The 72,089-nt window shown below is 37.0% G+C and overlaps 2 protein-coding genes and 4 pseudogenes across 2 annotated transcripts; all 6 read left to right on the top strand.

Moving 5' to 3' along the window:
• Positions 1–12,359: 12,359 nt before the first annotated feature.
• LOC144708282 (ferric reduction oxidase 2-like) lies at positions 12,360–18,222 on the top strand. Its single transcript, XM_078581532.1, has 6 exons — positions 12,360–12,640; positions 12,948–13,182; positions 13,284–13,521; positions 14,253–14,379; positions 16,851–17,551; positions 17,813–18,222. The coding sequence occupies exons 1-6, from the start codon at positions 12,360–12,362 to the stop codon at positions 17,950–17,952; spliced, it is 1,722 nt and encodes a 573-aa protein (XP_078437658.1). The 3' UTR covers positions 17,953–18,222.
• A 9,422-nt stretch (positions 18,223–27,644) lies between these two features.
• LOC144709014 (small nucleolar RNA R71) lies at positions 27,645–27,741 on the top strand (annotated as a pseudogene).
• A 6,001-nt stretch (positions 27,742–33,742) lies between these two features.
• On the top strand, positions 33,743–39,077 carry LOC144708888 (ferric reduction oxidase 2-like). Its single transcript, XM_078582337.1, has 8 exons — positions 33,743–34,089; positions 34,541–34,640; positions 34,722–34,982; positions 35,364–35,598; positions 35,702–36,029; positions 36,407–36,647; positions 37,708–38,408; positions 38,670–39,077. Exons 1-8 carry the CDS (start codon positions 33,921–33,923, stop codon positions 38,807–38,809), a joined length of 2,175 nt encoding a protein of 724 aa, XP_078438463.1. The 5' UTR covers positions 33,743–33,920; the 3' UTR covers positions 38,810–39,077.
• Positions 39,078–45,081: 6,004 nt separating this feature from the next.
• LOC144708919 (ferric reduction oxidase 2-like) lies at positions 45,082–50,104 on the top strand (annotated as a pseudogene).
• A 5,669-nt stretch (positions 50,105–55,773) lies between these two features.
• LOC144708911 (ferric reduction oxidase 2-like) lies at positions 55,774–61,084 on the top strand (annotated as a pseudogene).
• A 5,172-nt stretch (positions 61,085–66,256) lies between these two features.
• LOC144709013 (small nucleolar RNA R71) lies at positions 66,257–66,353 on the top strand (annotated as a pseudogene).
• Positions 66,354–72,089: the final 5,736 nt, after the last annotated feature.

The following is a 72,089-nucleotide window of genomic DNA, read 5'->3' as shown; positions in this document are numbered from 1 at the left end:
AGGTTTTGCATTTACAAACAGAATGGTGTGTGATGCAGTCTTTTACGATCATGGAGATTGCATCTTATGAATAATATATCAGAATGAATTGATCATTCTAGGATAATAATATTTTATCAAAATGTTGGTCAAATCAAATAATACGTCAGCTTATTGGTTATCTAATAATGTCTTTAGTACATGTGTCTAGAATGTTTAGTCCTTGATATGGGCTTCCATGTATTTGGATAAAATAACACTATCTAGTATCATTTTAATTAATGAGAGTGGCTGGTTGCATAGACATTAGTGTGGACAAATTAGTAATAGATAGTGGGCGCTCTTTTGTAAAAATAGTTTAGCAGATTGAGTCTAACAAATCCCAAATTAGTATCATACCAAAATTTTAACCGTTTGTTCACATCATAGATATGTAAGTGGTTCTTAAACTTCAGACATGAAAGACATCATGTGAAAATACACTTGTACTTTAAATATGGTCTATAAGTTCTTAATCATGGATTTACAAACAATCTTAGTTTAGGTGCACCAAGAAGTTTGCAAGAATGTTGAATGGTCACGATGGGGTAACTGCCCGTAGTATAAGAGGAGACAACTTAATGAAGATGTTGCTATGGAGTTTTGAGCTAAGGTACTCAAACTTTGGAGAAGACTTCTCTAATGATTTCCAAACCCATAAGTACTTATCTAGAATTACCAACTAGGGTTTGATAGTTCACCATTCCCTGAGTCATTATAGGAGCATCCAATAGTTGAGGGACTATACATAAATGTCAATCCATGAAAAACAGGTTCCATAAGTCAGGCAATGCACAAGCTTTCAATCTTCTAAAGCACAAGGTATAGCTTGTCACCCCACGAGCTGGAGACTCGACCTACTGATTTGGTGAAACGACGCCATCATGTCTTAAAGGATATGTGATAATCTCAATTTTAGGGTTAAAATTCATCGTTGGTGATTGAGATTATTCAATAAAATATATTTGACCGTACTTGAAAATACGTAGTTAGTGATGAGTACGGATCGTCTCCACAGGGAACGATGATTAAGGAATTACTTTCTTAAACTAGTGATGATCAATGAGCAAACGACAAAAACACAATTCAAGGATATGAGCGAGTGATATCGATTAAGAAGTACTTAATTTATATGTTAATTTAACTTAAATAAAAGAGTAAGTGATTGTGACGGACACGATAATGAACTATGGTATGAACGAGGATAGTGGTTGGATATGGAATGGTACGATGGCAAGGATGGAGAGATGAGAGAGTGGGGACGTAAGTGAGTGAAGTGATAAATGAAACGTTGATAAAAAAAACTATAACTATGATAACGATGATGTTGGGAGAGAAACAACGTAAGGCGAAGACACTTACCTTAGATCCTTACGTTCCGCCAGGATCACGGCGATTTGCGAGTGCCGGTAAGCTCCCCCTCTTCTCTTTTGTCTCTTCCACACACCCAAGACACCAAGAACACTCTTGATGGATCTCAAAACTCACTCTCTTTCAATCAGCCCACAAAAGTGGGAAGCAAGTTCAAGATGGTTTTTACAATGATCCATGCCTCTATTTATAGATTAGAGGGTATGGAGAGAAAGAGGAGGGGAAGATGAAAAGTTATGGCCGTTGGAAGTTGAAGCAATCCTAGCCTTTAATTTCTTCTCTCTCTTCATCAATGTCATCAGTTTGTGCCTGTTAAGACGTCAAAGCATTTCGTATTCCGTGGCTTTTCATATTCCATGGCTTTTCGTATTCCGTGGCTTTTCGTATTCCGCGACTTTTCATATTCCGTGCCACATGTACATGTCAAAAGGACAAAAAACAAAGAAAAAATCTCTTTCTCAATGCTGATGTGGCGGCGCATCCGCACGCCATGTCACACTATGCCATAAAAAAAACCAAAATACTGAAAATTTCATATTAAATCAAATAAAAGCCCAAAAAATACGTATAAATATATTTTTTGAATCAGAAAAATCATATCTTTCCAAATTTATTATCCAAAAATTCCATAAAAATCATATTCTTTCTCAAAAATTATATTCTTTTAGAATATACTATTAGAAAAATCCTAAAATATAGAAAAATTTCAGAAATTTCTTCTAAAAATAGATTTAATCATTTTAAGCTTGATAACATGCAAATATGAGTAATTTAATGCATAAATACGCATAAATATAATAATATAAGGCACTAAAGATGCATGTTATCAATATGATGATATAGTTAATTTAACGTGGAAGAACACTAAAGGTTATTGGGTGATTAAAGCTGTCAACTATATTGATTAATGGGCCTATCGTGTCACATGCAAATGGTGTTTGGATATTATAAGATATGCTTAATGTTTGGGGGTTTATGAAAAATAACGACTTCGTATATGTAGTAGAAGGTACTATACAAAATAACCCAAGCCATAATTTTTTAGGGCCCTTCTCTTCTTTCTCCTTTCTCTTTTTGACTTCTCTTCATTCTAGATGAGATTAGGATCGTATAACAATGAAAATCGAACATTAGGGGTGCTCATCAAGGTGGGGGAAGAGATTCAATGTGTTTGAGATCTCTATGATATATAATGGCTAAAAACTTCAAAGGCTGAATGTGCCTCACCCAAGAATCTATGAAATGAGGATTTAATTTGCGCCCAAGTTAATTGACGAATCATTTCATATATTTCAGCTTGATTCCATTAACGTCTTCTGCTGTAGGAATCCCTTGTAATTCATCTAGATCGAGGCTGGAATCCAAAAAATTGGGCATTTGTCCCTATTAAATAATGCAAAAATTACCGTGCTTTGTTTTGTATACTACCTCTCTTCAGCACCTGCCCTAAATGCATCCTTTATAATCTTGTCGACATGCAGCTGCAATCAACTCATCTCTAGAATTGCAACTTCTGGCCCTCTTTCTAGAAAGCCAACATCAGTCTCTAAAGTCCTCATGCCTTGTTATTTTTCCATGCCTCTTTCAACCAAATATCTAAACCTTCAAACTTTTAAATATTATGAGGGCCATGAAAATACAACCCATCTGACTTTATAAGTCCATGCGTTGCTTTCTGCAGTTTCATCGTTAAAAATCTTCCGCTGTCAATTTCTTATTTATCTTTAGTCACTCAGTTGTTTCTATCTCAACTAAAGTAACTTGTTCATCACAATTAAATCCCACCTCGAGATATGAATATCTAACAGTGTATGTTATTTACACTACTCAATGTGAAATAAATAATTAATATATTACAATTTTTTATTTCTCAATTCGTTATCAGGTATCACTAATTATTTGTCAACATCAATCCCTTTCACTTAATTGAAAGTCTATTCTCCAATGGATTTCTATGAAGATGATCAGGAAATAGTTCATTACACAGTCTTCTGAATATTGTGACAATGATATTAAGAATTCACAGTATTGAATGTCGATATTTTAATTTCTTTTCTGAAAGTTGTCTCAACTTCACAATTAATAATCATTGATTTTAGACCAATAGAAACAATCAATCACTTATTCATAAGATTATACTGAATCAAACATATTAAATTTTAGAATTAGGATTGTCATTAAAACAAATAAAAGATTAGTTCCAACAGTAAATGAAAGCATCTGTGAGATTGGTACCCAATTAGCAATTACATATCCATAAATGAATATAGTTTCTATAATCATAATACGCTGACAAGAATCAGTAACCTAAATTACTCATATCATAATTACTATCTAAAATTGAACAAAATACCCATTAGTCTATTTTAGGTATGGTGTAATATGAATTGAACTTTTCAACATGATATTATGCAGTAAATATAACTAGGAAGGGGAAATTGTGTACAATCTGAAATAATTGAAGCAATTCCTAAGTAATGGTCAAGTTAATATAACTTCTTAGTAAATAAAATTTCAGATGTCTAAGAATGGAAAAGCAAAATGAGCTCCTTCTCTACATGGTCTTGAGTTGTTTAATGATACTCTGAATACTGCAAACTAAGATAAGTTCAACTTATTAAATTATTTTAGGGCTTTATAACTGGAAAATATAAATATTTGGGAATAGTTTCTGATTATCCTTTCAATATTCAGAGATTAAGTAGGTTTAGTTTGTGAATTCAGGATTTTTATATTTCATGAACTATATATACACTTTGTGAAATTTGACCTTGTAGGAAATGATACGTAGTCATTTGAATAAAGAGTCTATTAAACTTTCAATAATAACTTTTTGGACATTCAATTATTTCAAAAACTAATATAAGATTCATATACATAAAACACTCAAAATATCTACCTTTATGGACAGTTTGGGTTGTGTTTTTTAACTAAACACAGGAAAATGTAGGTACTGTGAAATTTCATGGTTTACCAACTCTTAGCGAGGAGCTTTGCAACTTGGAATCATATCGGCAAAAACTAAGTTTTGTTTTTACGTGGACAATAAATTTGTATAAATCGTCAGAACAAGGATGTTATTTCAAATAATTCTGAAATCAAAGACCTCTTGTAAATTTTGATGAAGGTTTATCTAATCAGTATATCTATTGCAAACGTTACTAAAATAAATATCTCAACATTAATCCCTCTTATATTATTATTTAAATAACAGGATAAATTTTATTTGACAGAGTATGAACTTTATACAGTCTCAAATAATAAGGAAAATTCATTAAAATTGAAGAGTCATTCAGACGAGACTCATATCGGCCAAAACAGACGACTCAACATTTATTCTGTTGAAGAGTCAGTAACAATAGACTAATATCAGCCAAGAACTGGAAATGAATGACTCTTCGTAGAAGACATAACTGTTACAACTCATACGGTAAAATCAATGTTTAGAGTGTTATGATCAAGCTTGGATGCCGACTGATCAATGTTCCATACAGCATGGTTCTTGCATGCTAACCTTTTTCAAAAATAATCTGGGAATCACAAATTAGTTGAGGCGGTCATGGTGGGTATGGGATCATATTTTTCATGATTAAAGTGTTCAACAAATTTTCAAATCCTACATCATCATCATTTAATCTTTGTCCCATGAACTTCTGGTTTTGAGCACATATAAAAAGGAATAGGAACTCTTAGTAGTTACGTAAAGACTGGAATTTATGACATTACCAGTGGTTCTCCAATTGTCAAATTAAACAGTAGTGTAGTATTTGATTGAGTATGAAAATAACACTGATTCAGTGACAAGTCATAAGTCTGATATGTATGCAAATTTCTATAACATCAAAACTAAGTTTAATGAGGTTTTTACTTCTTATATGAATTTGTTTGTCTATTTATTTATATCAGCATAAGCTTCAAAGCTATAATTACAAGAATCATCATTGCCTTCGTAACAGCAGACAGCAAACAGATATTTGTGAAAAAATGTAATGATTCATGAGGTGATTTAAGCAAGTTAATTTTATATTCTTTATAAAAAATAATATCATCTCATCAGAAATTTATGGCGTACAACTCCTAGGAACTCATTTGATCAGGGATAGCCATAAAACAAATGTACTGCCATGAACCATAACATGAGAAAATATCAATGTGTTTTGTTTAGTGGCGTTATCCCGATATATTTAAGCAAAATTAGAAATTCAATTCTCTGAAAACGTCAGAACTCCCCATGTTATAACATGCAAATTAAAAGGAGGTGGAGTTATGTTCCACGATATAAATGTCTAGAGAAGGGCCATTTGTGAGTATAACCTCGCTGGTACGGTTAAAACATGTATACAGAAATCAAAATATTAGACAATATATCCTTTTGTTGGGGTTTCTCTAGTTGTCAAGACGTTAGTATCAGTGGATAGTTAACAATGGGATGCATTTATTAGAAATTTTTAAGAAAAACTTCACCTATTGGATTAGAATTTGCTTAACCTTCTACTAAACTTGTAATAAAACCTCTCTTATGCAATCACAAGGGAATCTACCGATTCACACTCAAAATAGTACGATGACCTTTAAGAGGTTTGACAATGGCAAATAGAACAGTATGTGAACCAGTATTTCACGATCATGACAATCGCATTTGATGGATGATATATGTGTTGGGGCTTGGAAAAAAATCTCACTTTTCACTTGGATATGCAACACAACATCAACACAGAAAATGAAATGTTCAAACTAGGTACATATATAGGAACTTATGCTCCGAGTGACATAGTAACCGACATATGAGTCTTTAGAAAACTCAACAATACTAACATATCCTCCTTAATGTTGACTGTTTGACTCCTATATGATCTCTAAATTTCTCAAATCCTCCTTGAGCCAAAGCCTTGGTAAAACCATCTGCAAGTTGATCAAGAGATGAACAGTGTTTCATATTAATTGCTCCGACATTGACTTGTTCTCTAATATAATGATGCTTTATCTCTATATGTTTGGTTCTGCCATGAAATACTGGATTCTTGGCCATAGCAATTGCTGAAATGTTGTCACATAACAAAATAAAAGCTTTTTCTTGATCTACACCATCAAAATCATTTTGAGCCATATTCCATGTTGACTTGCACTTGCTGCCGCTACATACTCAGCTTTTGAAGAAGATAATGCCACCGTCTCTTGCTTCTTTGAACTCCATGAAACAACTCTTGAGCCGATGGGAAAAACATATCCACTTGTACTCTTTCTTTCATCTCTATCTCCAGCGCAATCACTATCCACATATCCTCTCAACTGAAGATTAGATGATCGATCATACAGTAATCCATACTCTTTGGTTCCACATATATATCTCATAATTCTTTTGACTGCTCCAAAATGATGGGTATAAGGATAACTCAAAAATCTTGACACCAAAATCACATATAGCATAATATCTGGTCTTGTATTTTTTAAATACATTAAACTTCCCACTATGCTTCTGTAAAATTGCTCATCGACCAAAGTCATGCCATCATTCAAAGTCAACTTTTCATTTGAATTCATGACTTGCATGATATCATATTAAATTTTTTTAACATTACTGACGCATACCTTTCTTGAGAGATAAATATTCCCTTCTCATCTTGAAATATTTGAAGACCAAGAAAATGATGAAGTAAACCAAGATCAGTCATCTCAAATTCAGACATCATTAGGTTCTTGAATTCTTGAATAAGAGAATCAGACGATCCCATATAAATCATGTCATCAACATAAATACTTAGAATCATAATATCACCTTTGCTCCTCTTGATGTATAAGGTATGTTCATTTTCACTTCTTTGAAAACCATACTTTATCAAAAAATGATGTAACCTTCCATACCATGCTCTTGGTGCTTGTTTTAAACCATATAAAGCTTTCTTCAACTTGTAAACTTTGCCCTCTTTCCCTTAAACTACAAATTCTTCAAGTTGCATAACATAAACTTCTTCATTCGAAATTTCATTCAAGAAAGCAGATTTAACATCCAACTGATATACCTTCCATGACTTTTGAGCTGCAATGGCTAACAAAATTCTTATTGTTTCAAGTCTTGCAACAGGTGAAAATATTTCAAAATAGTCAATTTCATAATTTTGTGCATACCCTTTGGCTACTAACCATGCCTTATACCTCTATATACTCCCATCTTCTGCATGCTTGATTTTGTAAATCCATTTTACTCCAATAGCTTTAATTGAAGATGTAAAATCCACAAGCTCCCATATGTCATTTTTCTCAATACACTTAATTTCATCTTCCATTGCATTATTCCACTCTTTCTTGCTTTTAGCTTCTTCAAAGCTTACTGGTTCGTCATGTGACAAAAGTGAAAAATACTTGTCTCATATAATTCTTTTACCGACTTTGTCTTTCTTTCTGGTGATGGGGATTCATCTTCAATCACTCTTGATTCAGAATTTCTATCTGAATCAAGGATAGAACCATACTTTCTCCATTTCATTCTTTGTATTTCTGAGTTCCTTTCTCCTTAGTGATATGTAGGATTTTCACTCCAATCCCAAAAGCTTTCCTCATCAAAAATAACATCTCTTCTAATAATCACCTTTTTTGTTAAAGGATTATATAATCTATAACCTTTGCTTTCATTACTATATCCAACAAAAATGCATTTCTCGCTTTTCTTGTCCAACTTTCCATGTTCACTTTGATCAATTAAAGCATAATTAATGCATCCAAATACTCTTAAATGACCAACAACTGGTTTCTTCTCATACCAGGCTTCAAAAGGTGTCTATCATTCACGGCTTTCATAGGCGAAATATTTTGAATATAAGCTGCAACAGCAACAGCTTCAGCCCAAAATTTAGTAGGCTAATTCTTTTCATGCATCATGCTCCTAGCAGCTTCAACAAGTGTCTTGTTCTTCCCCTCAGCAACTCCATTCTGCTGAGGAGTCTTTCTCATAGTCAATTGTCTACTAATTCCAACTTTTCTGCAATAATCCTCAAATAGCTTTGAAGGAAATTCTTCTCCTCTGTCTGTACATAGAATTTTCAAAACATGTCCACACATATTTTCAGCTATCGCTTTGAATTCAATAAATTTATGAAATACCTTCGATTTCTCTTTCAAAAAATAAACCCAGCACATTCTTGAGTAATCATCAACAAATAGTAGGAAATACTTACTTCCACTCAAATATGAGGTTTTCATAGGACCACATATATCTGAATGAACTAATTCCAAGGGTGCTCTTCCTCTCCATGGATGTTCATTTGAAAAATTTCTCTTCTTATGCTTACAATAAATGCAACCCTTAACAATATCATTCTCTTCATAAATAAATGGTAAGCCATATACAAGCTTTCATTTACTCAAAATTTTAATGCTTTGAAATTCAAATGACCAAACCTTTTATGCTATAACCATGTATCATTCATCTTTTCTGAAATCATTGTATGACTGAGAAACTCTTCTAATTTCACAGGGATTACCCTCTTACCAATACTGCTAATATACATGACTGGCTTCTCCTTCCTATGGTTCTCAACAATACATGTATTATGCTCAAAATGAAATTTCATACCTTTCTCAATCAGTTGTCCCAAACTCAATAAGTTATGATGAAAATTTGGAACAAAATGTACATCTTCCAGTCTCTTCTTTCCTCCTAAAGTCTGATCTTCAATTGTTCCTTTTCCTTCAATCTTTACTTTCTTTCCATCACCCACTTTAACTTATCCTCTTGGTGTCTCATCAAATTCAACAAACATATTTTTGTTGAAAACTATATGATTGTTGCAAGTTGAGTCAAGAAACCATAGATCTTTAAAATCAGAATAAGATGTAATATTAGACGTAAATGCGTCATGTTCTTCAGCTTCCACATAATTGGCTTGGTTATTTTGTTTTGAATAGCAGTATGCTTCAAGATGCCCATATCTCTTGCAATAATTGCACTAAAATATTCTTCTTACTTGTGGATTTGCATTATCCTCTGTTCTATTCCATTGATATCTTCCTTGACCTTGACCTCGTCCTCGGCTTAAACCTCTGCGTCTAAAACTTGTTTTATATCCTGCTCCAAATCCTCTTGTTTGATTAAAATAGTCTCCTTGATGATTGTGTTGTGTGCCTCCTCTTGTCGATCTTCCTCTACCTCTTGCTCCGTAAAATTGACTTGAGCGTGACAACATAACATTATCTTCTTTTTTAGACTAATCAATATTTGCCTTAAATGCTTTTTCAATTAATTTTTCCTTTGACCTGTTCATTCTATCTTCATAAGCAATCAAAGAGCTCATCAAATCATCATGAGTATATGTATCAAAATCTTTTGATTCTTCAATTGCAGTAACAACATAATCAAACTTAGTGGGCAAACTTCGTAGGATCTTCTCCACTATTTTCCTCTCCAAAATATGTTCTCCGTATCTGCTCATTTTATTCACAATTAAGAAAACTCTAGTAAAATAGTTTTGGATAGATCCTTCAACCATCATAGATAAAGATTCAAACTCTCTTCTCAATGTTTGTAATTTTACCATTGTTACTTTATCACCTCCATGAAAATATTTCTTCAAAATATACCAGGCATCATGTGCTGTAGTTGCCTCAGCAGTCTTTGTAAACACTTTTTCAGTAACAAATTTTTGAATAATAAACAAAGCCTTTGCATCTTTTCCATCCAATTCTCTAAATTCAGTTATCTTTGTTTCATCTTGTATAAAACCATTTTCAACAATATCCCATAAATCTTGACATCAAAATAGGGACTTCATCTTGGAACTCCACATAGAATACTTTTCTCCATTAAAAAGAGTTGCAGTAATGATAGACCCTTCCCAGAGAGCTTTCCCAGCCATTTAAAAGAAAAACAACACCAAATCAAAACCAAAAATAAGCTCAACTTTATCTTACTGTTGTAATAAGTCAGTAGCCTGAACTCTTGGAGCTTTGCTTTTACTTCTCTTCCACAATCCTTGTGAAAACACCAGCTCTGATACCAATCTATTGGGGCTTGGGAACAAATCTCACTTCTCACTTGGATATGCAACACAACATGAGCACAGAAAATGAAATATAAAAACTATTTTTTATTTTCAAACTAGGTACATATATAGTAACTTATGTTCCAACCGACATAGTAACCGACATATGAGTCTTTAGAATAGTCAACAATACTAACAATATGAGGACGAATTCCAGGATAAGAATATATTATTAAAAAAGTATCGTCATGCCAAATAAATATGTGAAAACTTTAATACCGTCATCTAGAAGTGTAAATCAATATCTTGCCGCCCACGTCGTCCTGTCACCATCAATATCTTTTCAAATATTTTGCCGCGAGTAACATATCATTCCTTGAGAAAATCCAAACAGAGATGAATGTATTTCGCCGGAACATTTATTTTCCAGCTACATTTACTTCGACAACATTTCGTTTCCTATATTGTTTTTGCACGTTGAACAAAGATTATCTGAACGTTGATGGCTATCTAAGTCGTTGAAAAAAATGGATAGTAACCTCCGAGGATTTATTTTGACAAGAACCAGCTCTCGAGATTTTTTTGAGAGATTCATGGTAGTACAAGTCGTACATGAAAACCATTGAACCGCCCAACAGGACTTGAAAAATAGAATGTATTCCTCTCTCTCTAGATCTCTAACTAAAGCTGTCAACCCATTGTTCTACACTTAATGTTTAAATTCACAGTACTGCAAGAAATAAAGGGAGCATTTAATTACTACACGGCCAGGGACATTACATAATACATGCCACCTCGGATTTAATTACTAAAGTCAATAGCCTCATCTAAGGATCGACCACCGACACTTGTTAAACTGGGCCCCCCTAATTAACGTTCAACATTTTCAATTCAGCCAGCAATTCTACGTGAACAGCTGGTTTCATTCTTGCTGAGACGGCGATGATGGTTTTGTCCTCGTACGATTTTTTTTCTCTCTTCTAGAGGAAGCGTAGAGCTAGAAAACTATGAAGCCGGTTAATTAAAAACCAACTTTTAGCAATGCCCATGATAAAACCTACACGTTTGACGTCTGTCTTTGGTTTTCAAGTTAGTCTGTGTATACCATACGTCCTCGAGCATTTTATATTTGTGACTCATTAAATGGCTGGGCTTGCAGGCTTGGCTGGGCTTGCAGGCTCGGCTGCGTCATGTAAAGGGATGCCAAACCACATCGGCGAAAATATATTATTGTTTGTCCTGACTGAACAAGACTTGCCGGTGGGTATAATTATGCCGTTGTAGGGCAGAAGTTCTCCAAGGAGGGCTGGAGAGTACGAGAGGAAGGAAGAAAAACCGACGGAGTTGTATTAAAGAGTGTCTGGGTTTATGGCTTGGACAGTAACAATGATTGAGAAGGGTACGAAGCTGCTGGCATGGTTAGTTCTCGTTGGGTGGCTGATGATGTGGATCATGCAACCCACCAACACTTATAGGAATGTCTGGGTGCCCAAACTCCAAGCGAATCTCAATTAGACTACCTATTTCCGCTCGCAAGGTGGGGAACAAATCTGGAGAAATGTTGCGTAGTTTCATTCCTCCTCTCTTTTTGTTCTTATTCTTTACATTATTACTACTGTTGCTGCTGCTGTTATTGCTACTACTATTGCTGCTGCTGCTGCTGCTACTAGTACTACTACTAGAATTATTATCATTATTATTCTATGGATTACACTATCATTGTACTAACTTTTGTTACTATTATTACAGTTATTCCCACTTTTTCTTATGCCGCTTCTTCTTCTCCTTGTTCTTCTTCTTCAGTTACATATTTTTCTTTATCCTATCTACCTTTACCATATTGAAGGCAGGAACGAGCATTCTAATGTACGCCTTCCCCATCATGTTCATATCTTTGTTTGACTGTTTCTACCTTCATTTGGAATCAAAATCAAACCAGTACGGGAGCCGGAGGTATTTCCCAGGTCATGCTTTTTTGTTAAAATCGCAACATAAATGTATGTATTCTCACTATACATCCTCTCCAGACCTGAAGAAGCAGGTTCATTAATCAGAGTCAGCGATCGGCTTGCGTTCTGGGAAAGGCCCGCTGTGTGGACGGGTCCTCTGGGGATCGCTACCTGGATGCAACTTTCCTTTTTCATCATGTTCATCGCATTGCTTATCTGGACACTTGCAACTTATCTAAAGACGAACTTTGGCCGGCTAAAACCCAGCGGGGGAATGACGCATGGCGGGATGGCGCACGGCGGTGGGATGGCAGACCAGCCATCAATGTATAAAAACTTCTACACTCACTCTCCCTCTCTCCTCGTCTATCTATGTTACTCATTGTGCTATCTATTCGTCTATGAAGCAATCTGAAAATCAATCTATTTATCTCTCTCTATGTCCGATCAACCATTCGAACTATATGACTGCCTCCATATACATATCGGGATTGATATAAAGATACATATTCATGTGTGTACCAACCTACTTACCTATTTCTCTTCATATCTACCTATCCATATATATATATGGATACGCGTTTTCAACGATTTGCTATTCTATAACATTCATCGCTTAATCTCATATGTGCAGGGATTTGCAAAGGATAAAAACGGCTTCTTTTAGATTGGCATTCGTAGGGACTCTTAGTTGCGCTTTCCTCTTCTTTCCTGTGACTCTGGGTTCCTCCATTTTACCGCTATTCGGCCTGTGCTCAGAAGCCAGCGTGAAATACCACGTGTGGCTGGGTCACATTACGTTGGCCCTCTTCGCAGCCCACAGCTTGGGTTACATCATCTACGGGGCCATCATCGGCGATATGTGCGAGGTAAGAATCTCGACGAAGAGGGAAAAATTGAGAGCGAAAGAGAGAGAAGTGAAAAGTATAGTGCACAGAACTAATGTCGTGAAGGAACGCGAGATGTGCAGATGGTGCAATGGGCAAAGGAAGGGGTGGCTGACGTTGCCGGAGAGCTTGCCATGGTCTTTGGGCTGGTCCTCCGGGCCACGACGTTCAGACAGATTAGGAGAAAGAGCAACGAGCTCTTCTTGTACACTCACCAACTGTACGCGCTGTTCATGTTCTTCTTCCTCTTGCACGTCGGCATCTCTTTCTACTTCTTGGTTCTCCCCGGCGTCTATCTCTTTCTCCTCAACCGCTACCTCCGTTTTCTGCAGTAAGGGCCATTTAGGCCTACATCCTCTTATATGAAGCCCTTATTGGGTTTCTATAATCTAGCCCAATAAGGGCCTTTATGAGAGATTATCTCTCTCTCACTATCTCTCCTACTGGGCCTATATTAGCCCATCTACCATTCTCTCTCTCACGTACCCTATATAACGGGTTGTATGGAACCATCACATCAATGACCTAGTTTCTCTTTGTCGTGTAGAGCCCTGCCACATCTTTCTCTCTCTATCTCCATCTCTCTCCTTCCTTCCTCTCCATCTCCATCTTCTACAACAGCAGAGTGTCCGCCTCGTCTCTGCCCGCCTCCTTCCCAGCGAGACTGTCGAGCTCAACTTTGGCAATACCCAAGGTGATAAATACATGGCGTTTGCATAGATAGTATTCATGATCATCGGAATCATCCACATGCGTGAACTACTATGACAAGGAGTGAAGATGACCATGATGATTTTGTCATCATCTCTCGTCCTCTCTCCTAGATAAAAAAACGAACAATGATGAGGGACGATGACGATTGCGTCTACTCATCTTTGAGTTCTTAGATCCCATATTAACATAATGTAACCATTCTACGGGAAGTTAGATTGTAGTCAATAATCTACAGTAATACGTTATTTATCGTAAAGGAAATTAGAACCTAACACAACGTACAACCTCAAAAGAATATCTCGTTTATTTAGTCAGGTGTTATTGAAAATTTTTGGCAGGGCTTCAATACAGCACTGTCAGCTACGTATTTATCTGCGTCCCCAGTTTTTTCAAACTCCAATGGCACCCATTCACCATCAACTCCAGCAGCAACCTTGAGCCAGAAACTCTGAGCCTGATCATCAAGTAACAGGGAAGCTGGACCCAGACGCTTCATCAAACCCTATCCTCGCCCTCCCCGCAGGGACTGGAGGTCGCCGTAGAGGGATACGGCGACTTCTCCATGGAGTTTCTCAAGTACTAAGCGAAACCAAAATCTTTTACGACGGTTTTAAACACTCGTTTCCAGAAATACTCTCATTCCCTACCTATCTATCTATATCTTTGTCTATCGATTTATCTATCTATCTAGCTATCTATCTATCTATTTATCTATCTATCTATCTATCTATCTATCTATCCATCGATCTATCTATCTATCTATCTATCTATCCATCTATCCATCTATCCATCTATCTATCTATCTATCTATATATTTATCAATCTATCTATCTATCTATCTATCTATCTATCTATCTATGTATCTATCTATCCATCTACCTTTTTTTTTTTTTTTTTTTTTTTAAAGCAAATTTCATCAAATATAAAAATTTGTACATCAGTTTGTTGGAGCTGACCAGATGTCAAACACCTGAGAGAGATGGGATAGAAAATCAAAAAATATTTGGCAGCATCTCCCCTGTTTCTTTTCCCTTCAGCTAAAACCAAAGTAGGGTAATCTAATCATTTTCCTTGTCTATCCATCTACCTATCTATCTATCTATCTATCTTTCTTTCTACATATCTTTCCATCTATCTATATATCTATCTATCTATCTATCTATCTATCTATCTATCCATCTATCCATCTATCCATCTATCCATCTATCTATCTATCTGTCTATCTATCTATCTAACTGTCTATATCTCTGTCTATCTATCTATCTATCTATCTATCCATCTATCCATCTATCCATCTATCCCTCTATATATCTAATCTAATCTATCTCTGTCTATCTATCTATCTATCCATCTATCTATCTGTCTATCTATCTATCTATTTACCTATCTATCTATGCATCGATCTATCGATCCATTTATCTATCTATCTATATATACATCCATCGATCTATCTATCGATCCATCTATCTATCTATCTATCTATCTATATATCTTTTTTTTAAAGAAAATTTAATTGATTTGAACGTGAAAATACATTGTTTGATATACCCTTTGGGCAAAACAACATTGATATGAGAGTGTAGCATTTTTGTTTTTTCACTTCTGTCTTGAGACTTTTCCGCTATTGACCAGCGTTGATTTTAGACAATATTGGTTGGTCAACGCTCCATTTTTGTGGATCTCTGGTGTGTAGCTTTTTATTTTTATTGATCTCGATCTTTTAGATATTTTCCATGCCTGTGGTCTGTCATTATCATTACCCAGCATGTCTTTGCAGTTCTGGAAATTGTTTTCATATACATGAGTGGAGTAGCTTCTCCATCCTTCTCTTGTCTTATTGTGTACTTCTCTTGGACCCATACGGCTGATAGCTGCTCCTCCTCGACTGCATCTTCACTCTTTCTGGTTGGATTTCTCTCATGTCTGACATCTCCAGCTCCACCTGTTATAGTTTTTTCCTGTATCAGATCAAAGGAAACACCTTACCTCTTCTTACAACCATGTCATTTGCGATCGATCAAAACAAAAAACATGCATTATGCGAGAATTTTTGCACAAAGTTTTGATCTATGTGCCATGTGCTAATTTTACTGTATGTATCCGATTATCTACGGAATCAGGAGAGAAATCTCTCCACATATACCTGTACCTTGACCATTACAAACCCATTTGAGTATCAAAGTGTGACTTGAAAGCATCTTCAACGTCTGTCATGGAGCAATAGAAAATCAGCATCGGCGCAGAAACACAATCTTTATTGCAGATTTCAGACAAAATGTATTTCTCCGCTCGAAAAGCTGGATAACCACAACCTTGACGTTAAAGAGGGTTAGCATTGATTTCTAGGGGGGAAGAGGAATCTCTCTCTCTCTCTCTTTTCTCTTATTCTTCGTTGAAAATTTTGGGAAGACTGATTTCAGCTGTTTCTTCACGTTTACTTTATATCTATCTATATAGATATCCAGATTCTACAGCTCAACCCAATGTGCTCTGACAGACCAATCATGGGTATCCTCGGACCCAATAGCTGGCTCTGGCTGGGCACTGTCATTTCTATCTATATATGTAGATATATCTATCTATATATCTATATAGATATATCTATATAGATATATCTATCTATCTATCTATCTTTCCATATATATATATATGCATTTATCCATCTATCCATCTATCCATCCATCTATCTATCTACCTATCTATCTATATATCTTTCTATCTATTTATCAATTGATCGATCTATTTAACTATTTATCAATCCATCCATCTATCTATCTATCTATCTATCTATCTATCTACATATCGATTTATCTATTTATCTATCTAAACGTATATAAGTCTATCTGTCTATATATATCCGTTTTAAACCCTATATTATTGGATATCCATCTATCTCTTACACCAGAGTTAAAGGTGTTACCTGGTTAACGTCGCAGACATGATTGCCTGGTTCTGGTGAGCGGCGGGAGCGGGATCACGCCCTACTTTGCTATGATCCGGGAGCTCATCTTCATGAGCGTGACTAAAGGGGTTTCAGTTCCCAAGGTGCGGCTAATCTGCGCCTTCAAGACGGTGGCAGATCTCTCCATGCTCGATCTTCTCCTCCCTCTCTCCACCGACAAGCTTGACGCCTCCCGGCTCGACCTGACCATCGACGCCTACGTCACAAGAGAGAAGGAGGCCGGTAAGGTCGGTATTAAAACAGTCCAGACTCTACCGCTCAAACCGCTGCGCTCGGACAGACCAATCACGGGTATCCTCGGGCCCAATAGCTGGCTTTGGCTGGGCGCGGTCATTGCTTCGTCGTTCGTCCTCTTCCTCTTGCTTCTGGGCATCGTTGGCCGATGCTACATCTACACCACAGAGAAGGAGTCTGACGCTGAGTTTTCGACTTCCATTGAGGCTATTTTGGCCTTGATCTTCATGTGCGTCTCTATCACTGGCCTCGGCGGCGCTGCCTTCCTCTGGGCGAGGAAGAACGCTTCGGCTTTGGCGGCGAAGATCGAGAACTTTGATGTGGTATCGCCGATGGGTTCGCCCAAGTCTGCTTTCGGTAATGCCGAGCTGGAGAGCCACCCGCAAGAGGTCTTGAAAAGGGCAATTACGGTGCACTACGGGGAAAGGCCTGATCTTCAGAGTAAGACAACCATTGATTCTTGTTTCTTGGCTCTCATATCTTGTCTGCAGATAGATATCGTCTTATTTTCTCATTAGCGTTTTTAACTTTATGTTGCCTCCTAGAGTTGATCACATTTCAGGACTCTAACCAGCTTACATAAATTACTGGTTAATGATCTATTAAAAAAATCTTACAAACGGGGATATATAAAAGGAATTATAGAGAGAATATTTTTCATGATTTCAGTGTTCTATTGTATGCTTTTTTTCTCGTCCGCAGAAATATTGCTCCAGTTCGAGAAATGGGACTGTGGAGTTCTCGCCAGCGGCCCTCGAGGGTTGCGAGGTGATGTGGCGAGAATTTGTTCATCTGGGCTGGCAGACAACCTACACTTCCATTCCATCAGCTTCACATGGTGATTTTCACACAGAAAAAAATCAAGCTCTGGTCAGAAAGCTGCAACCAAATAATTTTCTGTCGCTTTCAAAAGTCCATAGTTTCTACTGCTTGCGTGCCGGAGGGGACATGAGCGACTTTCGTCACCCCTCGTTATCCGTGTGAGGGTTGTTTCGCTTGTTCCTTGTGGTTTACTCGTGATAATCCACTGTTATGCCAATTTGGAATGATCGCATTCTCTATATGCACACCAGTTTCCGCAGAGAATACCTTTCGAATTATATTTGCACGTATCACTTATGGGTTTTCAGAACTCTTTCAGGACACATAAATAGGGATCTGACTTCCCAAGAAGTCCTCGGAAATCTTTTAACATCAACCCGCAGACCGCTAACCCGCAGACCGATTCCTCTATTAAATTAAGAATATTGAGATTTAAAGTTGGAAGCCTGTATGTATAGAGACATGGCTGAAAAGAGAAAAGACACAAACATTTTAAGTGACATCGCGCCAGACTAAATCACCATGCACGCAATGAGCTTTCATGTTGATTTGACGTAGAAAATATTGTTCCCACGAGTCAGTATGTAAAGAGTATATGAAATAGAAAACTCCATTTATATGCTAATGAAAGTGTTCTAAATGATTCAATCGTAGCGTAAAAGACTATAAACTTGTTTATGCATGTAAGAATACTGATGATTCATCCATAACAGAGTTCAAACTGAGCATTAAGCATAGATATTTTCCTAAAGATGTGTTATTTCCCAGCGTATTCCTGTGGACAAAGACTTTGTCTTTTCCTTTTTCAGAATCCTAAATTTAGTAAGATTTTAAAATAATTTAACTCAGTGATTTCTAATAATGATGAATGTTTTTTTCTTTTACATAATTTAATATTTCAGTAATTCGGATGAAAGTAAGAATTTAGAGTCACTGTAGTATGTTGGTAAATAAAAATGATAAATAGATTTGTTAAAGTGTAAATTTTAATATCTAAGAAAAGTGCCCCTTTAATGGAAGAAAATTATTCATTTTTGACAGAATGGCATATGATTTTACATGTATCTTTGAGTTACAATAAGTGTCCTTCTAATTTGTAACATGGAAAGTTTTACTTTCAGTTGAAGTTTAATGGTTACATGTAAATACTATTATTTAGATTTATTTTCCAGTTGAATTGTATCCTTGTAGGATAATGAATGCTCCTTAGAATTTATGTCAACTTACAAACATAATGGGGTCACATTTTTGTATTAAATAATGTGATAGTTGCTGGGATTTGTGGTTCTACTGAATCAATCCAACTTCGATTTCTCAGCAGAATATTGTTCCTTCTTAACCGAGATATGTTTGACAACCAAAAACATAGAAAAGTATAATACCTTAGCACGTATCAAATCAGTGAGTTCTTGGTCCCTTGAATGAGTATATTCAACTCGTTCAGTTCTCTGGCCTCGAGAAGTATCTAAATGATCTTCAGGTCATAGAATGTTCGCATCGTTCCCTCAAAAATTTTCATAAAAATCCCTGAACATAAGAGTATATCCAACAATATTGAAAATTTTTATATGTGTGTCTTTGCTAATTAAAATTGCATGATACATTTAAAGCCCAATAATGTTTACCAAGCAACCTTATCTACATGTATATTAATTGAACTACGATTTAGTTTCTTTAACTAAATTGATAGGTTGATTTTCTAGGCCATAGGATGCTAAGCTCCAGCTCTTGCTCTAGAAAATAAAGCCACATTTCTAAACTTTGTATTACCCTTCATTTGCACAAGACTCCCAAATGAGTTACGAAATATTAAATTTGAAGCCAAAATTGGCCATTCTAATTAGTACTGATGCGCGATTAAGTGTTAATGCATATACATTACAGGGATACATGTTGACATCTGGACTTTTATAGCTGAACGTTTATTAGAACTGTTCAACCAAGTTGAGCAAAAAAAATACTTCATTGATGAAATTCATTGATTTCACGAAATATAAATATTAGCCATACCCTGCAGTTAACGAGTATGTTTCAAATGTGGCATTCATCAGGCATTCAAATTACACTCAGTTGTAGGTATTTCAGTTCAGTTGGGTTCCTTGCTGTACATGAAGCTATTGTAGCAAGATACATCATGGATTAATTTTTTAAAAAGCATGTTTTTTAGCCCAAAAATAATTGAAAGATTAAGACAAATTAATGAAAATTAACTAGACCAATTAATCAAAATTTTGGATAAAAATACTCATGTCGAGACAATATTTTTTACAAGAATTCAATCACTGACTTACAAACACGCCTTTCTAACTCTAGGAATTAGTCATAATAGATAGATTCTAAAATTTTGTTCATACACTAAACCCATTTATAAACGTGATAGACCCTACAGAGACTGTGGTACGCATTGTCTAAAATTGGATTTAAAGGAAACTCCAATGCTAGTGGACAAGTTCATCATTTCGAGATTAAATTTAGGGACGACGGTTACTGTCAGAAATGTAATAATAAACCATTTAGAATATTACCAGATACAACAGCACACCATGGTTATGGAGTATGGGTAATGAATGTTAAGTTATAGTTTCTCAATTGAAAATAAATGTTAAGTTGTTTATGTGATGACCCAAATATATGGATTCAAGCTGTGTAAATTGTGCATGTTAAATTAAGGACAAAAAATAAAATATATTTTGGATTATGTGATGTAATCTCACATTTTGAATGAGAATGAACATGATCCTAGGTTTTATTCATAAAATTTTAGTGGGCGGATAATTATTTCCATAATCCTCTCTGTAGAGGACGTTCAACTTATTTTGAATTTTGTTGTAATCTTATCCTTGGTATGAATGACTTCCAAAGTTCTCCCCCGAACAGATTTGGAAGAAGCAACTTATGTATCGTGCATGCTTTCTATAGAGACAGATCAAGGAGGTAGTTAAAAATCTCCAAATCCATATGCATAGAATCCAACACCAAAAGAGTTTCAGGATACAGAACTTTTAGAGAGGTCTCATGTTGCCGATACCTGGAGTTCAGATTTCTAAAGAGAAATTACCATACCCTCCTGATCATATAGTGTTTATGTAGAAAATTCCATATTTCTATGTTATTAGATCCATCCTCATCACAGTGCTATGAACAAGGACTGGTGTAACATTGACTCCAAGTATCAGGAGCAGATTCAAGCCGAGCATGAGATGAACACTAGATAGTCCAGGACATAATGGTTAAGGATTTATTTCTGATTCATAGATGATAGGGTCTAAAGGCTAATGATTAAATAAATACCATTTTTTTTAGACCTGGATCTTAGGGGATCCAAATGTAGATTAATGTTCACGCTAAATGGAGACGTATTGTCTTAGAAGAGTTCCAAGAGGAGTACCACTTTAGATTTGACAGCAAAAGCTTCCAAGAGGAGTACCACTACAGACTTGACAGCAAAAGCTGATTATATTTTTTTAATTAATGCTCTTTAAGAGCCATTTGGGTGGAAAAAATTCATCACACCCTTTTAATGTGTTCCGTAAATTTCTATACATATTCTGTTGTTGAGTAACTACAATTGTGTTATACAACATGAGAAAGGCAGATAGTGTCATCTAAAGTAATATAACTTTCTGAGGCAATTTACCTGATTAGGGGTATTATGTCTAAAGTAAAATTCATAATGGAAGAGTTTCATTGACTGAATATATAGTAAATGAATCGAAAAAGCTAATAGCCCAAAGCATATAGCAACTATAGAGTGCAAAAAGTTTGATATCCAAGGATGATTATCCTTTTTCCAAAATAGGGATTATTGGAACCATATGTTCCCTGGAAGACAAATCATCCATGTCACATCTTTTTCAATATTAATTGATAGAATATATTGATGTAACACATGTGCATACTTAGAATCAAGTATGTAAATATATGCGACGATTGGGTGAATAATAATGACATTAGATTGGTTGGTTACTAGTATTTAGACAGACATGATGAATATTAGTACTTAAAGGATACTCAATGATAAGTAGAATGGTATGGCAAATGGCATAAGGTAGATCAAGAAAAGGGAGTTCTGTGCTTAAGGACTTGGAGAAATGCCTATCTTCCAGCCTACAGTAAGATTGACTCAATGGAAGAATGAAAACAATCAAGTAGGATCGGCTCATTATTGGTGGCGCGATGGGGGTCCTCAATTCACTCAACTGTCTAGCATATTGAACCATAGTGCTTCAATCCTTTGATTTTCCTATCCCCTACACACCCACTAGATAACCTAGCCATTTGGAAATCAACTCTCATATCATCCAAAATCAAAGTTTGTCCCATCTTTGCATGATCATGATCCGCTATATAAAGCCAAACTTCCCTACACATGTAATTCGAATTCATGGATGAAGAATATCTCCTAAAGGTGGGTTTCATTTATACATGGAATTTATATGACATAAAGAAAAGTAAAGGTTTGCATTATGCAATGTAAACACATGAAATGTTCTCTCCCCCCCACTAAATTATGCAATGTCCTCAATGCATGGGAAAAAGATCAAAATTGAAATTCAGAAGTTCAGAATTGCAAACCTGCTTGGCGTGATCTTTGAAGGACTTACTAATGATGAGTCGACATCTCGTGTTGTTTCTGAATTGTACTTGATCATCTTCTTTATTCTGGAAAAGCTATAAACTGAAAACAAAATCAAAGAAAAATTACGAGCTAGGGAATTAGGTTAATTCCCCTTTATTTGCAAAATCAAAATTCAATAATAAAAAGAGAAAAGTAGTGAAATCAAAATCCTAGATTTATGCTTCCTGTATGGTGGTTTCGATCGGATTTAGCGTTATTGTTGCCGTAGGTTGCGATATATCTTCTGCTTCCACATATGGCTTAAGTCGCATACCATTAACTGTGAACTCCTTCCCTTTCTTAGGATCAAAAATCAAAACAGCTCCATTATCATATATGTCAGAAATTGTAAATGGCCCATCCCATCTTGATTTTAATTTTCCTGGAAAAATTTTCAACCTTGAATTATAAAGCCAAACCTTTTGTTGTTTCTGAAAATGCTTACGGTTAATATTCTTGTCGTGGAAGTGCTTCATCCTGGCTTTATAGATTCTTGAATTTTCGTAAGCTTCATTCCTTAGCTCCTGGAGTTCATGCATCTGCAATAAACGCTGTTTTCCCGCTGCATCTAAAGAGAGATTAATTTTCTTAATAGCCCAATAAGCTCTATGTTCTATTTCAACCGGAAGATGACATGCTTTACCAAAAACAACCCTGTAAGGAGACATCCCTAAAGGTGTTTTGTAAGCAGTTCTATAAGCCCATAGAGCATCATATAATCTGCTAGACCAATCTTTTCCATCAGGCCTAATGATCTTCTTTATAATCTTTTTAATCTCCCTATTTGAATTCTCAATCTGACCATTTGCTTGTGGATGATATGGGGTAGTGATTCTATGTTGAACCCCATATTTTTTAAGCATGGTCCTGAATTGAGAATTATTAAAATGGCTTCCTCCATCACTTATGATTGCTCTAGGACAACCAAACCTGCAAAATATATGTTGTTGAATGAATTTAAGCACTACTTTATGATCATTTGACCTAGTGGGGATTGCCTCAACCCATCTGGAAAGATAATCCACTCCCATTAAGATGTACTCATGCCCATCTGAATTAGGAAATGGTCCCATAAAATCAATCCCCCATAGGTCAAATATTTCTACTTCAATGATAGGCTGTAGTGGCATTCTATCATTCTTTTTGATATTCAGCGCTGCTTGACATTTTAAACAACTAGAGAAAAACTTAAAAGCATCAGAAAATAGAGTTGGCCAGAAAAATCCACAGTTTAAAACTTTAAATGCAGTCAATTTAGGAGCATAATGTCCAGCACATAAAGAAGAATGGCAAGCATCTAAAATGCTCCATTGTTCTTCCTCCGGTACACACCTTCTAAACACATGATCAACACCTAATTTAAAAAGCTCAGGTTCATCATAATAATAGTAATTAATATCTTTATAAAATTTCTTTCTATCATTCATATCCCAATCATTAGGTATTAATCCTGTGACAAGAAAATTCACAATATGAGCGTACCATGGAAGCCTTTTACTTTGAATTTTTAAAATATATTCGTCGGGAAAACCATCATGAATAGGAATAGATAATTCTGTAGATAATCTAGAAAGATGATCTGCAACAGTATTATCTATCCCTCGTTTATCTTTTATTTCCAAATCAAATTCTTGCAAAAGTAAAATCCACCGAATTAATCTAGGTTTGGTTTCTTTTTTATTCAGTAAAAACTTTAAAGCTGCATGATCTGAAAACACAATTATTTTACTACCTAAAAGATAAGAACGAAATTTTTCTAGGGCAAAAATAATAGCAAGCAATTCTTTTTCAGTAGTTGAGTAATTTACTTGTGCTCCTCCTAGAGTCTTGCTTGCATAGTAGATGGCAACTGGCTTCTTATCCACTCTTTGTCCTAAAATTGCTCCCACTGCATTGTCAGAAGCATCACACATAATTTCAAAAGGCTTACCCCAATCTGGAGCTTGCAAAATAGGTGCTTGAATTAGAGCTTCTTTAATCTGCAAAAAGGATGCTTTAGCATTTTCATCAAAAACAAATAGTGTATCTTTAGAAAGTAAATTAGTTAAGGGTTTAGAAATTTTAGCAAAATCTTTTATAAATCTTCTGTAGAAGCCAGCATGCCCTAGAAATCCCCTAAGTTGCTTTAGGGTTGTGGGCAGGGGGAGGTTCTTGATAACCTCGACTTTGGCCCTGTCCACCCTTAGACCATCCTTTCTGATATGGTGGCCTAGGACAATTCCCTCCTCCACCATAAAGTGGGATTTCTCCCAACTTAGAACCAGATTGTTCTGTACACATATCTACAAAACCTTAGTTAAATTAGATAGACAAATATCGAATGAGGAACCAAACACTGAAAAATCATCCATAAAAATTTCCAAGCAATCCCCTACTAATTCAGAAAACATGGCAGTCATACACCTTTGAAAAGTAGCTGGAGCATTACATAACCCAAAAGGCATTCTTTTAAATGCAAAAGTACCTACTGGACATGTAAATGTTGTTTTCTCTTGATCACTTTTGTTAATTTCAATTTGATTATAACCTGAATATCCATCTAAAAAACAATAAAAATTTTGACCTGAAAGTCTTTCAAGAATCTGATCAATAAATGGTAATGGATAATGATCTTTCTTAGTCACAGAATTAAGCTTCCTATAATCAATGCATACTCTCCAACTAGAAGCTACTCGAGTTTGTACCTCATTACCATTTTCATCTTTAGTCACTGTTATTCCTGTTTTCTTAGGTACTACATGAATAGGACTTACCCATGGGCTATCTGAAATGGCATAAATAAAATCAGCTTTTAGCCATTTCATGATTTCCTTTAACAACCTCCAACATGTGCGGGTTAAGTCGCTTTGGGTTGCCTTGTTGCCCTAGAATTTTCTTCTAGAAAAATTCTGTGCTCACAAATATTTGGACTGATGCCTTTAATGTCATCAATTGTCCATCCTATAGCAGATTTATAAGTACATAAAGACATTCAAAAGCTCTAATTCTTGTTCAGATGATAACAATGATGATATGATTACTGGAAAAGACTTGCATGGTCCTAAATAAGCATATTTCAGAGATGATGGTAAAGGCTTAAGTTCAATTTCAGAATGCAAAGAAATATTTGTTGGTATGGAAGATTTTTCATTCAAACATTCATTAGATTCACAAGAAAATAAATCATAAGAGCATGGATCAAAATCAAAATCATCTTCTTCTACCAACCCTAGAAAGCAAACATCTTCACTTGTGTCTTTAGGGTATTTCATTAATTTGGAGATAGATAGTTCAATTTTTTCATCTCCTACTTTAAGTTCCACTGTACCCTTATCCCAATCCGTTGTGGCTTTCGCCGTAGCTAGGAATGGTCGACCTAAAATGATAGGGGCATGGCTCAAATTTCCTGTTATTTTCATATCTGCAACTATGAAATCAACAGGAAATTTACAATTCTCCACTTTTACTATGACATCTTCTAATTTTCCATAAGGTTGCCTAATTGAACCATCGGCTAATTGTAATTCAAGAAAAATAGGTTCAAGCTCACCAAATTTAAATTTATCATACAAAGCTTTAGGCATTATGTTTACACTAGCTCCTGAATCAAGAAGTGATTTACTAAAAACCATGCCTCTTATTTCACATTTAATGAGAGGAGCACCCGGATCTCTTCTTTTCCTAGGAATATCATTCAATAAAATTGAACTGATATTTTCATAAAGTTGTACCCTTTTCTACTTTCTAGAAGGTGTACATAGTTCCTTCACATATTTTGCATAAGAAGGAATATTTTGTATTGCCTCAGTCAGTGGAATAGTGATGGTTGCATTTTTAAATATTTCAAGCAAATGAGAATTTTCAGGTTTTTGCTTGGATATATTTAAAGCACTAGGAAATGGAATGGGTGGTCTATAATCAATTGGATTAGGGTCTGCCATTCGTGGATGCCTTTCCTCATCCTGGCCACCCTTATCTTGTTGATCATTTTCCATCTCTCTATTTTCTTTATCTTGATGCTCCGACAATCCTACATTTTTTTTATGAGTATCTAACAAAACCTTCCCACTTCGTAATTTTGAAATCACACTCACATGTTCATCATTAATCATATCTTCTTCAAAGCCATGTAAAATATTATTTGTAAAATCATGACATGATGCAACATTATTATTTTCACCAATGCAAGATTCATTTAAAATTTCGGAAGACACACAATATGATGATTCTAAATTTCTATCTACACACAACATGATATTTCTAGGATTTATGTTAGGTTGGGTAGGGAGTTGACCTGGATGTCCTTCTCTTAGAAGGATTTCTTCTGATTTACCTTTCATCCTGAGAGCAGGTTGTTGTGCTTGAATCCCTTGTCCTCGCTTGAGCATCTCAATTTCCTTCTTGTGCTCTTCTAAAGTTTGCATCAACATCTTCCTTTCCTCATGCATGCTTTTTCTCTCTTCCTGCATTTCCCTGATAAAATCCATTAAAGTAGAGTTAGTGTTGTCATTATTGTTGTTAGCACTAGAGTAAAAGGGCTTAGAAAAATTTTGAAAATTTTGCTGATATGGTTGCGGGGCGAATTGCTTTGAGGCGAAATTGTTGTTTCCTCCTTTGCTCCAATTTTGATTAGGTCGTGCATTCCATTGGTTTTGACCTGCATCTTGTCTCCCAAATACATTAACCTGTTCAACCATAGGACAAGCCTCATCAGAATGTTCTTCACTAGAACAAAAACAACAAGGGTTATTAGTGGAATTGTTGCCCTCGTTTGCATTCGCCTTTCCTTTAGACTCCTGCAAAAAAGATTTAATATCATTGCTCATATCTTTAACTGTTTTACCAATATTGCTCATTTCTCTTTCTAGCTTATCAATCTTGATCTCCGGTTCAACTGCCTTGACGTCAATGATTCATCCACGCTTGGGACCTGCACTTCGGTTAGTGTACGAAAAACTTTGACGGTATGTCCAATCTTCTACTAATTTTTCCATCAATTTCATGGATTCATCTGCATGGGTATCAAGGAACATTACTCCACTAGATATATCCACTAGATGCCTTTCTTGATCATTCAATCCACCATAAAAAATTTCAACCAATTCATGAGATGGTATGCCATGATGTGGGCACTTCCTAGTGAGTGACATGAATCTCTCCCATGCTTCTCCTAGAGTGTCAGTTCCTTGACAAAAATCTCTTATATGTTTCTTAATTGAAGATGTCTTTCCATAAGAAAAGAATCTCTTTAAAAAGCAAGCTTGCATTTCACTCCAAGATTGAAATTCTTGACCTACCCCTTTAAACCAATCTTTTGCCCTATCTTTCAAAGCAAACTGAAATAACCTTAGTTTGAGAATTTCCTGAGGAACACCTGCATAACTATAAGCAGAACAAATCTGGTTATACTCTTCCAAAAACTCATAAGGCTCCTCATTAAATCTTCCATAAAATGTAGGCAATTGATTAATCATATTCGGGTCAATTCTAAAATTAACATTTTCTGGTAAAGGAGCAGATATTTTAGTGTAGGTTTCACTCTCTATAGGGTCAGAAAATTCTCTCAACCTCATTCTTCTAACACCCTGTTCAACCCCAAAATTTTGATTATTCTCCATTAAGTCACAAAATGCTGATTTTCACCTTCGGAGCTTTCAAAAATACAATCAAAACTAGGAGTTCTACTAACTGTTTCAAGATTCACGAGATGAGGTTTTAAAGATCTCCTACCGAACATGCAATGTTAAACACATCAATATAAAAAATAATCAGTTTTGATGAACAAGAAAAATTAATTATGCAATGATGAATTTTTTTTTTCAATTTCACTATTTCATCAAAATTCACAAAATAATTGCAAAATTCAGCTCAATCCAAGACTTAATATAAAAATAAAGAGTAATGAATCCACACAGAATAATTTAAAAATTCAAACTGCATCCCCGGCAGCGCGCCAATTGATAAGTCGAAAAATCACGAAAATTACGTGGTCGTTGCGCTTTTAGACTTATGCAATAAATTTATAATTCCCTTAATGGCTAAATAAGAATATAGAGCAAGCAAGGGGTCGATCCGCAAGGAGGCAACAATTCAGAATTTTCAAACAATTTTTATGAATCAAGTCAAGTAATTTTGAATTTTGCAATATTTAATTCAATTAATATTAAATAATATTCTTAAAATAATCAAAATTAAGTAAAACTTAATTTTGATTTCGGTCAGATAATTCCAGATAAGAACATTATTATTATTTTAAGCTCATAAATATATAAATTATTAATTTCCCAATTTAATAAAATTTATAATAATTTTCAGAATTAAAATTGGGAATTTAATAATCAAGAAAGTGATTTTTGAATTGGAGTTCAAAATGGATGAATTTTCGGTTCAAATTTTATTTTTGGGTTTTTTATATATTAAATTAAATTCCTAAATAATAAAAACCGAAATCTAGAGAGAGAAACAAATCAAATTAACCTAGAGAGGGAAAGTGAAGAAATTGGGGAACGCCCCAATTTCGACCCTAAATTAAAAATGTAATGAAGCAGAAATGTCCTAAAATGATTAAGAATTAATTATCAAAAGTCAGATCTCGAATCCAAATCAAAAAGAAGTGCTGATGCATTCAAAACATGAATCTAGGGCATGTACATTTCGCCCATGCCAAGGCGTTTTCGAATCGTTCTAGAAGATGATCAAATACAATTCAGAAACTTACAAATTTGATAAAGAGATCCAGATCTGACGACTTCCAGAATGCCTCCTGTGTCCTTCCTGGCCAATTGCTTGGGGAGAGACTCCAAAAAGTGATTTTCGCCCTTTTCCAGACCTCCATTTAAAGATCCAACCGTCCTGGATTGTAGAGGGAAAAGACGAACCTACCCTCAAAATTTCAGGCCAATCAGACGTGTAGATCTCAAGATATCAAGGTTTTAGTGAGAAAAATCTGAGCCCTTGGATTTATTTATCTCTCCTCCAATAAGCTTGGAAATGGCGCGTTTTGATTGGCTAGCATGATTATTTCTCATTTTCCGCTTTCTCGGATCACGCCCTGACACGTTGCTGTGCGCGTCGTCCGCCCGCAATCATTGGCAAGTGATTTCGTCATTTGAACGGCTAGGAATTCTCCACGTCACCCTGAAATAATAAAAACAAAAGAAAAGGACAAAGGTCTTTTTAAAAAAATATATATTTTTTATTCTCTTAGCCGTAATCTTTGACCATTCTTCTCTCTTTTATTTTAAATCATAAGCCGCTATTCTTCTCTCTCTTCTCTCTTTAAATATTTTACATCATAGCCACTTATGTTGACTATTCTTCTCTCTCTCTTCTCTCTTTTATATATTTTAAATCATAGCCGCTTATGTTGACTATTCTTCTCTCTCTCTCTATTGATTATATAATAATAACCACTCATTCTCTCTCTCTCTTTATTCTTATTTAAATAAATATATCCATTTATTCGCCCGGGCGAATGACGTGATACTCCTTAGTAAATATTTAAATATATTATAAATGCCAAATAAATAATATATGTGTTATTTAAATATGTAAAAATCATTTCTTGGCTATATAATGGTCAAAAAATTATATAAAAATATGGAAAATTCCATAAAAATCATGGAAACACTTACAAACCTTTAGCCAAGTATTTAAAACCCTGTAAAAAATATTTCTTCACTGAAATGAAGTTAAATTCCATAAAAACGATAAAAAATCAGAATTAATAATAAAATGAAAGGTTAAATGATCTATCTTTATTTTAATATGATAACATGGAAATATAGTCATTAAAACACATAAATATAATATAAAATTCATTAATTAATCATGTTAATTTGCAAGTTATCATTTATGTGATGACCCAAATGTATGGATTCAAGCTGTGTAAATTGTGCATGTTAAATTAAGGACAAAAAATAAAATATATTTTGGATTATGTGATGTAATCTCACATTTTGAATGAGAATGAACATGATCCTAGGTTTTATTCATAAAATTTTAGTGGGCGGATAATTATTTCCATAATCCTCTCTGTAGAGGACGTTCAACTTATTTTGAATTTTGTTGTAATCTTATCCTTGGTATGAATGACTTCCAAAGTTCTCCCCCGAACAGATTTGGAAGAAGCAACTTATGTATCGTGCATGCTTTCTATAGAGACAGATCAAGGAGGTAGTTAAAAATCTCCAAATCCATATGCATAGAATCCAACACCAAAAGAGTTTCAGGATACAGAACTTTTAGAGAGGTCTCATGTTGCTGATACCTGGAGTTCAGATTTCTAAAGAGAAATTACCAGACCCTCCTAATCATATAGTGTTTATGTAGAAAATTCCATATTTCTATGTTATTACATCCATCCTCATCACAATGCTATGAACAAGGACTGGTGTAACATTGACTCCAAGTATCAGGAGCAGATTCAAGCCGAGCATGAGATGAACACTAGATAGTCCAGGACATAATGGTTAAGGATTTATTTCTGATTCATAGATGATAGGGTCTAAAGGCTAATGATTAAATAAATACCATTTTTTTTAGACCTGGATCTTAGGGGATCCAAATGTAGATTAATGTTCACGCTAAATGGAGACGTATTGTCTTAGAAGAGTTCCAAGAGGAGTACCACTTTAGATTTGACAGCAAAAGCTTCCAAGAGGAGTACCACTACAGACTTGACAGAAAAAGCTGATTATATTTTTTTAATTAATGCTCTTTAAGAGCCATTAGGGTGGAAAAAATTCATCACACCCTTTTAATGTGTTCCGTAAATTTCTATACATATTCTGTTGTTGAGTAACTACAATTGTGTTATACAACATGAGAAAGGCAGATAGTGTCATCTAAAGTAATATAACTTTCTGAGGCAATTTACCTGATTAGGTATTATGTCTAAAGTAAAAATCATAATGGAAGAGTTTCATTGACTCAATATATAGTAAATGAATCGAAAAAGCTAATAGCCCAAAGCATATAGCAACTATAGAGTGCAAAAAGTTTGATATCCAAGGATGATTATCCTTTTTCCAAAATAGGGATTATTGGAACCATATGTTCCTGGAAGACAAATCATCCATGTCACATCTTTTTCAATATTAATTGATAGAATATATTGATGTAACACATGTGCATACTTAGAATCAAGTATGTAAATATATGCGACGATTGGGTGAATAATAATGACATTAGATTGGTTGGTTACTAGTATTTAGACAGACGATGAATATTATTACTTAGAGGATACTCAATGACACCAAAATATTCAGACATATAAGCATTTTTTAGCCCCGCTCCTGTGACGAGTATGGTTGATCTTGCACCAGTGAAAGTAGCGGTGCTAAAGAAAGATACTGGGTGCTCTTTGGAGAAGTTCACTTAGTTGATTCATATGAACCACTGAATGATTTTATACCTCATATCAGTCCGGTATATTTTTGTCACAGTTATATCAGTGTTCCTTACAAATGGGACATAATATAGACTTTGGAGGTAGATGATTATATTTTGAAAATGTCTCTACTTTAAGAATGTCACCAAGTCTCTACTTTTAAGGGATTCTGAACTGTCTTAGTTTGGACGTAGCAAGAGGCCTACATAGGTGATTTTGTTGTAAATATGGAATTATCGTTGTCATTATCAGAGAAGACTTACGCAAGGAAACAAAGTGTTTATTTTCCTTTTTCCGTGTTGATGGAGTGCTTGTTGCATATCAAAGTGAAAGAGTGATAGTTATTCCCAAGCCCAACATATCGATATTGGAGAAGGTGTAAGAAAGTCTTGACTCCCCAATGTATGTTTTTCTTTAATTAGAAAGGTTCTGCTTTATATGTTTGTGTTGATCCTCTCTTTTCAATGGAAAGTTCATAGGACCTTCACGGCTCTCGTGTATTTTGTTTCAAAAGCTCAAACAATCAAACAATATATTTGAAAATGTTGAAGAACAACACCGTGCTTAAGAGGAAAAGTAAAACCCTTGGTATTTAACTAAGGCACGCAACAGATATGGAACGCGGTTGAATCTTGAATAGAAAGGACAGCTTTACTCCACATTTCTTTCGACAATAATTTATTGGCCTCGATGGAAAGATTTCATAAGAATTTCGAAGGTTGATTTTTCCTCCTGGATTAGCATCAGACGACAATAGATACCAATCCTCTTCATTTAAAGTCATTCTCATCCAGTACCTAATTACAGGAGGATGGAAGCGTTGTACGTTTGCATTAGTACAACGATTAACTATTACGTGAGACTATGGCTAGTCGAACAGAGCATGCGGCTGATATTCACTATCATGACGTGCCCAACTTATGTAAATATTTAAAAACGAGTGGCTTCTCGCAGGATAGCTGTAGGCCATCAAGAAATGTTGGTCATGTCAAATTAGGTTTTTGAAAACATTTTATGAAGTTACGCATTAATCCAAATGTACTCCCCCATCGTCTAGATGTCTTCCAGCTTTCGTCCGTAACTCTGCTGTAGGATCAATGGTTACTCCGGTAAATTTAAAAATATACGGACGAGTCTATTTCCGCAGGTGTTACTTCATGCGTTACCCCATTCTGTGGCTGAGCTATCCCCAATATTTTAAGCTTTCCAAAACTTAGACAATACCTCGGCGTATTTTTTATTCATAGCGACCGCATAGATTCTACGGGACATAGACAGTAGTACAACTAGGTACAAGAGAGCAAATGAAGCCCCATCCAAAGAGAGGAAATACAAGTCCTCATCTATCTAGCTACTTCTATAAATCAATTCAACCATTAATATCTTATATTTATATGTTTAGTTTCCACGTCCCTCGTACTGCAGTGGTCGTACTACAAAGCCAGGGGCGTGACTCGCTTTCGGCCTTAATGCACTTGAGTTGGGACGGCCTACTTTGGATTAAACTACTAATGTCAACGCTCTTGACGAGGCAAGAACAAGCTATGCCCCATCTGAAACGGGTCCTTCCTAATTCATGGATAACAGGGTTAATTCTCCAAGCCATTGGTTAGCCCTTCTTCCAACCCGCATTTACCTGTTGTAAGGGAGACTGAAAAATCAATTTTAAGCGAGTTCCATGACAGCAACTACACCTTTGACGTCCTCCCTTGGTTTACAATTTTGTTTCTGTCTCTCTCTCCACGAATTGCCTCAAGCAATTTATCTTTGTTAATCATGCAAAGGCTGGGCATGCAGCCTCGACTGCTTCGGAACAATGGTGTGGATAGAAAGGGACGATAAACCACTAGGTGACAAGATATTCTTATTTGTTGTGGCTGCAGAGACTTGCCGACGCGTATATATTTGCCGGTGTAATCGCAGAAGTTCTACAGGGAGGACGGGAGAGCACGAGAGGAAGAACAAGGAAACGACGTTTGTGTCATTACGATATTCTGGGTATGGCTGGGACGATAACGATGCTTGGTCGGAGTATGAAGCTTCTGGCATGGTTTGTGCTTGCTGGTTGGCTGATGATATGGATTATGCGACCCACCAACACGTATAGGAATGTTTGGGTGCCCAATCTTCAGGGAAAGCTCAATAAGACTACATACTTCCGCTCGCAGGGTGGGGAACGAATCCGGCGAGATACTGGATATTTTTATTTATTTTGCTTTTTTCTTTAGCGTTGATATTATTATTGTTCCTCTTCTTTCTTCACCCTGTGCTAATCACTATTCGACATGATTCATTCCTTACGTCTTTCTCCCCTCCATCTTCTTCTTCTTCTTATTCTTCTGCTCTTCGTCCTCCTTATTCTTCTTCTTATTGTTTGCGTTCTTCCTTCTTATTATAATTATTGTTCTTCCTTCTCCTTCTTATTATTATTTTCCTCCTTCTTACTATTATTCTAGCGTAATCATTAATTATTACTCTTTGTACTATCAATAATGCGATTTATGATTGCTACTAGAACAATTATTATAGCTAATGGATTTATTGTAAGACCAGGTTCTTCTTCCTTAAGACGTTTACCTTCATTATCTTTATCCTGATTATTTATACGATACGACTGCAGGAATGAACATCTTGATCTACACTTTTCCCATCTTGTTCATTTCTCTACTTGGCTGTCTATACCTTCATCTAAAATCAAAATCCCACAGCACGAGCCAGAGGTATTTTCGAGGTCATGAAACGTTACTAGAATCAAACATATATATACCAGCGATCGGCTTCTCACTTATTATCCTCACCAGAGATCAAGGAGGTCGCCCAATGATCGGACTAAGCGATCGGCTTGCAATCTGTGGAAGGCCCGCTGTGTGGACGGGGCCGCTGGGGATCGTTTCCTGGATGCAGCTTTCCTTTCTCATCATGTTCATCGCATTGCTTGTCTGGACCCTTGCAGTTTATTTAAAGACGAACTTTGACCGGCTAAAATCCGGTGGGGGAATGATGCACGGTGGGATGATGCATGGCGGAATGCACGGCGGTGGTATGGCTGACCAACCCTCAATGTATGAAAACTTCTTGCCTCATTCTGCTCTCCTCGCACATTTATGCTACCCATCGTTCTATCAGTCTATCTATAAATTCATCTATCGATATATCAATCGCATTATCTATCTACCATATAGTTATTTATCTATTTGGTTATCTACCATCTGATATCTATTCATCAATGTATCTATCATATCATCGATCTATCTACACATCTATCTATTCATCTATCAGTCAATCAATCAAGCTTTCTCTCTATTTCTCGATCGATCGGTCGATTGATCGATCTCTCGATATACATATACAGATATCTATATTTATTTGTCAATTCATCAATCCATGCGTCTTCCATCGGTTTGCGACTCCATTATATTTAACTCTTTGTCTCATCTGTGCAGGGATGTGCGGAGGTTAAGAACGGCTTCTTTTAGATTGGCATTCGTAGGGACTCTAAGCTGCGCTTTCCTCTTCTTTCCTGTAACTCGGGGTTCCTCCATTTTACCGCTATTCGGCCTGAGCTCAGAAGCCAGCGTGAAGTACCACGTGTGGCTGGGCCACATCACCTTGGTCTTCTTTGCAGCCCACAGCTTGGGCTACATCATCTACTGGGCCATCATCGGCGATATGTGCGAGGTAAAAATCTCTGGAGAGAGAGAAAAATAGAGAGAGAGAGAGAGAGAGGGGTGAAAAGAATATTGCAGATAACTAATATCCTGAAGGATCGCGAGTAGTGCAGATGGTGGAGTGGGCAAAGGATGGGGTGTCTAACGTAGCCGGAGAGCTCGCCATGGTCTTTGGGCTAGTCCTCTGGGCCACGACGTTCAGGCCGATTAGGAGAAAGAGCTACGAGCTCTTCTTCTACACTCACCAACTCTACGCGCTGTTCATGTTCTTCTTTCTCTTGCACGTCGGCATCTCCTTCTTCTTCTTGGTTCTCCCGGGAGTCTACCTCTTTCTCCTCGACCGCTACCTCCGTTTTCTGCAGTCACAGCAGAGGATCCGCGTCGTCTCCGCCCGTCTCCTTCCCAACGAGACGGTCGAGCTCAACTTTTCCAAGACCCAAGGTGATAAACACTTTACAAATTTGATAGTCAGAATTCATGATAATTTGAACAATCTACATGCTTGAATGGCCATAACGCGGAATGAAGACGTCCATCATGATTTTTTCATCTTCTCTCGTTGTATGTGCTATATTTACAAAAGGACGATGATGAGGGACGATGACGATTGCGTCTCCTCATCGTTGGACATTTTAGCTCCCATATTATAATGACGTAACCAGTCTATTGGGACTTAGATAGTCGTCAAAAATATACAATAATACATTATTTTCCTGTCAAGGAAATTAAACTTAACACAGCGCATTTCCTACTTCTTCAAGTATCTCGTTCAAAGATAACGCCTTATTTAACATGGTTTGTTTGAAAATATATGACAGGGCTTAAATACACCCCCCTCAGCTACGTATTTATATGCGTCCCGAGTTTGTCGAAACTCCAATGGCACCCATTCACCATCAGCTCCAGCAGCAACCTTGAGCCGGAAACTCTGAGCGTGATCATCAAGAAAGAGGGAAGCTGGACCCAGAAGCTTCATCAGACCCTATCCTCGCCCTCCCTGCAGCGTCTGGAGGTAGCCGTGGAGGGACCCTACGGCGATTTCTCCACGGAGTTTCTCAAGTACTAACCGAAACCCGTATCTTCCACTTCAGCTTTAGACTCTCTCTCTCTCTCTCTCTCTCTCTCTCTCTCTCTCTCTCTCTCTCTCTCTCTCTCTCTCTCTCTCTCTCTCCCTCTATTTCTCTCTCTCTCTCTCTGCCTCTATTTCTCTCTCTCTCTCTCTCTCTCTCTCTCTATTTCTCTCTCTCTCTCTCTCTCTGCCTCTATTTCTCTCTCTCTCTCTCCCTCTATTTCTCTCTCTCTCTCCCTCTATTTCTCTCTCTCTCCCTCTCTCTCTCTCTCTCTGCCTCTATTTCTCTCTCTCTCTCTCTCCCTCTATTTCTCTCTCCCCCTCCCTCTATCTCTCTCTCTCTCTCTCTGCCTCTCTTTCTCTCTCTCTCTCGCCCTCTCTTTCTCTCGCTCTCCCCCTCTCTCTCTCTCCCTCCCTCTATTTCTCTCTCTCTCTCCCTCTATTTCTCTCTCTCTCTCTCTCTCCCTCTATTTCTTTCTCTCTCCCTCTATCTCTTTCTCTCTCTCTCTATATCTCTCTCTCCCTCCCTCTATTTCTCTCTCGCTCTCTCGCACGCACAGACTCTCTCTCTCCCTATATGTATATCCATCTATCCCTCTCTCTATATGAAGCTATATATATAGATTGATAGATATAGATCTATCAATATATATATATATATATATATCTCCCTCTCTCTATAAGTAGCTAATTATCTCTATGCATTTTCTATTTCTCTATCGCTCTGGCTGTCTCTCTCTCTCTCTTTCTCTCTCTGTCTATCTATCTATTGAGAGAGACATCTCTCTATATAGTATCTATCTATCTCTCTCTATCTATTCATCTATCGGTCTATATCTCTAACTATCTACCTACCTATCTATCTATCTATCTATCTATCTATCTGTCTATCTATCTATCTATCTATCTATCTATCTATCTATCTATCTATCTTCTATCGATCTATCTATCTATCTATCTAATCTATTTATCTCTTTCTGGCTATCAATCAGTCGCTATCCATCTATCTCTTACACCAGAGTTAAAGGTGTTACCTGGTTAACGTCGCAGACATGATTGCCTGGTTCTGGTGAGCGGCGGAAGCGGGATCACGCCCTACTTTGCTATGATCCAGGAGCTTATTTTCATGAGCGCGACTAAAGGGGTTTCAGTTCCCAATGTGCGGCTAATCTGCGCCTTCAAGACGGTGGCAGATCTCTCCATGCTCGATCTTCTCCTCCCTCTCTCCACCGACAAGCTTGACGCCTCCCGGCTCGACCTGACCATCGACGCCTACGTCACAAGAGAGAAGGAGGCCGGTAAGGTCGGTATTAAAACAGTCCAGACTCTACCGCTCAAACCGCTGCGCTCGGACAGACCAATCACGGGTATCCTCGGGCCCAATAGCTGGCTTTGGCTGGGCGCGGTCATTGCTTCGTCGTTCGTCCTCTTCCTCTTGCTTCTGGGCATCGTTGGCCGATACTACATCTACACCACAGAGAAGGAGTCTGACGCTGAGTTTTCGACTTCCATTGAGGCTATTTTGGCCTTGATCTTCATGTGCGTCTCTATCACTGGCCTCGGCGGCGCTGCCTTCCTCTGGGCGAGGAAGAACGCTTCGGCTTTGGCGGCGAAGATCGAGAACTTTGATGTGGTATCGCCGATGGGTTCGCCCAAGTCTGCTTTCGGTAATGCCGAGCTGGAGAGCCACCCGCAAGAGGTCTTGAAAAGGGCAACTACGGTGCACTACGGGGAAAGGCCTGATCTTCAGAGTAAGACAATCATTGATTCTTGTTTCTTGGCTCTCATATCTTGTCTGCAGATAGATATCGTCTTATTTTCTCATTAGCGTTTTTAACTTTATGTTGCCTCCTAGAGTTGATCACATTTCAGGACTCTAACCAGCTTACATAAATTACTGGTTAATGATCTATTAAAAAAATCTTACAAACGGGGATATATAAAAGGAATTATAGAGAGAATATTTTTCATGATTTCAGTGTTCTATTGTATGCTTTTTTTCTCGTCCGCAGAAATATTGCTCCAGTTCGAGAAATGGGACTGTGGAGTTCTCGCCAGCGGCCCTCGAGGGTTGCGAGGTGATGTGGCGAGAATTTGTTCATCTGGGCTGGCAGACAACCTACACTTCCATTCCATCAGCTTCACGTGGTGATTTTCACACAGAAAAATCAAGCTCTGGTCAGAAAGCTGCAACCAAATAATTTTCTGTCGCTTTCAAAAGTCCATAGTTTCTACTGCTTGCGTGCCGGAGGGGACATGAGCGACTTTCGTCACCCCTTGTTATCCGTGTGAGGGTTGTTTCGCTTGTTCCTTGTGGTTTACTCGTGATAATCCACTGTTATGCCAATTTGGAATGATCGCATTCTCTATATGCACACCAGTTTCCGCAGAGAATACCTTTCGAATTATATTTGCACGTATCACTTATGGGTTTTCAGAACTCTTTCAGGACACATAAATAGGGATCTGACTTCCCAAGAAGTCCTCGGAAATCTTTTAACATCAACCGCAGACCGCTAACCCGCAGACCGATTCCTCTATTAAATTAAGAATATTGAGACTTAAAGTTGGAAGCCTGTATGTATAGAGACATGGCTGAAAAGAGAAAAGACACAAACATTTTAAGTGACATCGCGCCAGACTAAATCACCATGCACGCAATGAGCTTTCATGTTGATTTGACGTAGAAAATATTGTTCCCACGAGTCAGTATGTAAAGAGTATATGAAATAGAAAACTCCATTTATATGCTAATGAAAGTGTTCTAAATGATTCAATCGTAGCGTAAAAGACTATAAACTTGTTTATGCATGTAAGAATACTGATGATTCATCCATAACAGAGTTCAAACTGAGCATTAAGCATAGATATTTTCCTAAAGATGTGTTATTTCCCAGCGTATTCCTGTGGACAAAGACTTTGTCTTTTCCTTTTTCAGAATCCTAAATTTAGTAAGATTTTAAAATAATTTAACTCAGTGATTTCTAATAATGATGAATGTTTTTTTCTTTTACATAATTTAATATTTCAGTAATTCGGATGAAAGTAAGAATTTAGAGTCACTGTAGTATGTTGGTAAATAAAAATGATAAATAGATTTGTTAAAGTGTAAATTTTAATATCTAAGAAAAGTGCCCCTTTAATGGAAGAAAATTATTCATTTTTGACAGAATGGCATATGATTTTACATGTATCTTTGAGTTACAATAAGTGTCCTTCTAATTTGTAACATGGAAAGTTTTACTTTCAGTTGAAGTTTAATGGTTACATGTAAATACTATTATTTAGATTTATTTTCCAGTTGAATTGTATCCCCTTGTAGGATAATGAATGCTCCCTTAGAATTTATGTCAACTTACAAACATAATGGGGGGGTCACATTTTTTGTATTAAATAATGTGATAGCTGCTGGGATTTGTGGGTTCTACTGAATCAATCCAACTTCGATTTCTCAGCAGAATATTGTTCCTTCTTAACCGGAGATATGTTTGACAACCAAAAACATAGAAAATTATAATACCTTAGCACGTATCAAATCAGTGAGTTCTTGGTCCCTTGAATGAGTATATTCAACTCGTTCAGTTCTCTGGCCTCGAGAAGTATCTAAATGATCTTCAGGTCATAGAATGTTCGCATCGTTCCCTCAAAAATTTTCATAAAAATCCCTGAACATAAGAGTATATCCAACAATATTGAAAATTTTTATATGTGTGTCTTTGCTAATTAAAATTGCATGATACATTTAAAGCCCAATAATGTTTACCAAGCAACCTTATCTGCATGTATATTAATTGAACTACGATTTAGTTTCTTTAACTAAATTGATAGGTTGATTTTCTAGGCCATAGGATGCTAAGCTCCAGCTCTTGCTCTAGAAAATAAAGCCACATTTCTAAACTTTGTATTACCCTTCATTTGCACAAGACTCCCAAATGAGTTACGAAATATTAAATTTGAAGCCAAAATTGGCCATTCTAATTAGTACTGATGCGCGATTAAGTGTTAATGCATATACATTACAGGGATACATGTTGACATCTGGACTTATATAGCTGAACGTTTATTAGAACTGTTCAACCAAGTTGAGCAAAAAAAATACTTCATTGATGAAATTCATCGATTTCACGAAATATAAATATTAGCCATACCCTGCAGTTAACGAGTATGTTTCAAATGTGGCATTCATCAGGCATTCAAATTACACTCAGTTGTAGGTATTTCAGTTCAGTTGGGTTCCTTGCTGTACATGAAGCTATTGTAGCAAGATACATCATGGATTAATTTTTTAAAAAGCATGTTTTTTAGCCCAAAAATAATTGAAAGATTAAGACAAATTAATGAAAATTAACTAGACCAATTAATCAAAATTTTGGATAAAAATACTCATGTCGAGACAATATTTTTTACAAGAATTCAATCACTGACTTACAAACACGCCTTCCTAACTCTAGGAATTAGTCATAATAGATAGATTCTAAAATTTTGTTCATACACTAAACCCATTTATAAACGTGATAGACCCTACAGAGACTGTAGTACGCATTGTCTAAAATTGGATTTAAAGGAAACTCCAATGCTAGTGGACAAGTTCATAATTTGAGATTAAATTTAGGGACGGTTACTGTCAGAAATGTAATAATAAACCATTGAGAATATTACCAGATACAACAGCACACCATGGTTAGGGAGTATGGGTAATGAATGTTAAGTTATAGTGTCTCAATTGAAAATAAATGTTAAGGTGTTTATGTGATGACCCAAATATATGGATTCAAGCTGTGTAAATTGTGCATGTTAAATTAAGGACAAAAAATAAAATATATTTTGGATTATGTGATGTAATCTCACATTTTGAATGAGAATGAACATGATCCTAGGTTTTATTCATAAAATTTTAGTGGGCGGATAATTATTTCCATAATCCTCTCTGTAGAGGACGTTCAACTTATTTTGAATTTTGTTGTAATCTTATCCTTGGTATGAATGACTTCCAAAGTTCTCCCCCGAACAGATTTGGAAGAAGCAACTTATGTATCGTGCATGCTTTCTATAGAGACAGATCAAGGAGGTAGTTAAAAATCTCCAAATCCATATGCATAGAATCCAACACCAAAAGAGTTTCAGGATACAGAACTTTTAGAGAGGTCTCATGTTGCTGATACCTGGAGTTCAGATTTCTAAAGAGAAATTACCAGACCCTCCTAATCATATAGTGTTTATGTAGAAAATTCCATATTTCTATGTTATTACATCCATCCTCATCACAGTGCTATGAACAAGGACTGGTGTAACATTGACTCCAAGTATCAGGAGCAGATTCAAGCCGAGCATGAGATGAACACTAGATAGTCCAGGACATAATGGTTAAGGATTTATTTCTGATTCATAGATGATAGGGTCTAAAGGCTAATGATTAAATAAATACCATTTTTTTTAGACCTGGATCTTAGGGGATCCAAATGTAGATTAATGTTCACGCTAAATGGAGACGTATTGTCTTAGAAGAGTTCCAAGAGGAGTACCACTTTAGATTTGACAGCAAAAGCTTCCAAGAGGAGTACCACTACAGACTTGACAGCAAAAGCTGATTATATTTTTTTAATTAATGCTCTTTAAGAGCCATTAGGGTGGAAAAAATTCATCACACCCTTTTAATGTGTTCCGTAAATTTCTATACATATTCTGTTGTTGAGTAACTACAATTGTGTTATACAACATGAGAAAGGCAGATAGTGTCATCTAAAGTAATATAACTTTCTGAGGCAATTTACCTGATTAGGGGTATTATGTCTAAAGTAAAATTCATAATGGAAGAGTTTCATTGACTCAATATATAGTAAATGAATCGAAAAAGCTAATAGCCCAAAGCATATAGCAACTATAGAGTGCAAAAAGTTTGATATCCAAGGATGATTATCCTTTTTCCAAAATAGGGATTATTGGAACCATATGTTCCCTGGAAGACAAATCATCCATGTCACATCTTTTTCAATATTAATTGATAGAATATATTGATGTAACACATGTGCATACTTAGAATCAAGTATGTAAATATATGCGACGATTGGGTGAATAATAATGACATTAGATTGGTTGGTTACTAGTATTTAGACAGACGATGAATATTAGTACTTAGAGGATACTCAATGACACCAAAATATTCAGACATATAAGCATTTTTTAGCCCCGCTCCTGTGACGAGTATGGTTGATCTTGCACCAGTGAAAGTAGCGGTGCTAAAGAAAGATACTGGGTGCTCTTTGGAGAAGTTCACTTAGTTGATTCATATGAACCACTGAATGATTTTATACCTCATATCAGTCCGGTATATTTTTGTCACAGTTATATCAGTGTTCCTTACAAATGGGACATAATATAGACTTTGGAGGTAGATGATTATATTTTGAAAATGTCTCTACTTTAAGAATGTCACCAAGTCTCTACTTTTAAGGGATTCTGAACTGTCTTAGTTTGGACGTAGCAAGAGGCCTACATAGGTGATTTTGTTGTAAATATGGAATTATCGTTGTCATTATCAGAGAAGACTTACGCAAGGAAACAAAGTGTTTATTTTCCTTTTTCCGTGTTGATGGAGTGCTTGTTGCATATCAAAGTGAAAGAGTGATAGTTATTCCCAAGCCCAACATATCGATATTGGAGAAGGTGTAAGAAAGTCTTGACTCCCCAATGTATGTTTTTCTTTAATTAGAAAGGTTCTGCTTTATATGTTTGTGTTGATCCTCTCTTTTTCAATGGAAAGTTCATAGGACCTTCACGGCTCTCGTGTATTTTGTTTCAAAAAGCTCAAACAATCAAACAATATATTTGAAAATGTTGAAGAACAACACCGTGCTTAAGAGGAAAAGTAAAACCCTTGGTATTTAACTAAGGCACGCAACAGATATGGAACGCGGTTGAATCTTGAATAGAAAGGACAGCTTTACTCCACATTTCTTTCGACAATAATTTATTGGCCTCGATGGAAAGATTTCATAAGAATTTCGAAGGTTGATTTTTCCTCCTGGATTAGCATCAGACGACAATAGATACCAATCCTCTTCATTTAAAGTCATTCTCATCCAGTACCTAATTACAGGAGGATGGAAGCGTTGTACGTTTGCATTAGTACAACGATTAACTATTACGTGAGACTATGGCTAGTCGAACAGAGCATGCGGCTGATATTCACTATCATGACGTGCCCAACTTATGTAAATATTTAAAAACGAGTGGCTTCTCGCAGGATAGCTGTAGGCCATCAAGAAATGTTGGTCATGTCAAATTAGGTTTTTGAAAACATTTTATGAAGTTACGCATTAATCCAAATGTACTCCCCCATCGTCTAGATGTCTTCCAGCTTTCGTCCGTAACTCTGCTGTAGGATCAATGGTTACTCCGGTAAATTTAAAAATATACGGACGAGTCTATTTCCGCAGGTGTTACTTCATGCGTTACCCCATTCTGTGGCTGAGCTATCCCCAATATTTTAAGCTTTCCAAAACTTAGACAATACCTCGGCGTATTTTTATTCATAGCGACCGCATAGATTCTACGGGACATAGACAGTAGTACAACTAGGTACAAGAGAGCAAATGAAGCCCCATCCAAAGAGAGGAAATACAAGTCCTCATCTATCTAGCTACTTCTATAAATCAATTCAACCATTAATATCTTATATTTATATGTTTAGTTTCCACGTCCCTCGTACTGCAGTGGTCGTACTACAAAGCCAGGGGCGTGACTCGCTTTCGGCCTTAATGCACTTGAGTTGGGACGGCCTACTTTGGATTAAACTACTAATGTCAACGCTCTTGACGAGGCAAGAACAAGCTATGCCCCATCTGAAACGGGTCCTTCCTAATTCATGGATAACAGGTTAATTCTCCAAGCCATTGGTTAGCCCTTCTTCCAACCCGCATTTACCTGTTGTAAGGGAGACTGAAAAATCAATTTTAAGCGAGTTCCATGACAGCAACTACACCTTTGACGTCCTCCCTTGGTTTACAATTTTGTTTCTGTCTCTCTCTCCACGAATTGCCTCAAGCAATTTATCTTTGTTAATCATGCAAAGGCTGGGCATGCAGCCTCGACTGCTTCGGAACAATGGTGTGGATAGAAAGGGACGATAAACCACTAGGTGACAAGATATTCTTATTTGTTGTGGCTGCAGAGACTTGCCGACGCGTATATATTTGCCGGTGTAATCGCAGAAGTTCTACAGGGAGGACGGGAGAGCACGAGAGGAAGAACAAGGAAACGACGTTTGTGTCATTACGATATTCTGGGTATGGCTGGGACGATAACGATGCTTGGTCGGAGTATGAAGCTTCTGGCATGGTTTGTGCTTGCTGGTTGGCTGATGATATGGATTATGCGACCCACCAACACGTATAGGAATGTTTGGGTGCCCAATCTTCAGGAAAGCTCAATAAGACTACATACTTCCGCTCGCAGGGTGGGGAACGAATCCGGCGAGATACTGGATATTTTTATTTATTTTTGCTTTTTTTTCTTTAGCGTTGATATTATTATTGTTCCTCTTCTTTCTTCACCCTGTGCTAATCACTATTCGACATGATTCATTCCCTTACGTCTTTCTCCCCCTCCATCTTCTTCTTCTTCTTATTCTTCTGCTCTTCGTCCTCCTTATTCTTCTTCTTATTGTTTGCGTTCTTCCTTCTTATTATAATTATTGTTCTTCCTTCTCCTTCTTATTATTATTTTTCTTCCTTCTTACTATTATTCTATTGTAATCATTAATTATTACTCTTTGTACTATCAATAATGCGATTTATGATTGCTACTAGAACAATTATTATAGCTAATGGATTTATTGTAAGACCAGGTTCTTCTTCCTTAAGACGTTTACCTTCATTATCTTTATCCTGATTATTTATACGATACGACTGCAGGAATGAACATCTTGATCTACACTTTTCCCATCTTGTTCATTTCTCTACTTGGCTGTCTATACCTTCATCTAAAATCAAAATCCCACAGCACGAGCCAGAGGTATTTTCGAGGTCATGAAACGTTACTAGAATCAAACATATATATACCAGCGATCGGCTTCTCACTTATTATCCTCACCAGAGATCAAGGAGGTCGCCCAATGATCGGACTAAGCGATCGGCTTGCAATCTGTGGAAGGCCCGCTGTGTGGACGGGGCCGCTGGGGATCGTTTCCTGGATGCAGCTTTCCTTTCTCATCATGTTCATCGCATTGCTTGTCTGGACCCTTGCAGTTTATTTAAAGACGAACTTTGACCGGCTAAAATCCGGTGGGGGAATGATGCACGGTGGGATGATGCATGGCGGAATGCACGGCGGTGGTATGGCTGACCAACCCTCAATGTATGAAAACTTCTTGCCTCATTCTGCTCTCCTCGCACATTTATGCTACCCATCGTTCTATCAGTCTATCTATAAATTCATCTATCGATATATCAATCGCATTATCTATCTACCATATAGTTATTTATCTATTTGGTTATCTACCATCTGATATCTATTCATCAATGTATCTATCATATCATCGATCTATCTACACATCTATCTATTCATCTATCAGTCAATCAATCAAGCTTTCTCTCTATTTCTCGATCGATCGGTCGATTGATCGATCTCTCGATATACATATACAGATATCTATATTTATTTGTCAATTCATCAATCCATGCGTCTTCCATCGGTTTGCGACTCCATTATATTTAACTCTTTGTCTCATCTGTGCAGGGATGTGCGGAGGTTAAGAACGGCTTCTTTTAGATTGGCATTCGTAGGGACTCTAAGCTGCGCTTTCCTCTTCTTTCCTGTAACTCGGGGTTCCTCCATTTTACCGCTATTCGGCCTGAGCTCAGAAGCCAGCGTGAAGTACCACGTGTGGCTGGGCCACATCACCTTGGTCTTCTTTGCAGCCCACAGCTTGGGCTACATCATCTACTGGGCCATCATCGGCGATATGTGCGAGGTAAAAATCTCTGGAGAGAGAGAAAAATAGAGAGAGAGAGAGAGAGAGAGAGGGGTGAAAAGAATATTGCAGATAACTAATATCCTGAAGGATCGCGAGTAGTGCAGATGGTGGAGTGGGCAAAGGATGGGGTGTCTAACGTAGCCGGAGAGCTCGCCATGGTCTTTGGGCTAGTCCTCTGGGCCACGACGTTCAGGCCGATTAGGAGAAAGAGCTACGAGCTCTTCTTCTACACTCACCAACTCTACGCGCTGTTCATGTTCTTCTTTCTCTTGCACGTCGGCATCTCCTTCTTCTTCTTGGTTCTCCCGGGAGTCTACCTCTTTCTCCTCGACCGCTACCTCCGTTTTCTGCAGTCACAGCAGAGGATCCGCGTCGTCTCCGCCCGTCTCCTTCCCAACGAGACGGTCGAGCTCAACTTTTCCAAGACCCAAGGTGATAAACACTTTACAAATTTGATAGTCAGAATTCATGATAATTTGAACAATCTACATGCTTGAATGGCCATAACGCGGAATGAAGACGTCCATCATGATTTTTTCATCTTCTCTCGTTGTATGTGCTATATTTACAAAGGACGATGATGAGGTACGACGACGACTGCGTCCCCTCATCGTTGGACATTTTAGCTCCCCTATTATAAGGACGTAACCAGTCTATTGCGACTTAGATAGTCGGCAAAAACATACAATAATACATTATTTTCCTGTCAAGGAAATTAAACTTAACACAGCGCATTTCCTACTTCTTCAAGTATCTCGTTCAAAGATAACGCCTTATTTAACATGGTTTGTTTGAAAATATATGACAGGGCTTAAATACACCCCCCTCAGCTACGTATTTATATGCGTCCCGAGTTTGTCGAAACTCCAATGGCACCCATTCACCATCAGCTCCAGCAGCAACCTTGAGCCGGAAACTCTGAGCGTGATCATCAAGAAAGAGGGAAGCTGGACCCAGAAGCTTCATCAGACCCTATCCTCGCCCTCCCTGCAGCGTCTGGAGGTAGCCGTGGAGGGACCCTACGGCGATTTCTCCACGGAGTTTCTCAAGTACTAACCGAAACCCGTATCTTCCACTTCAGCTTTAGACTCTCTCTCTCTCTCTCTCTCTCTCTCTCTCTCTCTCTCTCTCTCTCTCTCTCTCTCTCTCTCTCTCTCTCCCGCTCCCTTTTTCTCTCTCTCTCTCTCTCCCTCTCTCTCTCTCTCTCTCTCTCTCTCTCTCTCTCTCTCTCTCTCTCTCTCTCTCTGCCTCTCTTTCTCTCTCTCTCTCTCCCTCTATTTCTCTCTCTCTCTCCCTCTATTTCTCTCTCTCCCTCCCTCTATTTCTCTCTCTCTCTCTCCCTCTCTCTCTCTCTCTCTCTCTCTCTCTCTCTCTCTCTCTCTCTCTCTCTCTCTCTCTCTCTCTCTCTCTCTCTCTCTCTCTCTCTCTCCCTCTCTCTCTCTCTCTCTCTCCCTCTATTTCTCTCTCTCCCTCCCTCTATTTCTCTCTCTCTCTCCCTCTATTTCTCTCTCTCTCTCTCTCTCCCTCTATTTCTTTCTCTCTCCCTCTATTTCTTTCTCTCTCTCTCTATATCTCTCTCTCCCTCCCTCTATTTCTCTCTCGCTCTCTCGCACGCACAGACTCTCTCTCTCCCTATATGTATATCCATCTATCCCTCTCTCTATATGAAGCTATATATATAGATTGATAGATATAGATCTATCAATATATATATATATATATATCTCCCTCTCTCTATAAGTAGCTAATTATCTCTATGCATTCTCTATTTCTCTATCGCTCTGACTCTCTCTCTCTCTCTCTTTCTCTATCTGTCTATCTATCTATTGAGAGAGAGACATCTCTCTATATAGTATCTATCTATCTCTCTCTATCTATTCATCTATCGGTCTATATCTCTAACTATCTACCTACCTATCTATCTATCTATCTATCTATCTATCTGTCTATCTATCTATCTATCTATCTATCTATCTATCTATCTATCTATCTTCTATCGATCTATCTATCTATCTATCTAATCTATTTATCTCTTTCTGGCTATCAATCAGTCGCTATCCATCTATCTCTTACACCAGAGTTAAAGGTGTTACCTGGTTAACGTCGCAGACATGATTGCCTGGTTCTGGTGAGCGGCGGAAGCGGGATCACGCCCTACTTTGCTATGATCCAGGAGCTTATTTTCATGAGCGCGACTAAAGGGGTTTCAGTTCCCAATGTGCGGCTAATCTGCGCCTTCAAGACGGTGGCAGATCTCTCCATGCTCGATCTTCTCCTCCCTCTCCACCGACAAGCTTGACGCCTCCCGGCTCGACCTGACCATCGACGCCTACGTCACAAGAGAAGGAGGCCGGTAAGGTCGGTATTAAAACAGTCCAGACTCTACCGCTCAAACCGCTGCGCTCGGACAGACCAATCACGGGTATCCTCGGGCCCAATAGCTGGCTTTGGCTGGGCGCGGTCATTGCTTCGTCGTTCGTCCTCTTCCTCTTGCTTCTGGGCATCGTTGGCCGATACTACATCTACACCACAGAGAAGGAGTCTGACGCTGAGTTTTCGACTTCCATTGAGGCTATTTTGGCCTTGATCTTCATGTGCGTCTCTATCACTGGCCTCGGCGGCGCTGCCTTCCTCTGGGCGAGGAAGAACGCTTCGGCTTTGGCGGCGAAGATCGAGAACTTTGATGTGGTATCGCCGATGGGTTCGCCCAAGTCTGCTTTCGGTAATGCCGGGCTGGAGCGCCACCCGCAAGAGGTCTTGAAAAGGGCAACTACGGTGCACTACGGGAAAGGCCTGATCTTCAGAGTAAGACAATCATTGATTCTTGTTTCTTGGCTCTCATATCTTGTCTGCAGATAGATATCGTCTTATTTTCTCATTAGCGTTTTTAACTTTATGTTGCCTCCTAGAGTTGATCACATTTCAGGACTCTAACCAGCTTACATAAATTACTGGTTAATGATCTATTAAAAAAATCTTACAAACGGGGATATATAAAAGGAATTATAGAGAGAATATTTTTCATGATTTCAGTGTTCTATTGTATGCTTTTTTTCTCGTCCGCAGAAATATTGCTCCAGTTCGAGAAATGGGACTGTGGAGTTCTCGCCAGCGGCCCTCGAGGGTTGCGAGGTGATGTGGCGAGAATTTGTTCATCTGGGCTGGCAGACAACCTACACTTCCATTCCATCAGCTTCACGTGGTGATTTTCACACAGAAAAATCAAGCTCTGGTCAGAAAGCTGCAACCAAATAATTTTCTGTCGCTTTCAAAAGTCCATAGTTTCTACTGCTTGCGTGCCGGAGGGGACATGAGCGACTTTCGTCACCCCTTGTTATCCGTGTGAGGGTTGTTTCGCTTGTTCCTTGTGGTTTACTCGTGATAATCCACTGTTATGCCAATTTGGAATGATCGCATTCTCTATATGCACACCAGTTTCCGCAGAGAATACCTTTCGAATTATATTTGCACGTATCACTTATGGGTTTTCAGAACTCTTTCAGGACACATAAATAGGGATCTGACTTCCCAAGAAGTCCTCGGAAATCTTTTAACATCAACCCGCAGACCGCTAACCCGCAGACCGATTCCTCTATTAAATTAAGAATATTGAGACTTAAAGTTGGAAGCCTGTATGTATAGAGACATGGCTGAAAAGAGAAAAGACACAAACATTTTAAGTGACATCGCGCCAGACTAAATCACCATGCACGCAATGAGCTTTCATGTTGATTTGACGTAGAAAATATTGTTCCCACGAGTCAGTATGTAAAGAGTATATGAAATAGAAAACTCCATTTATATGCTAATGAAAGTGTTCTAAATGATTCAATCGTAGCGTAAAAGACTATAAACTTGTTTATGCATGTAAGAATACTGATGATTCATCCATAACAGAGTTCAAACTGAGCATTAAGCATAGATATTTTCCTAAAGATGTGTTATTTCCCAGCGTATTCCTGTGGACAAAGACTTTGTCTTTTCCTTTTTCAGAATCCTAAATTTAGTAAGATTTTAAAATAATTTAACTCAGTGATTTCTAATAATGATGAATGTTTTTTTCTTTTACATAATTTAATATTTCAGTAATTCGGATGAAAGTAAGAATTTAGAGTCACTGTAGTATGTTGGTAAATAAAAATGATAAATAGATTTGTTAAAGTGTAAATTTTAATATCTAAGAAAAGTGCCCCTTTAATGGAAGAAAATTATTCATTTTTGACAGAATGGCATATGATTTTACATGTATCTTTGAGTTACAATAAGTGTCCTTCTAATTTGTAACATGGAAAGTTTTACTTTCAGTTGAAGTTTAATGGTTACATGTAAATACTATTATTTAGATTTATTTTCCAGTTGAATTGTATCCCCTTGTAGGATAATGAATGCTCCCTTAGAATTTATGTCAACTTACAAACATAATGGGGGGGTCACATTTTTTGTATTAAATAATGTGATAGTTGCTGGGATTTGTGGGTTCTACTGAATCAATCCAACTTCGATTTCTCAGCAGAATATTGTTCCTTCTTAACCGGAGATATGTTTGACAACCAAAAACATAGAAAAGTATAATACCTTAGCACGTATCAAATCAGTGAGTTCTTGGTCCCTTGAATGAGTATATTCAACTCGTTCAGTTCTCTGGCCTCGAAGTATCTAAATGATCTTCAGGTCATAGAATGTTCATCGTTCCCTCAAAAATTTTCATAAAAATCCCTGAACATAAGAGTATATCCAACAATATTGAAAATTTTTATATGTGTGTCTTTGCTAATTAAAATTGCATGATACATTTAAAGCCCAATAATGTTTACCAAGCAACCTTATCTGCATGTATATTAATTGAACTACGATTTAGTTTCTTTAACTAAATTGATAGGTTGATTTTCTAGGCCATAGGATGCTAAGCTCCAGCTCTTGCTCTAGAAAATAAAGCCACATTTCTAAACTTTGTATTACCCTTCATTTGCACAAGACTCCCAAATGAGTTACGAAATATTAAATTTGAAGCCAAAATTGGCCATTCTAATTAGTACTGATGCGCGATTAAGTGTTAATGCATATACATTACAGGGATACATGTTGACATCTGGACTTATATAGCTGAACGTTTATTAGAACTGTTCAACCAAGTTGAGCAAAAAAAATACTTCATTGATGAAATTCATCGATTTCACGAAATATAAATATTAGCCATACCCTGCAGTTAACGAGTATGTTTCAAATGTGGCATTCATCAGGCATTCAAATTACACTCAGTTGTAGGTATTTCAGTTCAGTTGGGTTCCTTGCTGTACATGAAGCTATTGTAGCAAGATACATCATGGATTAATTTTTTAAAAAGCATGTTTTTTAGCCCAAAAATAATTGAAAGATTAAGACAAATTAATGAAAATTAACTAGACCAATTAATCAAAATTTTGGATAAAAATACTCATGTCGAGACAATATTTTTTACAAGAATTCAATCACTGACTTACAAACACGCCTTCCTAACTCTAGGAATTAGTCATAATAGATAGATTCTAAAATTTTGTTCATACACTAAACCCATTTATAAACGTGATAGACCCTACAGAGACTGTGGTACGCATTGTCTAAAATTGGATTTAAAGGAAACTCCAATGCTAGTGGACAAGTTCATAATTTCGAGATTAAATTTAGGGACGACGGTTACTGTCAGAAATGTAATAATAAACCATTTAGAATATTACCAGATACAACAGCACACCATGGTTATGGAGTATGGGTAATGAATGTTAAGTTATAGTTTCTCAATTGAAAATAAATGTTAAGTTGTTTATGTGATGACCCAAATATATGGATTCAAGCTGTGTAAATTGTGCATGTTAAATTAAGGACAAAAAATAAAATATATTTTGGATTATGTGATGTAATCTCACATTTTGAATGAGAATGAACATGATCCTAGGTTTTATTCATAAAATTTTAGTGGGCGGATAATTATTTCCATAATCCTCTCTGTAGAGGACGTTCAACTTATTTTGAATTTTGTTGTAATCTTATCCTTGGTATGAATGACTTCCAAAGTTCTCCCCCGAACAGATTTGGAAGAAGCAACTTATGTATCGTGCATGCTTTCTATAGAGACAGATCAAGGAGGTAGTTAAAAATCTCCAAATCCATATGCATAGAATCCAACACCAAAAGAGTTTCAGGATACAGAACTTTTAGAGAGGTCTCATGTTGCTGATACCTGGAGTTCAGATTTCTAAAGAGAAATTACCAGACCCTCCTAATCATATAGTGTTTATGTAGAAAATTCCATATTTCTATGTTATTACATCCATCCTCATCACAGTGCTATGAACAAGGACTGGTGTAACATTGACTCAAGTATCAGGAGCAGATTCAAGCCGAGCATGAGATGAACACTAGATAGTCCAGGACATAATGGTTAAGGATTTATTTCTGATTCATAGATGATAGGGTCTAAAGGCTAATGATTAAATAAATACCATTTTTTTTAGACCTGGATCTTAGGGGATCCAAATGTAGATTAATGTTCACGCTAAATGGAGACGTATTGTCTTAGAAGAGTTCCAAGAGGAGTACCACTTTAGATTTGACAGCAAAAGCTTCCAAGAGGAGTACCACTACAGACTTGACAGCAAAAGCTGATTATATTTTTTTAATTAATGCTCTTTAAGAGCCATTAGGGTGGAAAAAATTCATCACACCCTTTTAATGTGTTCCGTAAATTTCTATACATATTCTGTTGTTGAGTAACTACAATTGTGTTATACAACATGAGAAAGGCAGATAGTGTCATCTAAAGTAATATAACTTTCTGAGGCAATTTACCTGATTAGGGGTATTATGTCTAAAGTAAAATTCATAATGGAAGAGTTTCATTGACTCAATATATAGTAAATGAATCGAAAAAGCTAATAGCCCAAAGCATATAGCAACTATAGAGTGCAAAAAGTTTGATATCCAAGGATGATTATCCTTTTTCCAAAATAGGGATTATTGGAACCATATGTTCCCTGAAGACAAATCATCCATGTCACATCTTTTCAATATTAATTGATAGAATATATTGATGTAACACATGTGCATACTTAGAATCAAGTATGTAAATATATGCGACGATTGGGTGAATAATAATGACATTAGATTGGTTGGTTACTAGTATTTAGACAGACGATGAATATTAGTACTTAGAGGATACTCAATGACACCAAAATATTCAGACATATAAGCATTTTTAGCCCGCTCCTGTGAGTATGGTTGATCTTGCACCAGTGAAAGTAGCGGTGCTAAAGAAAGATACTGGGTGCTCTTTGGAGAAGTTCACTTAGTTGATTCATATGAACCACTGAATGATTTTATACCTCATATCAGTCCGGTATATTTTTGTCACAGTTATATCAGTGTTCCTTACAAATGGGACATAATATAGACTTTGGAGGTAGATGATTATATTTTGAAAATGTCTCTACTTTAAGAATGTCACCAAGTCTCTACTTTTAAGGGATTCTGAACTGTCTTAGTTTGGACGTAGCAAGAGGCCTACATAGGTGATTTTGTTGTAAATATGGAATTATCGTTGTCATTATCAGAGAAGACTTACGCAAGGAAACAAAGTGTTTATTTTCCTTTTTCCGTGTTGATGGAGTGCTTGTTGCATATCAAAGTGAAAGAGTGATAGTTATTCCCAAGCCCAACATATCGATATTGGAGAAGGTGTAAGAAAGTCTTGACTCCCAATGTATGTTTTTCTTTAATTAGAAAGGTTCTGCTTTATATGTTTGTGTTGATCCTCTCTTTTTCAATGGAAAGTTCATAGGACCTTCACGGCTCTCGTGTATTTTGTTTCAAAAAGCTCAAACAATCAAACAATATATTTGAAAATGTTGAAGAACAACACCGTGCTTAAGAGGAAAAGTAAAACCCTTGGTATTTAACTAAGGCACGCAACAGATATGGAACGCGGTTGAATCTTGAATAGAAAGGACAGCTTTACTCCACATTTCTTTCGACAATAATTTATTGGCCTCGATGGAAAGATTTCATAAGAATTTCGAAGGTTGATTTTTCCTCCTGGATTAGCATCAGACGACAATAGATACCAATCCTCTTCATTTAAAGTCATTCTCATCCAGTACCTAATTACAGGAGGATGGAAGCGTTGTACGTTTGCATTAGTACAACGATTAACTATTACGTGAGACTATGGCTAGTCGAACAGAGCATGCGGCTGATATTCACTATCATGACGTGCCCAACTTATGTAAATATTTAAAAACGAGTGGCTTCTCGCAGGATAGCTGTAGGCCATCAAGAAATGTTGGTCATGTCAAATTAGGTTTTTGAAAACATTTTATGAAGTTACGCATTAATCCAAATGTACTCCCATCGTCTAGATGTCTTCCAGCTTTCGTCCGTAACTCTGCTGTAGGATCAATGGTTACTCCAGTAAATTTAAAAATATACGGACGAGTCTATTTCCGCAGGTGTTACTTCATGCGTTACCCCATTCTGTGGCTGAGCTATCCCCAATATTTTAAGCTTTCCAAAACTTAGACAATACCTCGGCGTATTTTTTATTCATAGCGACCGCATAGATTCTACGGGACATAGACAGTAGTACAACTAGGTACAAGAGAGCAAATGAAGCCCCATCCAAAGAGAGGAAATACAAGTCCTCATCTATCTAGCTACTTCTATAAATCAATTCAACCATTAATATCTTATATTTATATGTTTAGTTTCCACGTCCCTCGTACTGCAGTGGTCGTACTACAAAGCCAGGGGCGTGACTCGCTTTCGGCCTTAATGCACTTGAGTTGGGACGGCCTACTTTGGATTAAACTACTAATGTCAACGCTCTTGACGAGGCAAGAACAAGCTATGCCCCATCTGAAACGGGTCCTTCCTAATTCATGGATAACAGGGTTAATTCTCCAAGCCATTGGTTAGCCCTTCTTCCAACCCGCATTTACCTGTTGTAAGGGAGACTGAAAAATCAATTTTAAGCGAGTTCCATGACAGCAACTACACCTTTGACGTCCTCCCTTGGTTTACAATTTTGTTTCTGTCTCTCTCTCCACGAATTGCCTCAAGCAATTTATCTTTGTTAATCATGCAAAGGCTGGGCATGCAGCCTCGACTGCTTCGGAACAATGGTGTGGATAGAAAGGGACGATAAACCACTAGGTGACAAGATATTCTTATTTGTTGTGGCTGCAGAGACTTGCCGACGCGTATATATTTGCCGGTGTAATCGCAGAAGTTCTACAGGGAGGACGGGAGAGCACGAGAGGAAGAACAAGGAAACGACGTTTGTGTCATTACGATATTCTGGGTATGGCTGGGACGATAACGATGCTTGGTCGGAGTATGAAGCTTCTGGCATGGTTTGTGCTTGCTGGTTGGCTGATGATATGGATTATGCGACCCACCAACACGTATAGGAATGTTTGGGTGCCCAATCTTCAGGGAAAGCTCAATAAGACTACATACTTCCGCTCGCAGGGTGGGGAACGAATCCGGCGAGATACTGGATATTTTATTTATTTTGCTTTTTTCTTTAGCGTTGATATTATTATTGTTCCTCTTCTTTCTTCACCCTGTGCTAATCACTATTCGACATGATTCATTCCCTTACGTCTTTCTCCCCCTCCATCTTCTTCTTCTTCTTATTCTTCTGCTCTTCGTCCTCCTTATTCTTCTTCTTATTGTTTGCGTTCTTCCTTCTCCTTCTTATTATTATTTTTCTTCCTTCTTACTATTATTCTATTGTAATCATTAATTATTACTCTTTGTACTATCAATAATGCGATTTATGATTGCTACTAGAACAATTATTATAGCTAATGGATTTATTGTAAGACCAGGTTCTTCTTCCTTAAGACGTTTACCTTCATTATCTTTATCCTGATTATTTATACGATACGACTGCAGGAATGAACATCTTGATCTACACTTTTCCCATCTTGTTCATTTCTCTACTTGGCTGTCTATACCTTCATCTAAAATCAAAATCCCACAGCACGAGCCAGAGGTATTTTCGAGGTCATGAAACGTTACTAGAATCAAACATATATATACCAGCGATCGGCTTCTCACTTATTATCCTCACCAGAGATCAAGGAGGTCGCCCAATGATCGGACTAAGCGATCGGCTTGCAATCTGTGGAAGGCCCGCTGTGTGGACGGGGCCGCTGGGGATCGTTTCCTGGATGCAGCTTTCCTTTCTCATCATGTTCATCGCATTGCTTGTCTGGACCCTTGCAGTTTATTTAAAGACGAACTTTGACCGGCTAAAATCCGGTGGGGGAATGATGCACGGTGGGATGATGCATGGCGGAATGCACGGCGGTGGTATGGCTGACCAACCCTCAATGTATGAAAACTTCTTGCCTCATTCTGCTCTCCTCGCACATTTATGCTACCCATCGTTCTATCAGTCTATCTATAAATTCATCTATCGATATATCAATCGCATTATCTATCTACCATATAGTTATTTATCTATTTGGTTATCTACCATCTGATATCTATTCATCAATGTATCTATCATATCATCGATCTATCTACACATCTATCTATTCATCTATCAGTCAATCAATCAAGCTTTCTCTCTATTTCTCGATCGATCGGTCGATTGATCGATCTCTCGATATACATATACAGATATCTATATTTATTTGTCAATTCATCAATCCATGCGTCTTCCATCGGTTTGCGACTCCATTATATTTAACTCTTTGTCTCATCTGTGCAGGGATGTGCGGAGGTTAAGAACGGCTTCTTTTAGATTGGCATTCGTAGGGACTCTAAGCTGCGCTTTCCTCTTCTTTCCTGTAACTCGGGGTTCCTCCATTTTACCGCTATTCGGCCTGAGCTCAGAAGCCAGCGTGAAGTACCACGTGTGGCTGGGCCACATCACCTTGGTCTTCTTTGCAGCCCACAGCTTGGGCTACATCATCTACTGGGCCATCATCGGCGATATGTGCGAGGTAAAAATCTCTGGAGAGAGAGAAAAATAGAGAGAGAGAGAGAGAGAGAGAGGGGTGAAAAGAATATTGCAGATAACTAATATCCTGAAGGATCGCGAGTAGTGCAGATGGTGGAGTGGGCAAAGGATGGGGTGTCTAACGTAGCCGGAGAGCTCGCCATGGTCTTTGGGCTAGTCCTCTGGGCCACGACGTTCAGGCCGATTAGGAGAAAGAGCTACGAGCTCTTCTTCTACACTCACCAACTCTACGCGCTGTTCATGTTCTTCTTTCTCTTGCACGTCGGCATCTCCTTCTTCTTCTTGGTTCTCCCGGGAGTCTACCTCTTTCTCCTCGACCGCTACCTCCGTTTTCTGCAGTCACAGCAGAGGATCCGCGTCGTCTCCGCCCGTCTCCTTCCCAACGAGACGGTCGAGCTCAACTTTTCCAAGACCCAAGGTGATAAACACTTTACAAATTTGATAGTCAGAATTCATGATAATTTGAACAATCTACATGCTTGAATGGCCATAACGCGGAATGAAGACGTCCATCATGATTTTTTCATCTTCTCTCGTTGTATGTGCTATATTTACAAAAGGACGATGATGAGGGACGATGACGATTGCGTCTCCTCATCGTTGGACATTTTAGCTCCCATATTATAATGACGTAACCAGTCTATTGGGACTTAGATAGTCGTCAAAAATATACAATAATACATTATTTTCCTGTCAAGGAAATTAAACTTAACACAGCGCATTTCCTACTTCTTCAAGTATCTCGTTCAAAGATAACGCCTTATTTAACATGGTTTGTTTGAAAATATATGACAGGGCTTAAATACACCCCCCTCAGCTACGTATTTATATGCGTCCCGAGTTTGTCGAAACTCCAATGGCACCCATTCACCATCAGCTCCAGCAGCAACCTTGAGCCGGAAACTCTGAGCGTGATCATCAAGAAAGAGGGAAGCTGGACCCAGAAGCTTCATCAGACCCTATCCTCGCCCTCCCTGCAGCGTCTGGAGGTAGCCGTGGAGGGACCCTACGGCGATTTCTCCACGGAGTTTCTCAAGTACTAACCGAAACCCGTATCTTCCACTTCAGCTTTAGACTCTCTCTCTCTTTCTCTCTCTCTCTCTCTCTCTCTCTCTCTCTCTCTCTCTCTCTCTCTCTCTCCCTCTCTCTCTCTCTCTCTCTCTCTCCCTCTCTCTCTCTCTCTCTCTCTCTCTCTCTCTCTCTCTCTCTCTCTCTCTCTCTCTCTCTGCCTCTATTTCTCTCTCTCTCTCTCCCTCTATTTCTCTCTCTCTCTCCCTCTATTTCTCTCTCTCCCTCCCTCTATTTCTCTCTCTCTCTGCCTCTATTTCTCTCTCTCTCTCTCCTCTATTTCTCTCTCCCTCCTCTATTTCTCTCTCTCTCTCTCTGCCTCTATTTCTCTCTCTCTCTCTCCCTCTATTTCTCTCTCTCTCTCCCTCTATTTCTCTCTCTCCCTCCTCTATTTCTCTCTCTCTCTCCCTCTATTTCTCTCTCTCTCTCTCTCTCCCTCTATTTCTTTCTCTCTCCTCTATTTCTTTCTCTCTCTCTCTATATCTCTCTCTCCTCCTCTATTTCTCTCTCGCTCTCTCACTTGCACAGACTCTCTCTCTCCCTATATGTATATCCATCTATCCCTCTCTCTATATGAAGCTATATATATAGATTGATAGATATAGATCTATCAATATATATATATATATATATCTCCTCTCTCTATAAGTAGCTAATTATCTCTATGCATTCTCTATTTCTCTATCGCTCTGACTCTCTCTCTCTCTCTCTTTCTCTATCTGTCTATCTATCTATTGAGAGAGACATCTCTCTATATAGTATCTATCTATCTCTCTCTATCTATTCATCTATCGGTCTATATCTCTAACTATCTACCTACCTATCTATCTATCTATCTATCTATCTATCTGTCTATCTATCTATCTATCTATCTATCTATCTATCTATCTATCTATCTTCTATCGATCTATCTATCTATCTATCTAATCTATTTATCTCTTTCTGGCTATCAATCAGTCGCTATCCATCTATCTCTTACACCAGAGTTAAAGGTGTTACCTGGTTAACGTCGCAGACATGATTGCCTGGTTCTGGTGAGCGGCGGAAGCGGGATCACGCCCTACTTTGCTATGATCCAGGAGCTTATTTTCATGAGCGCGACTAAAGGGGTTTCAGTTCCCAATGTGCGGCTAATCTGCGCCTTCAAGACGGTGGCAGATCTCCATGCTCGATCTTCTCCTCCTCTCTCCACCGACAAGCTTGACGCCTCCCGGCTCGACCTGACCATCGACGCCTACGTCACAAGAGAGAAGGAGGCCGGTAAGGTCGGTATTAAAACAGTCCAGACTCTACCGCTCAAACCGCTGCGCTCGGACAGACCAATCACGGGTATCCTCGGGCCCAATAGCTGGCTTTGGCTGGGCGCGGTCATTGCTTCGTCGTTCGTCCTCTTCCTCTTGCTTCTGGGCATCGTTGGCCGATACTACATCTACACCACAGAGAAGGAGTCTGACGCTGAGTTTTCGACTTCCATTGAGGCTATTTTGGCCTTGATCTTCATGTGCGTCTCTATCACTGGCCTCGGCGGCGCTGCCTTCCTCTGGGCGAGGAAGAACGCTTCGGCTTTGGCGGCGAAGATCGAGAACTTTGATGTGGTATCGCCGATGGGTTCGCCCAAGTCTGCTTTCGGTAATGCCGAGCTGGAGAGCCACCCGCAAGAGGTCTTGAAAAGGGCAACTACGGTGCACTACGGGAAAGGCCTGATCTTCAGAGTAAGACAATCATTGATTCTTGTTTCTTGGCTCTCATATCTTGTCTGCAGATAGATATCGTCTTATTTTCTCATTAGCGTTTTTAACTTTATGTTGCCTCCTAGAGTTGATCACATTTCAGGACTCTAACCAGCTTACATAAATTACTGGTTAATGATCTATTAAAAAAATCTTACAAACGGGGATATATAAAAGGAATTATAGAGAGAATATTTTTCATGATTTCAGTGTTCTATTGTATGCTTTTTTTCTCGTCCGCAGAAATATTGCTCCAGTTCGAGAAATGGGACTGTGGAGTTCTCGCCAGCGGCCCTCGAGGGTTGCGAGGTGATGTGGCGAGAATTTGTTCATCTGGGCTGGCAGACAACCTACACTTCCATTCCATCAGCTTCACGTGGTGATTTTCACACAGAAAAATCAAGCTCTGGTCAGAAAGCTGCAACCAAATAATTTTCTGTCGCTTTCAAAAGTCCATAGTTTCTACTGCTTGCGTGCCGGAGGGGACATGAGCGACTTTCGTCACCCCTTGTTATCCGTGTGAGGGTTGTTTCGCTTGTTCCTTGTGGTTTACTCGTGATAATCCACTGTTATGCCAATTTGGAATGATCGCATTCTCTATATGCACACCAGTTTCCGCAGAGAATACCTTTCGAATTATATTTGCACGTATCACTTATGGGTTTTCAGAACTCTTTCAGGACACATAAATAGGGATCTGACTTCCCAAGAAGTCCTCGGAAATCTTTTAACATCAACCCGCAGACCGCTAACCCGCAGACCGATTCCTCTATTAAATTAAGAATATTGAGACTTAAAGTTGGAAGCCTGTATGTATAGAGACATGGCTGAAAAGAGAAAAGACACAAACATTTTAAGTGACATCGCGCCAGACTAAATCACCATGCACGCAATGAGCTTTCATGTTGATTTGACGTAGAAAATATTGTTCCCACGAGTCAGTATGTAAAGAGTATATGAAATAGAAAACTCCATTTATATGCTAATGAAAGTGTTCTAAATGATTCAATCGTAGCGTAAAAGACTATAAACTTGTTTATGCATGTAAGAATACTGATGATTCATCCATAACAGAGTTCAAACTGAGCATTAAGCATAGATATTTTCCTAAAGATGTGTTATTTCCCAGCGTATTCCTGTGGACAAAGACTTTGTCTTTTCCTTTTTCAGAATCCTAAATTTAGTAAGATTTTAAAATAATTTAACTCAGTGATTTCTAATAATGATGAATGTTTTTTTCTTTTACATAATTTAATATTTCAGTAATTCGGATGAAAGTAAGAATTTAGAGTCACTGTAGTATGTTGGTAAATAAAAATGATAAATAGATTTGTTAAAGTGTAAATTTTAATATCTAAGAAAAGTGCCCCTTTAATGGAAGAAAATTATTCATTTTTGACAGAATGGCATATGATTTTACATGTATCTTTGAGTTACAATAAGTGTCCTTCTAATTTGTAACATGGAAAGTTTTACTTTCAGTTGAAGTTTAATGGTTACATGTAAATACTATTATTTAGATTTATTTTCCAGTTGAATTGTATCCCCTTGTAGGATAATGAATGCTCCCTTAGAATTTATGTCAACTTACAAACATAATGGGGGGGTCACATTTTTTGTATTAAATAATGTGATAGCTGCTGGGATTTGTGGGTTCTACTGAATCAATCCAACTTCGATTTCTCAGCAGAATATTGTTCCTTCTTAACCGGAGATATGTTTGACAACCAAAAACATAGAAAATTATAATACCTTAGCACGTATCAAATCAGTGAGTTCTTGGTCCCTTGAATGAGTATATTCAACTCGTTCAGTTCTCTGGCCTCGAGAAGTATCTAAATGATCTTCAGGTCATAGAATGTTCGCATCGTTCCCTCAAAAATTTTCATAAAAATCCCTGAACATAAGAGTATATCCAACAATATTGAAAATTTTTATATGTGTGTCTTTGCTAATTAAAATTGCATGATACATTTAAAGCCCAATAATGTTTACCAAGCAACCTTATCTGCATGTATATTAATTGAACTACGATTTAGTTTCTTTAACTAAATTGATAGGTTGATTTTCTAGGCCATAGGATGCTAAGCTCCAGCTCTTGCTCTAGAAAATAAAGCCACATTTCTAAACTTTGTATTACCCTTCATTTGCACAAGACTCCCAAATGAGTTACGAAATATTAAATTTGAAGCCAAAATTGGCCATTCTAATTAGTACTGATGCGCGATTAAGTGTTAATGCATATACATTCGTCGGGAAAACCATCATGAATAGGAATAGATAATTCTGTAGATAATCTAGAAAGATGATCTGCAACAGTATTATCTATCCCTCGTTTATCTTTTATTTCCAAATCAAATTCTTGCAACAGTAAAATCCACCGAATTAATCTAGGTTTGGTTTCTTTTTAATTCAGTAAAAACTTTAAAGCTGCATGATCTGAAAACACAATTATTTTACTACCTAAAGATAAGAACGAAATTTTTCTAGGGCAAAAATAATAGCAAGCAATTCTTTTTCAGTAGTTGAGTAATTTACTTGTGCTCCTCCTAGAGTCTTGCTTGCATAGTAGATGGCAACTAGCTTCTTATCCACTCTTTGTCCTAAAATTGCTCCCACTGCATTGTCAGAAGCATCACACATAATTTCAAAAGGCTTACCCCAATCTGGAGCTTGCAAAATAGGTGCTTGAATTAGAGCTTCTTTAATCTGCAAAAAGGATGCTTTAGCATTTTCATCAAAAACAAATATTGTATCTTTAGAAAGTAAATTAGTTAAGGGTTTAGAAATTTTAGCAAAATCTTTTATAAATCTTCTATAGAAGCCAGCATGCCCTAGAAATCCCCTAAGTTGCTTTAGGGTTGTGGGCAGGGGGAGGTTCTTGATAACCTCGACTTTGGCCCTGTCCACCCTTAGCCCATCCTTGCTGATATGGTGGCCTAGGACAATTCCCTCCTCCACCATAAAGTGGGATTTCTCCCAACTTAGAACCAGATTGTTCTGTACACATATCTACAAAACCTTAGTTAAATTAGATAGACAAATATCGAATGAGGAACCAAACACTGAAAAATCATCCATAAAAATTTCCAAGCAATCCCCTACTAATTCAGAAAACATGGCAGTCATACACCTTTGAAAAGTAGCTGGAGCATTACATAACCCAAAAGGCATTCTTTTAAATGCAAAAGTACCTACTGGACATGTAAATGTTGTTTTCTCTTGATCACTTTTGTTAATTTCAATTTGATTATAACCTGAATATCCATCTAAAAAACAATAAAAATTTTGACCTGAAAGTCTTTCAAGAATCTGATCAATAAATGGTAATGGATAATGATCTTTCTTAGTCACAGAATTAAGCTTCCTATAATCAATGCATACTCTCCAACTAGAAGCTACTCGAGTTTGTACCTCATTACCATTTTCATCTTTAGTCACTGTTATTCCTGTTTTCTTAGGTACTACATGAATAGGACTTACCCATGGGCTATCTGAAATGGCATAAATAAAATCAGCTTTTAGCCATTTCATGATTTCCTTTTTAACAACCTCCAACATGTGCGGGTTAAGTCGCCTTTGGGGTTGCCTTGTTGCCCTAGAATTTTCTTCTAGAAAAATTCTGTGCTCACAAATATTTGGACTGATGCCTTTAATGTCATCAATTGTCCATCCTATAGCAGATTTATAAGTACATAAAGACATTCAAAAGCTCTAATTCTTGTTCAGATGATAACAATGATGATATGATTACTGGAAAAGACTTGCATGGTCCTAAATAAGCATATTTCAGAGATGATGGTAAAGGCTTAAGTTCAATTTCAGAATGCAAAGAAATATTTGTTGGTATGGAAGATTTTTCAGTCAAACATTCATTAGATTCACAAGAAAATAAATCATAAGAGCATGGATCAAAATCAAAATCATCTTCTTCTACCAACCCTAGAAAGCAAACATCTTCACTTGTGTCTTTAGGGTATTTCATTAATTTGGAGATAGATAGTTCAATTTTTTCATCTCCTACTTTAAGTTCCACTGTACCCTTATCCCAATCCGTTGTGGCTTTCGCCGTAGCTAGGAATGGTCGACCTAAAATGATAGGGGCATGGCTCAAATTTCTTGTTATTTTCATATCTGCAACTATGAAATCAACAGGAAATTTACAATTCTCCACTTTTACTATGACATCTTCTAATTTTCCATAAGGTTGCCTAATTGAACCATCGGCTAATTGTAATTCAAGAAAAATAGGTTCAAGCTCACCAAATTTAAATTTATCATACAAAGCTTTAGGCATTATGTTTACACTAGCTCCTGAATCAAGAAGTGATTTACTAAAAACCATGCCTCCTATTTCACATTTAATGAGAGGAGCACCCGGATCTCTTCTTTTTCTAGGAATATCATTCAATAAAATTGAACTGTTATTTTCAGAAAGTTGTACCCTTTTCTGCTTTCTAGAAGGTGTACATAGTTCCTTCACATATTTTGCATAAGAAGGAATATTTTGTATTGCCTCAGTCAGTGGAATAGTGATGGTTGTATTTTTAAATATTTCAAGCAAATGAGAATTTTCAGGTTTTTGCTTGGATATATTTAAAGCACTAGGAAATGGAATGGGTGGTCTATAATCAATTGGATTAGGGTCTGCCATTCGTGGATGCCTTTCCTCATCCTGGCCACCCTTATCTTGTTGATCATTTTCCATCTCTCCATTTTCTTTATCTTGATGCTCCGACAATCCTACATTTTTTTTATGAGTATCTAACAAAACCTTCCCACTTCGTAATTTTGAAATCACACTCACATGTTCATCATTAATCATATCTTCTTCAAAGCCATGTAAAATATTATTTGTAAAATCATGACATGATGCAACATTATTATTTTCACCAATGCAAGATTCATTTAAAATTTTGGAAGACACACAATATGATGATTCTAAATTTCTATCTACACACAACATGATATTTCTAGGATTTATATTAGGTTGGGTAGGGGGTTGACCTGGATGTCCTTCTCTTAGAAGGATTTCTTCTGATTTACCTTTCATCCTGAGAGCAGGTTGTTGTGCTTGAATCCCTTGTCCTCGCAGAGCATCTCAATTTCCTTCTTGTGCTCTTCTAAAGTTTGCATCAACATCTTCCTTTCCTCATGCATGCTTTTTCTCTCTTCCTGCATTTCCCTGATAAAATCCATTAAAGTAGAGTTAGTGTTGTCATTATTGTTGTTAGCACGAGAGTAAAAGGGCTTAGAAAAATTTTGAAAATTTTGCTGATATGGTTGCGTAATTGCTTTGAGGGTAAATTGTTGTTTCCTCCTTTGCTCCAATTTTGATTAGGTCGTGCATTCCATTGGTTTTGACCTGCATCTTGTCTCCCAAATACATTAACCTGTTCAACCATAGGACAAGCCTCATCAGAATGATCTTCACTAGAACAAAAACAACAAGGGTTGTTAGTGGAATTGTTGCCCTCGTTTGCATTCGCCTTTCCTTTAGACTCCTGCAAAAAAGATTTAATATCATTGCTCATATCTTTAACTGTTTTACCAATATTGCTCATTTCTCTTTCTAGCTTATCAATCTTGATCTCCGGTTCAACTGCCTTGACGTCAATGATTCATCCACGCTTGGGACCTGCACTTCGGTTAGTGTACGAAAAACTTTGACGGTATGTCCAATCTTCTACTAATTTTTCCATCAATTTCATGGATTCATCTGCATGGGTATCAAGGAACATTACTCCACTAGATATATCCACTAGATGCCTTTCTTGATCATTCAATCCACCATAAAAAATTTCAACCAATTCATGAGATGGTATGCCATGATGTGGGCACTTCCTAGTGAGTGACATGAATCTCTCCCATGCTTCTCCTAGAGTGTCAGTTCCTTGACAAAAATCTCTTATATGTTTCTTAATTGAAGATGTCTTTCCATAAGAAAAGAATCTCTTTAAAAGCAAGCTTGCATTTCACTCCAAGATTGAAATTCTTGACCTACCCCTTTAAACCAATCTTTTGCCCTATCTTTCAAAGCAAACTGAAATAACCTTAGTTTGAGAATTTCCTGAGGAACACCTGCATAACTATAAGCAGAACAAATCTGGTTATACTCTTCCAAAAACTCATAAGGCTCCTCATTAAATCTTCCATAAAATGTAGGCAATTGATTAATCATATTCGGGTCAATTCTAAAATTAACATTTTCTGGTAAAGGAGCAGATATTTTAGTGTAGGTTTCACTCTCTATAGGGTCAGAAAATTCTCTCAACCTCATTCTTCTAACACCCTGTTCAACCCCAAAATTTTGATTATTCTCCATTAAGTCACAAAAATGCTGATTTTCACCTTAGACTTTCAAAAATACAATCAAAACTAGGAGTTCTACTAACTGTTTCAAGATTCACGAGATGAGGTTTTAAAGATCTCCTACCGAACATGCAATGTTAAACACATCAATATAAAAAATAATCAGTTTTGATGAACAAGAAAAATTAATTATGCAATGATGAATTTTTTTTTTTCAATTTCACTATTTCATCAAAATTCACAAAATAATTGCAAAATTCAGCTCAATCCAAGACTTAATATAAAAAATAAAGAGTAATGAATCCACACAGAATAATTTAAAAATTCAAACCGTGCATCCCCGGCAGCGGCACCAATTGATAAGCCGAAAAATCACGTAAAATTACGTGGTCGTTGCGCTTTTTAGACTTATGCAATAAATTTATAATTCCCTTAATGGCTAAATAAGAATATAGAGCAAGCAAGGGGTCGATCCGCAAGGAGGCAACAATTCAGAATTTTCAAACAATTTTTATGAATCAAGTCAAGTAATTTTGAATTTTGCAATATTTAATTCAATTAATATTAAATAATATTCTTAAAATAATCAAAATTAAGTAAAACTTAATTTTGATTTCGGTCAGATAATTCCAGATAAGAACATTATTATTATTTTAAGCTCATAAATATATAAATTATTAATTTCCCAATTTAATAAAATTTATAATAATTTTCAGAATTAAAATTGGGAATTTAATAATCAAGAAAGTGATTTTTGAATTGGAGTTCAAAATGGATGAATTTTCGGTTCAAATTTTATTTTGGGTTTTTATATATTAAATTAAATTCCTAAATAATAAAAACCGAAATCTAGAGAGAGAAACAAATCAAATTAACCTAGAGAGGGAAAGTGAAGAAATTGGGGAACGCCCCAATTTCGACCCTAAATTAAAAATGTAATGAAGCAGAAATGTCCTAAAATGATTAAGAATTAATTATCAAAAGTCAGATCTCGAATCCAAATCAAAAAGAAGTGCTGATGCATTCAAAACATGAATCTAGGGCATGTACATTTCGCCCATGCCAAGGCGTTTTCGAATCGTTCTAGAAGATGATCAAATACAATTCAGAAACTTACAAATTTGATAAAGAGATCCAGATCTGACGACTTCCAGAATGCCTCCTGTGTCCTTCCTGGCCAATTGCTTGGGGAGAGACTCCAAAAAGTGATTTTCGCCCTTTTCCAGACCTCCATTTAAAGATCCAACCGTCTGGATTGTAGAGGGGGAAAAGACGAACCTACCCTCAAAATTTCAGGCCAATCAGACATGTAGATCTCAAGATATCAAGGTTTTAGTGAGAAAAAATCTGAGCCCTTGGATTTATTTATCTCTCCTCCAATAAGCTTGGAAATGGCGCGTTTTGATTGGCTAGCATGATTATTTCTCGTTTTCCGCTTTCTCGGATCACGCCCTGACACGTTGCTGTGCGCGTCGTCCGCCCGCAATCATTGGCAAGTGATTTCGTCATTTGAACGGCTAGGAATTCTCCACGTCACCCTGAAATAATAAAAACAAAAGAAAAGGACAAAAGGTCTTTTTTAAAAAAAAATATATATTTTTTTATTCTCTTAGCCGTAATCTTTGACCATTCTTCTCTCTTTTATTTTAAATCATAAGCCGCTATTCTTCTCTCTCTTCTCTCTTTAAATATTTTAAATCATAGCCACTTATGTTGACTATTCTTCTCTCTCTCTTCTCTCTTTTATATATTTTAAATCATAGCCGCTTATGTTGACTATTCTTCTCTCTCTCTTCTCTCTATTGATTATATAATAATAACCACTCATTCTCTCTCTCTCTTTATTCTTATTTAAATAAATATATCCATTTATTCGCCCGGGCGAATGACGTGGATACTCCTTAGTAAATATTTAAATATATTATAAATGCCAAATAAATAATATATGTGTTATTTAAATATGTAAAAATCATTTCTTGGCTATATAATGGTCAAAAAATTATATAAAAATATGGAAAATTCCATAAAAATCATGGAAACACTTACCAACCTTTAGCCAAGTATTTAAAACCCTGTAAAAAATATTTCTTCACTGAAATGAAGTTAAATTCCATAAAAACGATAAAAAATCAGAATTAATAATAAAATGAAAGGTTAAATGATCTATCTTTATTTTAATATGATAACATGGAAATATAGTCATTAAAACACATAAATATAATATAAAATTCATTAATTAATCATGTTAATTTGCAAGTTATCATTTATGTGATGACCCAAATATATGGATTCAAGCTGTGTAAATTGTGCATGTTAAATTAAGGACAAAAAATAAAATATATTTTGGATTATGTGATGTAATCTCACATTTTGAATGAGAATGAACATGATCCTAGGTTTTATTCATAAAATTTTAGTGGGCGGATAATTATTTCCATAATCCTCTCTGTAGAGGACGTTCAACTTATTTTGAATTTTGTTGTAATCTTATCCTTGGTATGAATGACTTCCAAAGTTCTCCCCCGAACAGATTTGGAAGAAGCAACTTATGTATCGTGCATGCTTTCTATAGAGACAGATCAAGGAGGTAGTTAAAAATCTCCAAATCCATATGCATAGAATCCAACACCAAAAGAGTTTCAGGATACAGAACTTTTAGAGAGGTCTCATGTTGCTGATACCTGGAGTTCAGATTTCTAAAGAGAAATTACCAGACCCTCCTAATCATATAGTGTTTATGTAGAAAATTCCATATTTCTATGTTATTACATCCATCCTCATCACAGTGCTATGAACAAGGACTGGTGTAACATTGACTCCAAGTATCAGGAGCAGATTCAAGCCGAGCATGAGATGAACACTAGATAGTCCAGGACATAATGGTTAAGGATTTATTTCTGATTCATAGATGATAGGGTCTAAAGGCTAATGATTAAATAAATACCATTTTTTTTAGACCTGGATCTTAGGGGATCCAAATGTAGATTAATGTTCACGCTAATTGGACGTATTGTCTTAGAAGAGTTCCAAGAGGAGTACCACTTTAGATTTGACAGCAAAGCTTCCAAGAGGAGTACCACTACAGACTTGACAGAAAAAGCTGATTATATTTTTTTAATTAATGCTCTTTAAGAGCCATTAGGGTGGAAAAAATTCATCACACCCTTTTAATGTGTTCCGTAAATTTCTATACATATTCTGTTGTTGAGTAACTACAATTGTGTTATACAACATGAGAAAGGCAGATAGTGTCATCTAAAGTAATATAACTTTCTGAGGCAATTTACCTGATTAGGGTATTATGTCTAAAGTAAAATTCATAATGGAAGAGTTTCATTGACTCAATATATAGTAAATGAATCGAAAAAGCTAATAGCCCAAAGCATATAGCAACTATAGAGTGCAAAAAGTTTGATATCCAAGGATGATTATCCTTTTTCCAAAATAGGGATTATTGGAACCATATGTTCCCTGGAAGACAAATCATCCATGTCACATCTTTTTCAATATTAATTGATAGAATATATTGATGTAACACATGTGCATACTTAGAATCAAGTATGTAAATATATGCGACGATTGGGTGAATAATAATGACATTAGATTGGTTGGTTACTAGTATTTAGACAGACGATGAATATTAGTACTTAGAGGATACTCAATGACACCAAAATATTCAGACATATAAGCATTTTTTAGCCCCGCTCCTGTGACGAGTATGGTTGATCTTGCACCAGTGAAAGTAGCGGTGCTAAAGAAAGATACTGGGTGCTCTTTGGAGAAGTTCACTTAGTTGATTCATATGAACCACTGAATGATTTTATACCTCATATCAGTCCGGTATATTTTTGTCACAGTTATATCAGTGTTCCTTACAAATGGGACATAATATAGACTTTGGAGGTAGATGATTATATTTTGAAAATGTCTCTACTTTAAGAATGTCACCAAGTCTCTACTTTTAAGGGATTCTGAACTGTCTTAGTTTGGACGTAGCAAGAGGCCTACATAGGTGATTTTGTTGTAAATATGGAATTATCGTTGTCATTATCAGAGAAGACTTACGCAAGGAAACAAAGTGTTTATTTTCCTTTTCCGTGTTGATGGAGTGCTTGTTGCATATCAAAGTGAAAGAGTGATAGTTATTCCCAAGCCCAACATATCGATATTGGAGAAGGTGTAAGAAAGTCTTGACTCCCCAATGTATGTTTTTCTTTAATTAGAAAGGTTCTGCTTTATATGTTTGTGTTGATCCTCTCTTTTCAATGGAAAGTTCATAGGACCTTCACGGCTCTCGTGTATTTTGTTTCAAAAAGCTCAAACAATCAAACAATATATTTGAAAATGTTGAAGAACAACACCGTGCTTAAGAGGAAAAGTAAAACCCTTGGTATTTAACTAAGGCACGCAACAGATATGGAACGCGGTTGAATCTTGAATAGAAAGGACAGCTTTACTCCACATTTCTTTCGACAATAATTTATTGGCCTCGATGGAAAGATTTCATAAGAATTTCGAAGGTTGATTTTTCCTCCTGGATTAGCATCAGACGACAATAGATACCAATCCTCTTCATTTAAAGTCATTCTCATCCAGTACCTAATTACAGGAGGATGGAAGCGTTGTACGTTTGCATTAGTACAACGATTAACTATTACGTGAGACTATGGCTAGTCGAACAGAGCATGCGGCTGATATTCACTATCATGACGTGCCCAACTTATGTAAATATTTAAAAACGAGTGGCTTCTCGCAGGATAGCTGTAGGCCATCAAGAAATGTTGGTCATGTCAAATTAGGTTTTTGAAAACATTTTATGAAGTTACGCATTAATCCAAATGTACTCCCCCATCGTCTAGATGTCTTCCAGCTTTCGTCCGTAACTCTGCTGTAGGATCAATGGTTACTCCGGTAAATTTAAAATATACGGACGAGTCTATTTCCGCAGGTGTTACTTCATGCGTTACCCCATTCTGTGGCTGAGCTATCCCCAATATTTTAAGCTTTCCAAAACTTAGACAATACCTCGGCGTATTTTTATTCATAGCGACCGCATAGATTCTACGGGACATAGACAGTAGTACAACTAGGTACAAGAGAGCAAATGAAGCCCCATCCAAAGAGAGGAAATACAAGTCCTCATCTATCTAGCTACTTCTATAAATCAATTCAACCATTAATATCTTATATTTATATGTTTAGTTTCCACGTCCTCGTACTGCAGTGGTCGTACTACAAAGCCAGGGCGTGACTCGCTTTCGGCCTTAATGCACTTGAGTTGGGACGGCCTACTTTGGATTAAACTACTAATGTCAACGCTCTTGACGAGGCAAGAACAAGCTAT

The sequence above is a fragment of the Wolffia australiana genome, chromosome 10, assembly GCF_029677425.1.
Source record: "Wolffia australiana isolate 7733 chromosome 10, ASM2967742v1".
Taxonomy (NCBI): Eukaryota; Viridiplantae; Streptophyta; class Magnoliopsida; order Alismatales; family Araceae; genus Wolffia; species Wolffia australiana.
Note: the sequence above shows the minus strand (reverse complement) of the source record. Positions and strands in the feature narration are given on the sequence as shown.

Coding starts and splice junctions, on each gene's coding strand:
- LOC144708282 (XM_078581532.1), top strand. CDS start 12,360: ATGTATGTATTCTCACTATACATCCTCTCCAGACCTGAAGAAGCAGGT. Junction 13,522..14,252: donor TCTCCTCAACCGCTACCTCC/GTTTTCTGCAGT, acceptor AATTTTTGGCAG/GGCTTCAATACAGCACTGTC. Junction 14,380..16,850: donor ACTCTGAGCCTGATCATCAA/GTAACAGGGAAG, acceptor TTAACGTCGCAG/ACATGATTGCCTGGTTCTGG.
- LOC144708888 (XM_078582337.1), top strand. CDS start 33,921: ATGGCTGGGACGATAACGATGCTTGGTCGGAGTATGAAGCTTCTGGCA. Junction 34,641..34,721: donor TCCCACAGCACGAGCCAGAG/GTATTTTCGAGG, acceptor TATCCTCACCAG/AGATCAAGGAGGTCGCCCAA. Junction 35,599..35,701: donor TCATCGGCGATATGTGCGAG/GTAAAAATCTCT, acceptor CGAGTAGTGCAG/ATGGTGGAGTGGGCAAAGGA.